This window comes from Mustela nivalis, assembly GCF_964662115.1.
Source record: "Mustela nivalis genome assembly, chromosome: 8".
Taxonomy (NCBI): domain Eukaryota; kingdom Metazoa; phylum Chordata; class Mammalia; order Carnivora; family Mustelidae; genus Mustela; species Mustela nivalis.
Genome location: NC_139027.1, coordinates 52,589,376 through 52,640,259, shown reverse-complemented (window position 1 = coordinate 52,640,259; position 50,884 = coordinate 52,589,376). Strand labels below are relative to the sequence as shown.

The following is a 50,884-nucleotide window of genomic DNA, read 5'->3' as shown; positions in this document are numbered from 1 at the left end:
CCCCTGCCCTCTAACTAGCTTCTAGCCTTACTTGCCCTCCCAAACTGCACCTGTGCCTTTTCCCACCCCAGTAACTAGCCCCACCATCCACCTGCTCGCTCAAGACAAGAGCCTGGGAGACATATTGACTAAACACAAATTAGATCAATGGATCCCCTGGACCTTTAGGATAAAAAAAAGTTCAAATTACTTGGCTTGTCATAAAGAATTGGCCTTGATTTGATCTTTTAGTTTTAGCTTTTATCACCTGACACCTAGTATTCTAGTTGGTAGTACCATCAGCACATGGCAGAAAAGCCATTTAGTCAAAATCAGACTGTACAAGAAAAGTTTTTTTTTTTTTTTTAAAGATTTTATTTATTTGACAGAGAGAAATCACAAGTAGGCAGAGAGGCAGGCAGAGAGAGAGAGGAGGAAGCAGGCTCCCCGCTGAGCAGAGAGCCCGACGCGGGACTCGATCCCAGGACCCTGAGATCATGACCCGAGCCGAAGGCAGCGGCTTAACCACTGAGCCACCCAGGCGCCCCTGTACAAGAAAAGTTTAATTGATTGATTAAACTTGACAAACATGTATGAGCAACTATTATTTTGCAGGTACCGGACATTCAGGGTATTAGAGAAAACAGCTGTCAGCTTTTGGTTTAGTGAAGAACACAAGTTTTAAAAAATAGGATCATACAAATAAATACACCAGTTGGCCCTTTTAAGCTGTGTGGAGCTACTTATATACAGATTTTTTTCATTACAGTATACTATTATGATTTTTTAAAAAGATTTATTTATTTATTTGACAGATCACAAGTAGGCAGGGAGGCAGGCAGGCAGAAAGGAGGAAGCAGGCTCCCCGCTGAGCAGAGAGCCTGATGTGGGGCTCGATCCCAGAACCCTGAAATGATGATCTGAGCCGAAGGCAGTGACTTTAACCCACTGAGCCACCCAGGCACCCCGATACTTTTATATTTAAAAAAAAAAATTCGAGCAAGAGCAAGCATGTGTGGGGAGAGGGGCAGAGGGAGAGGGAGCAGCAGACTCTCTGCTAAGCAGGGAACCTGACGTGGGCCTTCATCTCAGGACTCCAGGATCATAAACTGAGCTGAAGGCAGATGCTACCATCTGAATTACCCACATCCTTCCAGTTAGGATTTTCTAAATAGCTTTTTCTCTAGCTTTCTCTATTCTAAGGATAGAGTTTAGGGGTGCCTGGGTGGCTCAGTCTGTTAAGCACCTGACTCTTGATTTCAGCTCAGATATTGATCTCGGGGTAGGGAGTGTAAGCCCCATACTGGGATCTGCACTGGGTGTGCAGCCTACTTAAAAAAAAAAAAAAAAACAGTATGTAGTATTTATGACATAGAAATTATGTGTTGATCAACTGTTTATATTACTGGTTAAATTTTCCAATCAATAGTAAGCTAGTAAAAGTTAAGTTTGGGGGAAGTCAAAGGTCGTACATAGATTTTCAACTGTGCACGGGGTTGGTGCTCATCTGTATTGTTCAAGGGTCAAAACTATATTAATTAGGGCGCCTGGGTGGCTCAGTGGGTTAAGTCGCTGCCTTCGGCTCAGGTCATGATCTCAGGGTCCTGGGATCGAGTCCCGCATCAGGCTCTCTGCTCAGCAGGGAGCCTGCTTCCTCCTCTCTCTCTGCCTGCCTCTATGCCTACTTGTGATCTGTCAAATAAATAAAATCTTAAAAAAAAAACTGTATTAATTAAAAATTATGACAAATGCTATAAAAAACTTCATAAGTTTTGAGAAGCTACTGATTTGTGATTTAGATTGTTGGTAAAGAAATGCCTTTTAGAGGAGGAGACATTTAAGTAGAGACTTGAAGACAAACTGGGCAAAAGGCAGATAGGTGGCAAGGAGCCATGGGAATGATAGCAGTCTCAGTCCCCAACCTACCCTTCTTTTCCTTGTTTTGTCACACATCTTTTTTGCCAGTTGGCTCAAGGTTAGGCTTTGTCAACAGAGGGCACTGGGGGAACAATGGAAGAGGATAATGATGGGAAAGCACTTCCTTTATGGTACTAATTCTCTTTTTATTCAGTGCCAGTGGATCAGTGTATGGGAGACCCACTGACACTCCCCTCAGGGGTCTCTGGGACCTGTCCCAGCCAGCTGCATCCTCAGACTACACTCCCCCCCTACCCCCCGCCCCCTAGCACCCTCACAGCTACTTCCTTGGCAGCTCTGGCTACAGCAGCTTACAGATATTTCTAGCAGTGATATACAGAATACCAAATTAAATAATGCTTAGTTTAAATATACTCCTTGCATTGTTTGGGATTATGTTTTAATTTGCTGAATCTGGAGACCCTGCGCTGTTTTTCCACCCAATGGAGCATCGCTATAGACCAGCATCAGCCTGTTCATGCTCTCTGGCAACAGTAGATGACTTCTATGGACCAGCTATGGCTCATGCCCTTTGGCATGTTTCTTTGCCAGGCTGCACATTCTGTGGTAACCAAGTTCCCTTGGAAGAAGTCAGAATCTCAGGGCTCTCCTAAACCCCTAGTTCCCTCCTTGTCCACTGTTTTTTAAGTAGTAGCTGCTTTCATTTTCACCTGCGACTTCTGGATCCCTTTAATGGTTGTTTTACCCCTTTTAGTAGTTAACCACCCCTTACTATTTAGCAATTATTTATATTAAGATATCCTTTTTGGGATGCCTGGGTGACTCAGTCAGTTAAGTGTCTGTCTTCAGCTCAGGTCATGATTCTGGGGTCCTGGGATAGAGCCCCATATCAGGCTCCCTGATCAGCAGGGAGTCTGCTTCTCCCTCTCCCTCCTGCTCCCCCTGCTCCTGTTCTCTTTCAAACAAATAAATAAAATCTGGGGGAAAAAAAGTCACATCCCAAGACAGATAATTCATTGTTGCCGGACGAGGAGGTGAGAAAACTGGACAGGGTTCCTCTCCTACATTCTCCTAACAGTTTCAAATACAAATAAATGGAAAGGATAACACAGCACTTGTGCCATACTCTTAATTAAAAATATGAAATAGCAAAACTTACCTAGAGTTTCCCTCGAGAACACACAAGATAAATGTTCCCACAAAGCAGCTGCAAATAATACACCAACCATCCAATGTGAATTAAACATAACTAATGAAACAAATGCAACTAAGTAGTACAAGAATTCCTCACACCTGTCAGGATGGCAAAAATAAAAACAGAGGGAACAAGAGTTGGTGAGAAGGAGAGAAAAAGGAACCCTCGTGCTCTACTGGTGGGAATGCAAGCAGTGCAGCCACTGTGGAAAACAGTATGGAGGTTCCTCAAAAAATTAAATAGAGGGGTGCCTGGGTGGCTCAGTGGGTTAAAGCCTCTGCCTTCAGCTCAGGTCATGATTCCAGGGTCCTGGGATCGAGCCCTGCATCGGGCTCTCTGCTCAGCAGGGACCCTGCTTTCCTCCTCTCTCTCTACCTACTTGTGATCTCTATCAAATAAATAAATAAAATCTTTAAAAAAAATTAAAAATAGAATTACCATATGATCCAGTAATCTCACTACTAAGTATTTCCCCAAAGGATATGTAAACATTAATTCAAAAAATATATATGCCCTCTTCCGATCTGTGGCAGCAGTCCAAGTACCCACTGATAGATGAATGGATGAAGATGTGGGGTTTACACACACACACACACACACACACACACACACACACACACACACTATTACTTAGCCATGAAAAAGAATAAAATATTGCCACTTGCAACAACATGGATGGGTCTGGAATATAATCCTAAGTGAATTAAGTCAGAAACAAATGATTTGACTTGTATGTGATTTCACTTATATGTGGAATTTAAGAAAAAGAGACAAACCAAAAAACCAAACCCTTAACTACAGAGAACAAACAAATGGTTGCCAGAGGGGAGGTGGGTGGGCTGATGAGTGAAATAGGTAAAAAGGATTGAGAGTAATTTACCTCGATGAGCGCTAATACATAGAACTGTTAAATCACTATACCATACACCTCAACTAACTCTACTGGAACTAAAATTAAACAATAACAAAAACCCCCAAGAACTCAGGGATGATACGTCCCTGACGCAAAACAGAAATTGGTATTAACTTAGGAAACAGAAAGTGACAAAACTATTTCAGAAATGAAGACTAGAGGTGCGTTGGTGGCTCAGTCAGGTTAGCAGCCGACTCTTAGTTTCTGGTCGGGTCATGATCTCTCAGGGTCTGAGATGGAGCTCCACATCAGGCTCCACGCTCAGTGGGGAGTCTGCTTGTGGATTCCCTCTCTCCCTCTGCCTCTCCCCTCATTCATTCTCTCTCAATCTCTAAAATAAATAAGTCTTTTAAAAAATTACTAAATTAAAAGAGCACAATGAGTCTGGAAATTATAGGAAGCATGTTACCAAACAAGAGATTAGAAATGAGAAAAGCAAACAAAAAGATAAAAAGAACCAAGAACAAATGTTAGAAACAGATGATAGGCAGGGGAAATCCAACAATATTCTAAGCAGTGGAATACTACAAATTATTTACCAGTGTAATTCAGGAAAGCTTAAATCTTTTTTTTTTTTTTAAGTATACACTTTACAGTGTGTATTTGTTTTTGTTTTTGTTTTTTTAAAGATTTTATTTATTTATTTATTTGTCATAGAGAGAGAAGCGAGAGCAAGCACAGGCAGATTGAGTGGCAGGCAGAGGCAGAGGGAGAAGCAGGCTCCCCACCAAGCAAGGAGCCCGATGTGGGACTCGATCCCAGGACGCTGGGATCATGAGCGGAAGGCAGCTGCCCAACCAACTGGGCCACCCAGGCGTCCCAGGAAAGCTTAAATCTTAGTACACGTACTCTGCCCAGGAAGGGAATATTTCTTTAACAGTAGGAAAATTTTCCCGACAATTGCCTCTTCTCACCTGCTCAATTTTCTTCCAACATCAAAGTCTTCTTAAACCCTCCACCCTACTGTAAAATGGCTCATTCTGTAATTATCTACATAGCCAAACTGTCAGATGATCAAGTTGAGCCCTCTGACCATCGATCTAGACTCACCGCCAAGTTATCCATAGATCCATGTTGGATCCAATTCCTAGACACATTTTTTTATTTGCTCTCATTTTTATGGAGCTTATCTAGTAACTGAGAACCAATAAACTCAGGGAAGAGAATCTTTCAAGTTGCACATCCAAAAATTTTATTTTACGGTCACCCATAACAGTGCATGTGTGTGTATAAAAAATCATTGGATATATAATTCAAACTTTTGAAGGCACTACCCCAGGGATCTCTAGTTTCTAGTATTGCTGTTGAGTATTATTCTCAATCCTTCTGCTCTCTGGTAAATTTTATTCTCTTTATGTCTGGTGTCCTAAAGTCTCATGGTGATGTGCCTTCCTAAGGGTCTTTAATATTTATTGTGCTAATTTAGTAAGAGCTTTTTTTCAATCTTTACACTCATAATTTTATCAAGAGATTTTATTTTCTAATAAATTTCAACCATTGCTTTATTTTCTCAGTTCTCTTCCTGGAACTCCTGTTGGCTGTATTTAAACCCCCTGAATTGATTCCTATTTATTTTCTCCCTCTACTTTTACTGATTTCTGTTCTAGAATATTTCCTTTTAACATTCTCACTAAATGTATTCGTATTTTAATTTCTTCTGACATTTTATTAGTATCCTGTTCTAATTTTTTAAAAAAATTTTAAGGTTTTATTTATTTATTTGACAGAGAGAGCACGAGCAGGCAGAGCAGCAGGTAAAGAGAGAGGCTCCCCACTGAGCAGAGAGTTTGATGCTGGGCTCGATCCTTCGACCCTGGGATCATGACATGATCTGGACAGAGATGTTTACCAACTAGCTGAGCCCCTAGGCGCCCCTCCTGTTCTAATTTCTTAGAGTACCTTCTTTTATCTGAGAATACTACAGTTCTTAGAAGTTTTTTGGATTCCTGAGAATTGGCTTTTTGTTTACATCTTTCACAAACTTTTCCTCAATTTCTGGTGATATTTGTTGCAAGACTTTTATTTATTTGAGAGAGACAGATTGAGAGTGAGCGCACAAACAGGGGGGAGTGGCAGGCAGAAGGAGAGGGAGAAGCGGGCTCCCTGACAAACAGAGAACCTGATGCAGGGCTCGCTCCCAGGACCCTCTGATCATCCGACTGAGCCACCCAGGTGCCCAATTTCTGGTGATCTTTAGCTGTCTTTATTTAAATGTGGAGCACTGAACACCTGTTTGGAAGACCTGTGTACATGGGCAGGGCTTACTTAAGATTGTCATTCTCAACTATAAGGGGATTGTTGCCCAGCTTGGGTTTTTGGTGGGGACCCTCAAATGTCAGCATCTGTCTTTTCTTTCAAAGGTGGTTTATGTTTTCCATATAAGGATCCTCCAAATCCTAGAGCTGAACAAGGATAAGCAGCTAGGAATCTCATTTACTTAGCATTAATAAAATTGGACTTAATCCCTATTCTGAGCCCAGTAATCCTGAGTCAGATGCCCACTTTTTCTTTTTTTAGCTGAATTACTATTAGAACTTCAGCCACTTCCAACTTCAGAGGCCATAATACAAAATCCTATTCAACCAAGACACATTCATATAGGTTTTATTAAGGCTCCTAAATTAAAATGTGCTATTTTGGGGGCGCCTGGGTGGCTCAGTGGGTTGGGCCGCTGCCTTCGGCTCAGGTCATGATCTCAGGGTCCTGGGATCCAGTCCCGCATTGGGCTCTCTGCTCAGCAGGGAGCCTGCTTCCCTCTCTCTCTCTCTCTGCCTGCCTCTCCATCTACTTGTGATTTCTCTCTGTCAAATAAATGAATAAAATCTTTAAAAAAAAATGTGTTATTTTGAAATACGTTCTTCCAGTTCTAAACACAACAGTCAAAAAGCAGTCATAGGAAAAAATGGAAAAACCTCCTACAAAAAAATGATTTTGTTTTTAGAAATCATCTGTCATTGAAAGAGGTTTGTTAGCGGGGCACCTGGGTGGCTCAGAAGGTTAGGCCTCTGCCTTCGCCTCAGGTCTCAGGGTCCTGGGATCTAGCCCCACACAGGACTCTCTGCTCAGTGGGGAGCCTGTTTCCTTCTCTCTCTGCCTACTTCTCTGCCTACTTATGATCTCTTTCTCTGTGTCAAATAAATAAATAAAATCTAAAAAAACAAAAAAAAGTTTGTTTTTTTTTTTTTTTAAAAAGAGAAATCACCCAAAAGTGGGGATTTGCGCTCACAACCCCAAGATCAAGTGTTGGATGTTTTCTACTAACTGAGCCAGCCAGGTGCCTCTAAAGGGTTTGCTTTTTAATTCCTACGAATACACTCTTCTAATTTAACCATAACCTCAAAGGCACCCCACAGTACTTAGTAAACCTAACTCTCTTTGTATATACAATCTAGTCCCTACCAATTGCCTTCTCAAATGTCAACTGAACTCTAACACACATAAAAAAGGAAAACGAGCAAGCATAGGGACAAAACAGGAGAATAAAACTACAATGTGGAACTCATCTTCGACAGGGAAATAATACCAACAAGGAAAATTAGATCCTGGTTTCAAAATGAGTTAAATCTACAGAATGCCAATTCTTTTGTGGTATTAAGTCATAATTCAATGCAAACCATGGTTTCGGAATAAAGTTAAAAAAAAAATTAACAAATACCTGAGTGAATATAATATGGTTAAACCAAAAAGAAAAATCTTTCACACACAATAATCACTGCAAGAAGATCCCACAGGTTATAGAAAACATAAAGGAACTTTAATATCCAAACAGGGCAAAGAATACTGAATTAACGACCCATTAAAGTGTGAATCACTTCAGGTTCTTTACAGTACCAGATATATTATAGTAAAATCTGAATGCATATTGCAGAGAATGAAACCATTTTTAAAACTTTAATTTCCTGACCTGGTAGTAATACCAGTTTTATTTTTAGACTAAAAAAATCTTTAAATGATTTTAACACTATGAGTAAGACTTAAACCAAAGTTAGCAATGTTCCTGAAATGTCAATTTGTTCAGTAGTAACTTTTTGAGAAATACCACTTTCTTCTCAAAAAGTAGTTAATGTACACTTTAAGATTTGTGCAATAAGAAAATATACTGGCTAATAAAAAATGTTACTTGAGAAAGCCAAAATGAAAGAAAAACTATACTTTTGCTTAAATTACTTATGCCCAAATAATTTACCCTGCAGTCCATAGAATGTATACGAAATAAAATATTTTTGAGTAAGAAAAATAATGAGGGTCCTAAAATAGAAACATAAACCAGAAGAATCTAAAAATAGCTTCCTGATATTTTATTTTTTGAGTATTTCATTTAAGCTGCTTCTGGTTGCATGCCCTGATCTGTAGACGTTAACAAGGAAATAAAATTCCCAAGTATTTAAAAAATTTACTCATCTTCCATAAAGCAACATTTAATGTATCAACAATTAAAAATACACAGTGACATAATGAAACATCAGTACAACTGCATAGAATTGAGCTCCAGAGAATTATACACTTATGAGCTGTCTTTCCTGGGCTCTGGTTTACATGAATATTGGCTTTAGAGACCAGTTTAATTTGCTCCTACCTGGAAGAGACAAGGCCAGGAAACTTAAGATTTCACAGGCCTTTTCTGCTGCTAAATGCTAGGAGCTCTCTGAAGGTCTTAAAAACAACAAACCATCCAAATAAGTATACTGGGGACTCTTCCCCTTTGTGAGTAAAGGAAGAAGAAAGTTTGTGACTTTCACTGAAAACAAAACAAAAATCTCCCACAATGTTTCTAAGAGACTCTGAAATGTACTAGAAATTTCAAAACTAGAACAATGCCATCAAAGATTAAACCTCTTAATGCTCGGAGCCACCCCAAAATAAAAAGATTGGGAACTCCAGGAAACAGGTACCAAAAGAATCAAAATAATGATTGCACTGAGGATTCTCCTCTTTGAAGGCTGTTTAAGGAGGTAGGATTTTAAGGTTTTTTTGTTTGTTTGTTTATCTTTTGGCCTCTGAACATTTAAAAAATGCTTTGCCCGGCTGGTCCTTCAGGCTAATTTTGAAGTTCACAATGAACTCCAAGCCTGATATAGGATATTCTACAGTTTCACAGCTGTCATTTGTACATATTAAAACTAAGTTGATTTACTCTTTTTGAGTAAATATAACTAGAAAATGGCAAATTAATATATTCCTTTACATACAACTTTGTGTCTCAAAATTCTTGAAAAATAAGAGCAGATGACTTTGTATTCAAAGACTACCAAAGTGTGTATTTGATATTCACATGCAAACAACTTAAAACCTTAGAAATCTCCTGTCAACTCTGCATGATTGATGCCTTTAAGAAGGAAATGACGTACAAAGCTTGCTAACTGTGCAAAATATTAAATTGCTAAGCATTTTACAGAATGAAACAATACATGTAAATGTAGAAGTTGACACATGAAATTAACATGGGCTCATAAAAACTTCTCACATTTCAGAGATTTTCTTAAGTAGCAAGTTTTTGTTTTTATATTTCCTGGTACACAGCAGAGTTTATCAGAGAAGATAAAAATCCTTTAAACAAATCCAAGAGGGAATTCTTGAGGCACCTTCTCATATAAAACACAAAATGAATGCAATTATCAATCCATCTGAGAAAAGTTTTCAATCTAAGTGAACATCATTTTTTCCCCATTTAAGTATATTTTACAGAAATTTAATAAGGCAAGACAAATTTGTGAAAAATGTAGTTACAAAAATGATGTAAACTAATAATTTATATTTTAAAACCCTGAAGGGAAACAGTGGAGATGGGACAGTTCAAACAATGCCTTAAAAAAACAAAAACATAAACAAAAAACAAACCTAAAACAGAATTGTGCACAAGCTGAAGATTACAAAGAACTTCTAGACTTTGCACAGTTTTGGTTCTTCATTTTTTTTTTGACATCTTTATATTACATGTTTTAAATCATATCAGGAATGCAAACTAGAACTGCACACTACTTTAGTGGAAAAAAGTTCAACATTGTGCAATTTTCTGCCTCTTAATTTTAAAAAAGTGGCAGCAATCCCTGCATTTGTATTTGAAACAAGGATCTGAGAAACTTTATCAAAAAAGGTAATGAAGGCAAAAATTGGCAGACATCCAGCATCTTGTTTCTTTTTAAAACAATGTGGATGATAAGTAATTTCATGATTAAAAAATGAATCTTTTTAAATAAATACATTGTATCTGACATTTGCACTGACTGATTTGATAAATCTTTAAGTAAACACGGCTTTACTACACTCCCTGTAGCCTCAAGCCACTGGCTTTAGATTATGGAGTCCTTTTTCACTGGGTTTCATACCCTGCCACTCGGTACCCTGCAGGCTGATTAGGCAACATGCTGCCATTCTGTCCTGGAGGTGGCGGCACTCCATAATTTGGTCCCATCCACGGTGCGGAAGACTGTGTCTGACTGGTAGAAAATGTGAAAGAAGCAGAGAGGAGGGGAAATCCACTGGTTAAAATAAAATGTAATGCCAAGGAAAAAATAACATATACATGGAAAAAATACTTTTACTTAAGCCCAAATATGAGAATAACGGTTATGCCAGGGAAAGCAAAGGCAAAAGTTTTTTCTCTTAAAAACAAGCATGCTCATAGGTTTAATTTGTGCAGTTTGATTTTGTTAGTTTAATACAGCTAAAAAAAATAAAAATACCCTTTACATTTATCCCCTTTGAATTCAGAAAAAAAGTCATTTCTGACCTCAGAAAGGAAAACTGTGCATCTGGGTTAGACATACACTGAAAAAGTCACTACCTGTAAGAAACTTGATCATTTGGCACAATAGAGACTACCACATACATTACTCAAAGGAAAAATTAAAACAATTATTAGCATATGAAAGCTCATAATATTTTTCAACATTACAAATATAAGGTTCTTTTATTTTTTTAAAGATTTTACTTTTAAGTAAACTCTACATCCAATATGGGGTGTAAACTTACAACGCCAAAATCAAGATTCTCATGCTCTAATGGCTAAGCCAGCCAGGCAGCCCACAAATATAAAATTCTTTTAAAATAAAAACTACAAAGTATTTTTAGTCTCTTTTTCAAAAATTTGTTTCATAATTCAAGGTGTAAAAAAAAAGTGTCCATATAACAATGTGTGAAGAAACCCTATATCGCAAAGTAAAAAGCATAAAGAATAAAACACTAGCATCAAAATAACTGTATCCAAGAATGGCTAAAGGATCGGTAGTCACATAAAAAGCTTAGCAGTTATTAAGCTCTTATTTTTTAACCTAAATATTAGTTGATTCATTACTAAGTATTACAAAAATTCTTTTAATACTGGTTATGCCTCAGAACAGCACATTTCCAGATAAATTTTTAAAGAAATACACTTAAAACTATGTATTAAAAATAGCTCTAAACTAAGTCCTTCAAAGGCTAAAACTTGCTTTACAGAGGACCACATTACCTATTAATTATTTAAAGTCTCTTCCTAAACTCTTTTTTCAAAGCTAATAAAAAGGGAAAAAAGAAAATATGCTTACTTAAATCCCTGCTGATTCCATGCTTGGCCATACATTCCATATGCAGGTACCTGCCAACCATTAGGCATATACTGGCCAATTTGTTGTGCATTTCCATACCACTGGCCCCACTGGCCATAAGCTTGTGGATATCCAATTTGATTCTGCTATTAAGTAAAATTGTAACAAGTAATTTAGTATTATTTGAAGTTACATGTACACATACAGTACCACAAATGAACCACAATTTGTGATGTATCACAAATATATAGGGATAACACATTAGGCCATCACTGCAATTAAAATAAAAGGATAAACAAGAGTTTATAAGATGAGTTAAAAAAAAAAAAAAGACAGTGAGGTTATACTACTGTAACTCCATATGATGCTCTAAATGGCACACTCTTTGTAAGGTAGTAGGTAATCTCCCAGTAATAAATATCAAACTCAGTACAACGTTTAAGTGTTTTATAAATTAAAACTAGATAGGGAAGACAGAAAAGGATTACTTATACCTATATTTAGTTTACCTAAAAAAGTTATATAGCCTATATAGTTTCGGAATTTCTAATTCCTATCTTGATGCTCCACTTATAGTTTCTTCGCAGAAAACTTATTTTCTTTTAAAGAGAGAGTACAAGAGCATGCAAGACAGAGGATATTAAGCAGGCTCCATGTCCAGCATGGAGCTGACCCAAGGCTCGATTTCACAACCCTGAGATCATGACCCGAACCAAAACCAAAAGTCAGATGCTTAACTGACTGAACCACCCGAGGCGCCCCTTCACAGAAATCTTTATGGGATCACGGGAAAAACAAAAGCAGCAAAATCTAGAAAAAATGCCAAGGCTCTAAATATCTTTATAGCTTTTGTTTCAACTGAGTCAAGCACGTTTGTGAGTTATCCAAATAGTATGTGAATAAATCTACCAAGTATTAAGAAAAAAGCCTGAATACCCCATTAGGTATACCCTAGAACTATAATACATGTAGGAAGAGCCCTTATGTATTATCATTTTAGCTAGAAACTATAACAAGGATTATCAATAATTTCATTTTAAAATAATCTAACATTAGCCCAGCAATTACTGTCCAAAGTAAAGAACCCTCTCACCTGTTGCACAGGATTTATCATATCAAGAGTTTCTTTCCCCCAATAGCATTTCACCACATGACCTTCGATGGTAGTTCCATTAACAGAAACGATTGCATGTGCTGCACTTTCATGGGAATTGAACCTATTGAAAAGAATATTAAGAATCAGCAATATAAATTGTTTAAAGTACTTATGAATAAAACCTATTCTTAAAAATCAAGCTGAGCCTGAAGTAAAATAGGCACTTCACATGAAAGAGTAACATGGTGTACTTTCTTCCATATATTTCCCAAAAAATCTTCTAGCTCTGAAAAAATGTCCTCTAATAGAGAATGTTTTATTGATCTCGTGGTTACAAGGAGGGAGCCACCAAAACACAGTGGTAAATGTTGCTAAATGCTAGAGAAATTTCTATTTCTTTACAATCAAGGTTAAATTTTTAAGAAAACTACTAGGTGAAATATTCAAAATGATTTCTAGGGAAAGTTTTTTTTAAAAAAGCACCCATACCGAACAAATGAATATCCTTTATCTGGAAAGACTCGAATTTCCATTATTTGCCCAAATGGTGAAAAAGTCTGACGCATTAGTTGTTCTGTTAGACAAAAACAAAAACAAACCATACCAAGTTATATAAAATCCTACAGACATTAAGCTTTTCATTTAAAAAATAAACCTCAAAATGCCACACAGGTAAGACTCCCATACCTGTCAGCCCAGAAGTGACACCTCCACAGTATACAGTACAGTTGCTCGGACTAGACTGATTTACAACTTCATCATATGATAGCTGTTTGGTGTTTGCTGGGGAGGGAAAAGTTTAATATTCTAAATTCATTAAATAATGAATTTATCAGAAAGAGAACAGTAGCCATCAACTACACTACTTTAATGATAATTTTTACCTTTACCAAAATGCTTACATAATACATAATACATTTGAGGATTAAATCTCCCCCAAGAATATCTAAAAAATTACTCAATATTCTCTATTTAATAGGAGACTTGACATTAGAGACAGTATCATCTATTACTTAAAATTACAAAAATGAAAACTAAGTACATTTTCAACAGTAGTCTTGATTTGCTTCTCATCTATTTCTGCAATAAGTCTCCGGGAACAGCTCTAACATTTAAAATCTAGTGTATTTTTCTCCAAAATTCCACATTTCCTTTTCTTCTCCAATACACCTACACTCATATGTACTCTTTGGAGCTGGAGGCTTTCGGGTTGCCCAGTTAGTTCTGATTTGTCTTCCACCAAGCCATTGGCCACCCATCTGTTGAATGGCGTTTTCGGCATCCTGTTCCGCACAACATTAGAAATGACAAAGACGCTACCATTAGTTGATGTTGAAAGACTATTCGCAGTAGAGAAAATTCAGCTGCTTTTCACAAATGTCTACTAAATGAAAATGCTTTATAAAATATACAATATACAATGTGCTTCCTAAAGTGCAATGATGTTTTTAAATTATCTTTCTTTTATTTGGATATCAGACTTCAGGAATGTTAACTACCTGAAAAAGTTATGAGCTCCAGAGCCCTTATGAGATAGCTGTTATAAAGTTCATGTAATAATCACTCTATTATGGATGAAAACCTCACTTTACACAATCCAACAAACTTGTAACAGTATTTGGTTTCTCATTCATCCAACAAGTAAACACCAAACAGCTGTAATGTTCTACCAGCAGATTACATGTTAGGGATTCACTGATTAATGAGACAGACATGGTCTCTGCTGCCACAGAACTGACATTCTTTTGGGGCCACAAACTTATTACAAATTGTGGTAAATGCCATGACAGAAGCAAAAGGATTAGGGTGCCTGTGTGGTTCAGCTGGTTGTCTGCCTTCAGCTCAGTTTACAATCCCAGGGTCCTAGATGGAGCCCTGTGTCAGGCTCCCTGTAAGGAGCCTGCTTCTCTCTCTGCCTGCCAATCCCCCTGCTTGTGGACTCTCTCTCTCTAATACATTAAAAACAAACAAACAAACAAACAAAAACCTTTTAAAATTAAACACAAAAGGATGACCTAGAGAATAAGGGCTTTGGGATCTATTTCAGACAGCATGATTAAAGGTCTCTCTAAAATCTATCATTTAGTCGAAACTGAGAGGAACAGGAGGTAGCTAAGTACAAACTCCAGGGAAGAAAGCCCTGGTGGAAAAAAAGCACTGTAAAGTGTGTTCCCGCAGGAAAGTTTGGTACGTATCTGAAAAAAACATACTGGGGCACCTGCATGGCTCAGTCGGTTAAGGGTCTGCCTTCAGCTCAGGTAGAGAACCTGGAGTCCCAGAATCAAGCCCTGTGTTGGGTCCTCTGCTCCATGGAAGCCTGCTTCCCTCTGCCCCTCACCCTGCTCTTGCACGCACTCTCTCTCAAATAAATATATAAAATCTTAAACAAGAAAAAAAAAAAGGCATGTTAAAGACCACCAGTTTCAGTGGATCTAGTGAGCTAAAAAGGGTGCCAGAGGAAAAAACTAAAGATTTTAAGTAAGAAATTGTCATGATCTGATTTATGTTTTAACAAGGCCATTCTTAGCACTAGGAAGAGAACAGTTTAGGGAGATGGGTAGTAAGAGGAAAAAGACACGCTGAGACTAAAGCAATACACAAAGAAGTAGATGTAACTTACAGGAAGATTCAAAAGAATTCTGATTATAAGTAAAAGGAGAGGAAATCAAAGATAATTCCTACAATGCTTCTGGGGCAGTAGGGAGGATAGTGTTAGTTAGCATTTAATGAAATGTGAAACATAGGAGGGAAGAGGAAAACACTTATGAGGAAGAAACAAAGTACTCCATTTAAGACACGTTAAATTTGAGACATCCATAAAACATCTAAATGAAAGACACTTATTGGGGCGCCTGGGTGGCTCAGTGGGTTAAGCCACTGCCTTCGGCCCAGGTCATGATCTCAGGGTCCTGGGATCGAGTCCCACATCAGGCTCTCTGCTCCACAGGGAGCCTGCTTCCTCCTCTCTCTCTCTGCTTGCCTCTCTGCCTACTTGTGATCTCTCTCTGTCAAATAAAAAAATAAAATCTTAAAAAAAAAAAAAAAAAAAAAAAAAAAAAAAAAAAAGACACTTATTAGTATGGAGCACAAAGAAGTAAAATGAATTGGACATATGGAATTCAGAGTCATGAATTCCATGACTCTGGAGAAAAGAAGGCATCCTGGGACAGACCCTTGGAAAAAAGCAAAATCTGAAAACTAGGTAAAGGAAAAATTCCTAGTGAAGGTGCCGAAGAAGTTCCCAGTGATGAAGGAAGAAATCCACAAAAGTGTACGGTTCCAGAGCCAAAGGAGTAGAAATCTAGTAGTAAACCTGAAAAGAGTAGTGCTGGGGGCGCCTGGGTGGCTCAGTGGGTTAAGCCTCTGCCTTCAGCTCAGGTATCTCAGGGTCCTGGGATGGAGCCCTGCATAGGGCTCTCTGCTCGGTGGGGAGCCTGCTTTCCCCTCTTTCTCTCTGCCTGCCTCTCTGCCTACTTGTGATCTGTCAAATAAATAAAATCTTAAAAAAAAAAAAAAATAAAGTAGTGTTGGTAAAGAGTGAGAACAAAAGCCAGCTTACAGTGAACTGAAAAGTAAATGAGGTACAATTCTAATTTGTGCGTATGTGGGCTTGACCTAGAAAGAACGAACAGGCAAATTCAAGGCTAAAGGCCAGTCTTAAGACACATAAAAAGGAAATGCAAATTCTTACAAAGAAACCAACATTGTCTACCATACTTACCAGTTCAAATTCCAGGACATATTTATTGTTGTGGGTTGAACAGTGTCCCTTAAATTGAAATAAAGTCCTAACTACCACTTGCCCCCAACTGTGAATGTGATCCTAATTGGAAATAGGATCGTTATAGATGTATTAGTTAAGATCACTCTAGCGATGCCTGGGTGGCACAGTCGGTTGAGTGTTCAATTCGGTTTTGGGTCAGGTTGTGATCACATGGGATATGGGATCAAGCCCTGAAACTTTAGGCTCCATGCTCAGCAGGGAATTTGCTTCAGGATTTTCTCTCTGCCCCTACCCTCACTCATGAATGCTCTAAAATAAATAAAATCTTGGGGCACCTAGGTGGCTCAGTTGGTTAAGTGTCTACCTTTGGCTTAAGTCATGGTCCCAGGGTCCTGAGATAGAGCCCCACAGTGGAATCCCTGCTCAGAGGGGAGTCTGCTTCTCCATCTCCCTCAGCACCTCCCCACCCCACTCATGCTCTCATCTCTCAAATAAATAAATAAAATCTTTACTGTGATTTCACTCATATGCAGAATCTTTTTTTTTGTATTAACATATAATGCATTATTTGTTTCAGGAGTACAGGTCTGTGATTATCAGTCTTATACAAGTCATAGCACTCACCATAGCACATACCCTCCCAGTGTCCATCACCCAGCCACCCCATCCCTCCCACTACCCCTCCACGCAAGCAATAAATAAAATCTTTAAATAAGGGGCACCTAGGTAGCTCAGTGGGACCTGCCTTTGGCTCAGGTCATGATCTCAGGGTCCTGGGATCGAGCCCCACATCAGGCACTCTGCTCACCAGAAAGTCTGTTTCCCCCCCTCTCTCTGTCTGCTCCTCTGCCTACTTGTGATCTCTGTCAGATAAATACATAAAATCTTTTTTAAAGAAAAAGGTGAGATCATCCTGGATTAGGAAAATCCAGTATGAATGATGACCTTGTAAGAAGAGAAGACAATGTGGACACACAAAGCAAGAAGGCCATGTGAAAACAAAGGCAGAAACCAGAATGATGTAGCTACAAGCCAAGGATAGCAAGGATACCAATGATTGTTGACAACGGTCAGAAAGTACAAAGGGAGAGTTCTCCAGAGCCTTGAGAGGAAGCACGGCCACGATGACAACCTTGATTCTGGACGTCTACCTCTAGGACTTTGAGAGAACAAATTTCTCTTGTTTTAAGTCATTCAGCTTATGGTACTATAATATAGCAGCCCTAGGAAACTAATCAACTATTGATAAAAGAGGGGGAAATTTTTGTATAGGGTGTGTGTGTGTATGGTTGTGAATAGGAGATGAAGAAGTGGAAGCACATGGACAAACATTTTGAGAAGTCTGATTATGAATTACGGCAGAGAAATGCGGAGATACGTAGGAAAGGGATACAGGGTCAAGTCTGTGTGTGTGTTTTTTGTTGTTGTTGTTGTTTTTTAAAGATTTTATTTATTTATTTGACAGAGAGAAATCACAAGTAGTTGGAGAGGCAGGCAGAGAGAGAGAGAGAAGCAGGCTCCCTGCTGAGCAGAGAGCCCGATGCGGGACTCGATCCCAGGACCCTGAGATCATGACCTGAGCCGAAGGCAGCGGCTTAACCACCCAGGCGCCACCCAGGCGCCCCGTTGTTGTTGTTTTTTAAAGAAAGTCTCCATGCCCAACATGGGGCTTGAGTTCACAACCCTGAGATCAAGAGTCACATCCTCTACCAATCAGCCAGGTACCCCAAGCATGGTTTGATTAATACATACTAGAAACATGCTTTTTCTTTTCTTTTCTTTTTTTAAAAAAGATTTTATTTATTTATTTGACAGACCGAGATCACAAGTAGGCAGAGAGGCAGGCAGCTGAAGGCAGGGCTTTAATCCACTGAGCCACCCAGGTGTCCTGAAACATGTTTTCTTGTTCACAAGAATGTTCCAGTGGAGAGGGAAAAACCGATGACACAGGGCAAGAGAACACCAAAGAACATATTAGTCAATTCTATTTATAGAAAGAAAATTTTCAAAACAGAAAAATCTACAGTAGTAGTAGTAGATTAATAACAGTAGATATAATAGTAGATTGATAGTTGCTCAGGGCAGGGATGCCTGGGTGGCTCAGGCAGTTGTGTCCAACTCTTGATTTTGGCTCAGGTCATGATCTCAGGGTCATGAGGTCAAGCCCTGTGTGGGGCTCCACACTGGGCATGGAGCCTGTTTAAAATTCTCTCTCTCCAGGGCACCTGGGTGGCTCAGGTTATCTCAGGGTCCTGGGATTGAGCCCCACTTTGGGCTCTCTGCTTGGCGGGGAGCCTGCTTCCCCACTCTCTGCTTGCTTGTGATCTGTCAAATAAATGGATAAAAATCTTTAAAAAAAAAAAAAATTCTCTATCTCCCTCCCTAGCCTTCCCTCCAACAACAACAACAACAACAAAAGTTGCTCAGGGATGAAGAAGAGGGTAATAGAAAGAAAAGGACAGTGACTGCCAAAGAGTATGTATCTTTTTGGGGTGATAAAAATATTATAAAATTGTGATAGTTGTAAACATTCTAATTTATAAATTCAACTCCGTAAGAGCTGAATATTTTTTTTTAAGATTTTATTTATTTATTTGACAGACAGAGAGCACAAGTAGGCAGAGAGAGGAGAAAGCAGGCTCCCTGCTGAGCAGAGAGCCTGATGTGGGGCTCAATCCCAGGACCCCGAGATCATGACCTAAGCCAAAGGCAGAGGCTTCAACCCACTGAGCCACCAAGGCACCCATTATAAACATTCTAAAAACAACTTAATTGTACACATAAACAAGGAGATTATATGGTATGTGAATTATATCTCAATAAATGTATAGTAGGGAAAAAATATAAGAATAAGCATAGGAACAAGGTCCTTGAAAAGGCAAGAAAAGTTAAGATCCCAGTTTTAAGTACTTTGGCCTCCACAGGAAGCACACTTCTACTGTAACAGAAGAGGAAGGTGGATGATTTCTATGTAGATTTGGTGGTTCAAAGCTGAGGGAATTCCTGTATAGCTTCTGTTTTCTCACTAAAGCATTAATCTTGTCATCTTTGGGGTGATGCTGTAGAAAAGAGGAATACTGAGGAGATAGGAGGGGGCATGAAACAGTTGTAACAAAGAATGGGAACTCAAATTTACACTAAAGAAACAGGATGGTGAAGATAGTACCATGCACTCATTTACCATGTGTAACCATTAAATTAGAAATGAAAGCAACTGACTAAGTTTTTCTTTAGCAGAATTTTGTTACTTGAGTAAGCAGAAAAGCTTTGTTCCACCAGTACTGGAATTTGTCCATAGCATGATTGACATGGCAATAGAGGCAAGAGAGTTGAGAGTAGCCACAAGTAGGGCTGGGGCACTTCAGCACACCAGAATGCTGCCAATCACATAAAACAAATTTTATAGATGCTGAAATGTGAACTGAGGAAATTAAAGTACTTTCTCAAAGTTACCCTACCACAGGATTCAAATCCATCTCTGGCTGACTCCAGAGGCCATACACAATCATGCTTGGCCGACTCTATGCATTAGTGATTTCTATATAGCAGGGACCTATATGCCATAATCTCAAATGGAAAGAATTAGTTCCTAGTCCACAGAAGCCTACTTCCCCAACATAACACAAATCATTAGAATCCTATGTATCAATCCTCCAAGGAGCTCACACTAACTTCGGCTATCATCCCACTGCATGAAGTATTTTTCTACTTTTCCTAAATTTTATGCTATGATTAACAGTAAAGCTTTCGAAACCAGTAATATTGTCGATTTTTATTTTCTCATTTCACAGGAAATAAAACCCTTATAATTGGTAGATGGGATATGTACATGACAGAGCTTTTATGTTTTCACCTCTCAAAATCCTTAACCACTTCAAAGTTTTCTTCTAATATTCTAATACACGGAATTTTTTTCATTCACTTCCTGAAAGGATGAAAACTATACTGCACGACACTTTTTTTTTTTTTTAAATACAGATTTTACTTATGTATTTGAGAGAAGGAGAGAGAAAGCAAGAGCAAGGGGAGGGAGAAGCAGACTCCCCACTGAGCAGGGAGCCAGATTGGACTTGATCCCAGGCCCTGGAGATCATGACCTGAGTCAAACACAGATGTTAACCATCTAAGCCACCCAGATGCCCCTGCACAACACATTTTTTTTTTAATTTTTAAAAAAGATTTTATTTATTTATTTGAGGGAGAGAGAGAGAGCGCAAGCGCACGCACGATGAGAGGGGAGAAGGTCAGAGGGATAAGCAGACTCCCCGCATAGCTGGGAGCCGGATATGGGACTTGATCCTAGGGGCTCTGGGATCATGACCTGAGCCAAATGCAGTCACCTAACTAACTGAGCCACCCAGGCATTCCCACCCCTAAGGTATTCTTACACAGAAAGTATAGCAGTGTTTCTGTAATGTATCTTTGGCAAATGTCAGTCCTAACAGAAGTAACACGATAAAATCTAAGGTTAATGAAACCTTAGTGTATACTCCAGTGCATATATATTCGTCCATCATTTACCCCTGTATTTTTGAAGTCTGATATCTCTGGAATTTAACTGTTTTGAACCTTGAGTTATCACACTAAAAGAGGTAAATCATTTATTTGTATTTATAATACATTTACAAGGTTCAAACTTCAAGCAGTACAATACTGTGATAAGCTTCCCACTCTGATCCCCATTTGCCTCTCACTTCCAACCCCCAAAGAGGAAAACTGTACAGCGAGTTTTTTGTTTATACCTGTGAGGGGAATACATATACCTAAAAAATACACACTCCCCTTTTTTATACAAATGAGGCTTTCACTTAATTTACCACAGAAGTATTTCTATAATCAGTATGTACAGAGATTCCTTTTATTGTTCTGTAAGTACTGGCTATAGTAAGATTTCCATGGTGTATATATATATTTTTTTAAAACAGCAGGACATGATTACATTGTATGGAGGACATGCCAAAGATTTTATCCAGCTGATATACAGGGGATGAGGCTTTTCCTTCTGTGTATATCCTACTCTCACCTCTCATTTGACAAACTGAACTATCCTTCCTTTTCTCCACAAAACCTAGAAATTTCAAGTCCATGTAAATGTGTTTAAGAAATGATTGTTAAATGAAAGAAACGAGAAGACATTTTCAAATACATTAGTATATAATTTCTTAAAAGTCCCCACCCATTGGAGCATTTTACTGTTTGTTTTTTTTTAAAATTTTTTTTCTTAATTTTTTTTAGTAATCTCTGTACCCTATATGGGACTCAAACTCAGGACCCTGAGGTCAAAAGTCTCATGTTCTACTGATTGAGCCAGCTAAGCATCCTATCAGTTACTTTCTTTTGCAGGTAAAAAAAATATATATATTTTCAGGTAATAAGATTTTATATTTTAAAAATTCACAAGAACCAATGGAAAATTACTATGAATAAGAGAATTTAGTAAAACAGCATATTAATAATCAATAGCTATATTCATATATATAAAGCAAATAGAAAACATTTTAAATTACCATGAGAATATAAACAGATCATGAATTAAATAAATAAATGAGATTTTCAATATCTACCTTTGGCTGATAATTTAAACATCTTGACTTTCTATATTCTGTAAACATTTTATCAGTACTTTGCATGTATCAGGTGCTAAATAAATGCTGAAGAAATGACCAAATGGGAAAAAAAAAGATATCCTCTTGCGAAGGTGTTAATTATCAGTAAAATGAGCAAGTGGCAGATCAAAGATAATTATTAAAACAAAATGCGTATCTTTAGCCTTTGGTATTAGCACCACACATGCACTTTTTAACTGAGCTTACCCATTTGTTGAAAAAGGAGACAAAGCCATATCCTTTAGACTTTCCTGTTGCCATGTCTTTTACCACTCGGGCATCTCTGAAATCAGAAATAATCAGAAGTTTAGGTTTGCAAACTGTCCTCTGGATATCAAGTGAGACTGTCATATACAACTCATTTTTATGTTTCATCTTCATTAAAACGAACCTTTAATGCAATTTCACCTTTTATTCTATAAAATTTATCATGTATTAGCAAATGATGCTTAATAAACATGCAAATCAATAACTTCTTAAATATATATGTATATATTGTAAAAAACTGCCTCCCATTTCAAAAATTTTTTAACTTTTAAGTATTAAGCATGGTAAAAGGAGCTATTCATACGAAATTACTGGAACCATTTATAGGGTTCACAGGCACATTAGAGGAATAGCTTTCTTTAACCACGCAATTGATAATTTTCTATTTGATACCATATATTACCTAATCATTAAAAAAATTAAAATAGAAAACTGGAAACTAAAAGAATAAAAAGCTGTATATTTCCTAAATTAATTAAATTATTTTGTTTTCTCAGATCAATTGCACCCCCCTTTTGGACTATGGGTAAATTTTGAGAACTTGATGTTTTCAGAAATGTTAATAAATCATTGAAGAAAAACACTAGACACACACTTTAGTTTTAAACTATATAAGAAAAGATTTTATACTGAATTTTAAAATAACAATCGTATAAGATTGATTGGAAACTATAAGATATAAAAGCAAAATTTTAAAAAGTCAGAAAGTAAAAAAGCACGCCAACATTTATCCACTGTGAACCGTAGCTTGTAGTTAGCCAGGGCAATTCTGTCCATTCTTCAGAGATACTCTGCAAAATAACCAGAGCCCTATTATTTGAGATTGAGTAAAAAAACCCAGCCATGATAGCTAAAACTCCATACCTCAAAAAATTGGGACTCAAATTGTGCTTCACAGGCAATCTGCTTTTAAGTTAGCCAGGTATGTCACAATGCTTGTTCTCTCAGGACACATGAACAAAACAGGCACTTTCACAACAAAAACCCAAGTCAGAAAGCCATGCAATATAATTTTATATTAAAGTATACATAAGCATATTTTGATCAATTTAGGAGTGATTTATTAAGTGTTTAGGGTCAAAATGACAAAGAGGTGCTGGTGAAAAGGGAAAACTAATGCAAGTCACTTCTCAATATGAAAAAATACTTATTAAATTATCGGTATGGTACACATGCATTTAATTTGGTAGTTGATTCACTTTTATACCAAAATTTGTTAGACTACGCTAAGTTCAAGTAATAGAGTATAAACTGTATAAATTAGTGTAGGAAAGTACCGTATCTTTCATACTACATATTTTAACAGGCCACCACTTACTGAACACCATCTATAAACTGAGAACTGTTGCAGGATCTCTACAGAGAATATCTGGCTATCATGAGAACTGTTTAATATATGTATTTACCAATTTATTTCCTTTAACAAAAAAATCGGGAAATGATGCTGCCAACTAAAAAGGGTTCTTTTAAATTTAGAAACAGTAACTCCTTGGGTAGCGTAAAACTCAGACATTATATATTACCTCCACTGAAAATTATAATCCATAAATTGTAAATTATAAAGGCTTCACAAAAAAAAAATCATGGTTGATCATAAAAGAATCTAGACTATAATTATGATACCAACATATTTAACAAAAAGAAATTACTGATCCATGATTAAAAAGTCATTATTAAAATTAGAATGTCATGTAAACTTAAACTTGCTGATTGTTAAACAATCTTTATCTAATCCCAAATTAAAATCCCCATGTTTTCAGAAAAGCTACTTTAATCAAAATCAAAGCATTTAATAAGATAGCTATTGAATCTGTTAAAATGTTAGAAAATTTCTTTCTTCTTAAAGTTAAGTTTCAGGACATGTTAGCCTTGAAATATATTTTTAAGTCTTACTTATTTCTGAAAGGATTCTCTAAGGAGGAAGCAGCAAAGATCTAGATCAGGGTTCTTTAATCCTTCTTTAATCCTTTTATGGTCCTGTGACTACTCTGAAAATAGGATAAAACTTAAAAAGATACTCCACACCAAAAAGAAAACAAACACAAAATTTTGTACACTTATAGAGCTTTGGAGCTGCCAAAGGTTAACACCTTCCAGTCTAGGTATTTGAAAGCAAGCTAACCATCATCAACACCCTACTGACAGATTAAAGGGAACAATCAAGAAACTAGAACTTTACTTATTTTCCTAATTTGTTCTCACAGACAACGAAAAAGAGTCCATTTATAAACTCTAATCTGCCTGCCTTTAAAGTTGGCCTCTACCAAAAAAAAAAAAAAAAAGTTGGCCTCTACCTATGACCATTCTTTGGTCACTGTTCATTTTCATCCTCCTACCAATGAACTACAACTCTTCAAATGAACACTCCCCAGATTTACTACCAATACTATTGGCATTTACTTTCTAGTCTCCTCACCTTCTCATCTCTGCTGTTGTTCTGTTCCTCAAACCAAACCAAAGCTAACGTTTCCTTTTTACTACTCTTCTAGCTGGAACAACAATAAAAAAGCAACCAGAAACCCCAAGATTCTGTTTTCTAAATTCAACAAGTACTTCTAATACTATAATCAACTTATTCTTACTCCCTTATGGCATGCTTTTCAAAATATTAAGATTCTTTTATGATGAACAATACCTTGAGTGAGCTACTTACAAAGGGCCTAGAAACTATACGACTATTAAGAAATGCAACCAAAACATTGCTCCACAAAATACTAAAAGGCATTATTTTTAAAAGTAACAACGACAAAAGGGTAGATATCTGGGGATTAATATTTAACTGCTTTTTAGGTTGAATTGTTAAGGTTTCTTTTTGTTAAAATATATTAATACAAAATGCATGGTATCATAGAAGTACCCCAAGAGTCTAAATTCCTCAGTCAGAGCACAAGATTACTAAAGATTATGTCCAAGCTAAGCAAGACACTTACATAAGAAACAATATGTACCATAGCAAATTTGTCTCAAGAGCTAATGCTAACTGAAAAAGGATTTTAAAATACTTGGAAGACAAAAGATTTATCATTGGGGAAACAATCTTTGGCTGTTAATGGCTTAAATGATCTCTAAACAACATAACGAATTATGTGGAAGGGTTAAAATTCATAACAGATTTTCAAATTCTATATAAGCCTGTTTCTAATTAAAATCCATTTAAATTTATCTCCTGTTACTTACGATATTCTTCCAAATGGTGCAAAAGCAGCTTTTATATCTTCAGTTGTAATTTCTGGACTGAGATCACCAACAAAGACATGGAAATGATCTTATAAGAGGAAGGAGGGGGAAGTGAAAAGAAAAATAAAATTTTAGAATTTAAGATATACTAAAATCTATTCAATAAAATAATCTTAATTTATGGATTAAGTATAACACTAGCCTATATCTATACAGATCCTATAAATTTTATAATGAATGAAGGTGATAATATAGGAAAGATTCTCTTAAAGACTGCTATCTCTAACTGGAAACTGACAGTTATATTTCTACTTACAGCCAATTATTACACTGGTCTAAGAAAATAAACTAATAATATATAACAAGCTTTGCAAAAAAAAATTAATGACTTAATTACCATTCTAATAGTGATTACATTTATCCAGTTTACCACTACATTAAGGTTTTAAAATTAAAATAAAATAGTGGTATTGTGAGTTATGTAGACTAGATTTGCCTCAGTTAAGACAATTTGCTGAAGCTAGCTACATAATATACTTGGTTTAACCATATTTTGTGAAGAACAATCAAAGAAATACCTTGCAATGCAACAGTTTGATGTTAAAGTATTTGACAGTTTTCTCAAAAGCCAACAGTTTTGGTTGCCCAGACATTACACCATTCAGTTTATGTGAATCCATGTGCAAGTGAACTAAGACTGAAGGCAACAGAATGAAAACAGTAATCCCTTCACTTTATATCAGAGCCATCAAAAAAGCATTGGAGAGAAATAACGATTCCAAATGTGAAGTGTTTTTTTTTTAAAGACAACATTCAAAAAAGAAACACTTTAAAAATACAAAATAGTTGGATCAACACTTTAAAAGGAACACATACATCAACTTTGACAAAGTATATTTGGAAAGAAAAATGACCCCCATCTGGCAGGCTTTAAGCAACATACTGGGTTGCCATTTGGGAAACGCTGTTTTGGGAGCAACTCAAGCAATCGGCAGATCTGGTATGTAGCACAGATCGTGACCTCAAGAAAGCAGGGTATCTTGCCCTTTATTTAGTTGGTGAAAGGTGAGAAAGTATTTCTAAGGCATCAGCTGCTACCAAGGGGATCAGAGAGCTTGAAATAGCACCAAAGTAGTGGACAAGCCACATTTGGTCAACGTTGGGAAGAAGGGGGAAAAATACTGCCAGAGAGACAAACAGAAACACGACCCCCTCCCTCCCACCACCCCCAAATATCAAACAAAAAAACTTCAAGTGGTTAGTGAATACCCTTTCAAGAGATTTCATTTTATGTTTAAGAAGATACAATTACCTTGTGAACGCTGTGTGCTGACAACGGTACTACCTGATGACAAAGATTAGATTTGTTCTTAAATTTATTAACACAAACACATTCAATCATATCTTAGGATAACGATCAAAACATTACTGCAAACATGTACGATGTTTATATGCTTTACAATAAAACTACTGTGTATAATAAAAACAAATATTCAAAGAGTATAAAATATACTTACTGCTTGTATCTTTCTTTTGACTGCTGGGGGTTGTTGCCCAATTCACTTTGACTTCCTAAAAAAATGTTTCTATATTTATATTCCATAAAAATAAAGCTCAAAAACATATATAACAAGATTTGCATCTATAAACACACAGGAAGGCATATGCTGGAGATGAAACATTCAAGAGGATAACAGTTCTGGTCAAAGTTTCAATACTTACCTTTTAACCTATACTTCCTCAAATGCTGGCAAACCTAATCTTACACACTTCTCTGTTAACATTCAAATAACTTTTCTTATCTAAAGTAACAATCATTTCTTTCTTTTTATTCTTCTCCATTAGTACCCAAAGTTCTAGAGGTTTTATCCAACCTTGAGTAATTCAACAAATATTTTAGTATTTACAATGTGTGAGGAATCTTGAAGAACACCAACATAAACAATGCCCTCTAAAAAGCTTTATTCCATCTTTTAAATATTAAATGTGACCTTCTGCTATGAAGTGATATAATGCCTCTAAAAGGTAATCAAATTGGGGGCATCTGGGTGGCTCAGTTGGTTAAGTGTCTGACTCTTGATTTTGGCTCAGGTCATGATCCTGGGGTTGTGAGATCATGTTGGGCTCTGCACTGAGCATGGAGGCTGTTTGGGATCCTCCCTCTCCCTCTGTCCTCCCTGCCACCCCCGCTCATGTGCACTCTCAATAATGAAAGAAAGAAAGGAATAGTTAAAAAAAACCCAATAAAACCTATATACAACTTAAAATTTTCAAGTCACCTTCTTTAAATATGACAGCTTACCTTACCCATTATCTTCCGCCCATTCATAGCAGCCAGTGCTGCAGCTGCATGACGATGCTCATAAAACTCCACAAAACAATATGGATCATTTCCAGCTGTCTGTTGAAAGAAACACAAAAGCCAAATTCAAGTTGTATACACCCATTACCTTAAAATTCTGTGAAGTTTTATATATCTCAAATATCAGGCCAAGGAAAATGAAGGGGTCTAGTCCATGAGTTAATCTTTAGATTAGGAAGTAGACACTTCAAAAAATTAAATGGTCTTAAAGAACACTGTCTTCTTCAACAAGTTATTCTTTAATACTACATATAATTTAATCTTGTATTAATGATTATCCTAATTTTAGATGGATACATATAGAAACCACACACACATTCCTCATATAACTATTTCTTTGTGCTACAGATGTTAGTGGAGTTTGACTAGACTCTTACACTTTCAAGTCTCAGTACTGGCTTTTAATTATCTTTCCTCTCTCTCCCCTGTTGTTTTTAAGGTTTTATTTATTTATTTGACAGAGAGCGAGATGGCAAGAGACAGAACACAAGCAGAGGGAGGAGAGGGAGAAGCAGGCTTCCCACTGAGCAAGGAGGACGTGGGACTCAACCCCAGAACCTTGGGATCATGACCTGAACTGAAGGCAGACGCTTACCAACTGAGCCACCCATGATCCCATCTCCCTTCCCTGATAAATGTTACCTTTTACTGCTATCAATGTACACATATCCTTGCTGCTTCTAACTAAGTAGCAGAAAATATCAAGCCAACCTTCTTAAACCTATTTCAGGTTCTGAAAAGTGAAGAGGTTTTCTGATAAAGTTTTTAGAATAGGTTTCAGAATGTGGACTTTATTTTTTTTTTTTTTTTAAGATTTTATTTATTTATTTTTCAGAGAGAGAGAGAGCACAGGCAGACAGAGTGGCAGGCAGAGTCAGAGGAAGAAGCAGGCTCCCTGCGGAGCAAGGAGCCCGATGTGGGATTCGATCCCAGGACACTGGGATCATGACCTGAGCCGAAAGCAGCTGCTTAACCAACTGAGCCACCCAGGAGTCCCCAGAATGTGGACTTTCTGACATCAATTTTTTGCTTATCATCTCTTAAAAATTCTCTTTTCTGGTGTTCCAAGTAATGGAGGTCTGATATGTGCATCTTGGATGCTTTATTGTAAATTAAAGAAGGAAAAACACCCCATATTTTATACCTATCTGCAAAATACAAAATGACTTAGACTCCATTTTTTAACTCTTTCCATAAACCCCTAAGCAAAATTCAAAATTTGAAATCAAAATTTAAAATCGAATGACATTAGAATAAAGAAATTACTATTTTGCTACAAGGAAATTAATCGTTTAAAAAGTCACTGGCAATGATTATTAAGAATGTTAGAGTGAGGAGGAATTTTTATAATTTTAAATACTGAGATAATTGTTTTATTTATTTATTTATTTATTTTTTAAGATTTTATTTATTTATTTGTCAGAGAGAGAGTGAATGAGAGCAAGCACAGGCAGACAGAGTGGAAGGAAGAGTCAGAGGGAGAAGCAGGCTCCCTGCGGAGCAAGGAGCCCGATGTGGGACTCGATCCCAGGACGCTGGGATCATGACCTGAGCCGAAGGCAGCCGCTTAACCAACTGAGCCACCCAGGCGTCCCGATAATTGTTTTATTTTAAAAATATTAAAGAGGGGCGTTTGTATGGCTTAGTCGGTTAATCATCCTACTTAGGTCATGATCTCAGGGTCCTGGGATAAAGCTCTGTGGCGGGCTCTGCACCTCTGTGTGGTGGGCTCTCTCCCTCTCCCTCTCTAAATTTAATAAATCTTTAAAAATCTTCAAAAAAAAGTAAATAATATAAAAATGTTTTAAAAATTACATAATTCAAACTAACACTACACTTAATGGTAATTCTATTACAAAGGTCAATGTTGTCAAACATTAGAATGTCGTTACATAAAGTAGCCTAGATTTCAGCACAATCAAATGAAAAAAGAATATTAATTTTATATAATTTGTACCCAGAAAAAACTGCACCTGTTAGATAAAAAGATCTAAGCATTCATACTATCAGCCTTCATACTCCAGAGTATAAAATTCATATCTATGAACATCAGTCCAACAGTATGAATAGACTGATATTTAGACTGGTCTTTTTTTTTTTTTTTAAAGATTTTATTTATTTATTTGACAGACAGAGATCACAACTAGGCAGAGGGGCAGGAAGAGAGAGAGGAGGAAGCAGGCTCCTTGCTGAGCAGAGAGCCCGATGTGGGGCTCGATCCCAGGACCCTGGGATCATGATCTGAGCAGAAGGCAGAGGCTTTAACCCACTGAGCCACCCAGGCGCCCCCCCCCTTTTTTTTTTGACAGAGAGAGACACAGCAAGAGAGGGAACACAAGCAGGGTGAGTGGGAGAGGGAGAAGCAGGCTTCCCTCAGAGCAGGGAGCCCGATGCGGGGCTCGATCCCAGGACCCTGGGATCATGACCTAAGCCGAAGGCAGACGCTTAATAACTGAGCCACCCAGGTGCCCCTAGACTTGTCTTTTTACACACACTATGATTCAGGATTAACAGCAATTACAGATGAATGATACAATGTTTTTCTATATGGTAAGGTCTGATGGACAGGAACTGCCACAATGCAAGAAAAGCTTTAATCAGGGCATTTAAAGGTTAAAAACACACCCACACACTTAAACACTTTCACAGTTTATTTTTTTTTAACCTAATTTTCCAATGTAATTGTAATAACTGAATTCCAGATTAGCCAATCAACTGACACCACATAAGAAAAAATACTGATACCTCAATGTACCTTAAAACAAGAGCCTACATATAGTTCTTATTTGCTCTAAAAATGATTAGTTCTATTCTCTTCCTCCTTTATTTATTAGTAAAATAAGCTAAACTCAGTGGCTAAGACTGACTTAAATTCACTAAAATTACTAGGAATTTAGACTGTATAAACTACTTAAAAAAAAAAAATGAAGACCCTGCAGTTTTCTTTTTTAAGTTTAATTTTTTTTTAGTAATCTCTTCACCCAATGTGGAGTTCAAACTCATTATTCCAAGATCAAGAGTCCCATGCTGTTCCTACTGAGTCAGTCATGCACCCCTATATAAACTAATTTAAGAGTTCCTGGAAGAGAGGCACCTGGCTGGCTTGGTAAAGCATGCAACTCTTTTTTTTTTTTTTTTAAAGATTTTATTATTTATTTGACAGAGAGAGATCACAAGTAGGCAGAGAGAGAGAGAGAGAGAGAGAGAGAGGAGGAAGCAGGCTCCCCGCTGAGCAGAGAGCCGGATTCGGGACTTGATCCCAGGACCCTGAGATCATGAGCTGAGCCGAAGGCAGCGGCCTTACCCACTGAGCCACCCAGGCGCCCCAGCATGCAACTCTTGACCTCAGGGTCATGAGTTTGAACCCCATGTTGAGTGCAGAACATACTTAAAAAATAAAACTGTTCTTTAAAAAAAAAAAAAAAAAAAGAGAGAGAGAGAGAGAGAGAGGGTTCCTGGAAGTAACGGAGTTAACTAATCCATTAAAGAGGAAGAAAGTTAACTAAGTAAAATACCCTTACATCCATAATCATTTTGCAGTTTTTACAAGGTCCAATCTGGCTAAACAGCTGGAGAATTAGAGCTTCTGTCACATCTCTGGAAAGGTTGCCGACATATCTGAAACACAAAGAAAAACAACTTACCATTTTAAATTTGCTCCTTTGCATCAGTTTCTAAAGTTGCTTACTGAAAAAGAAATCTGGGGAATAGACAGATCTCTGCATTGAACTACACCACCGGGAACAGGTTCCAAAAGTTGGCCAAGACTTCAAAATTTCTTTCAAAGCAGACACATGACACGCTACTTGTAATCTCATGGACATCAGTCGTAAAGGGGAATCCCGTGTGTGTGTTTATTTAGTCAAGGTTTTGTAAAATAAGCCTGGTGTTTCTAAGTCTGTAGGCTTACCTTAGGAAGATCTGCTTTCAAAAACTCTCAAATGAGGACATCTGGGTGGCTCAGTTGGTTAAGCAGTCTGCCTTTGGCTTTGGTCATGATCCCAACAAGGTCCTCTGAATAAGTCCCGCAGCAGGATCCCTCCATACTCAGCAGGGAGTCTGCTTCTCCCTCTGCCTGTCCCCACCTGATACCCTCCACCCCCTCATACAAGCACCTGTGAGTGCTCTCTCTCTCACAAAAATAAAATCTTTAAAAAATTTTTAAAAGATCTCAAATGACTCATCAGACACATAGAACATTTAATACAATCAATCTTGTGAAGCTTTAAAATTACTTCTTCAGTATTACTGAGAACATTAAAATTTCCTCAATTTTTAATCCACACAATTCCCTTTTGTAGTGAGTACGAACCTTTAATAAATAAAGTGGAATAAATAAATGAATGAATAAATAAATAAATAATATGTAGTAAGTGCAAACCCCTACTAAATGAAAAACAGGCAAAAGGAACAAAATACAAACTAACCACATAGCAAGTAAGCCTAGACCATATGCTTGTAGTGGTAAGATTAGCGCAGAGTAAAAAGTTGTAAATATTTTTAACTTATGCGAAATATCGTAGACTAAAACATGTTTTCGACATGTGTGTGTTTTTGGTGTGTAAGCATGAGAAAAATAAGTGATGTAATGTGTTTTTGAAGGAGACTTAGCACAGTATATAAAGAGGCATCGGGTTGGACTGAGGTGAAGCGAGTTCCCTGTCGGGGAACGACAGTTTCGTTGCCGACCACTCGCTGGTTCTCAGTCTCAACTTCTGCGGTGACCTCTCTGTCTAGATTGTGAGGCGACGTCTCCTTCTCCGTGACAACTTCAGCAGACTGTGACTGGACCATGATAGTGGTGCGGACCTCGTCCCAATAAAGATCAAGTGAGTTACATCATATCCATTTCTCTATCTCTTCTTTACACATCACGACCTCCTGGCGGGATGCAGGGGTTTTGCTCGCGTCACCTTTACACTGTCCAATTTAGGTATACTTCGGTTTACACTGTGTGTGTGTGTGTATTTAAAGATTTATTTATTTGACAGAAGAGAGCCAAGAAGAGCACAAGCAGGGGAAACAGTAGACAGAGAGGGAGAAGCAGGCTCCCCACAAAGCAGGGACCCCTGATGTGGGGCTCAATCCCAGGATCTTGGGATTATGACCTGAGCCAAAGGGAGATGCTTAACCATCTGAGCCATGCAGGCACCCCTACAATAAATATATTTTTGAAAAATCATGGGTAAATTACTTATTAGGTATTACATACGGACACAAAGGGATGGGAAAACTTCCCATGAATATCACTAATCAGTGATAAGTGTAGAAGTGTAGAGAAGGATTCCAGGAGAGACTTTTAACAGGTAATAGGCTTCGGTGACTAACAAACTTAGTGTAAATACTTTATTACAAAACCACACAGCAGGGGGCCCGGGGAGTCTGCTACTCCCTCTCCCTTTGCCTGCCACTCCCCCTGCTTGTGTTCTGTCAAATAAATAAAAATCTTAAAAAACAAAAACCCAAAACCACACAGATTATTACATCATGTCCTTATTCTGAGTATCTGTAATTAAAGGGAAAGAATTAGGAATTTATCGTGCTTTGAGTAGAAACTCCAGTGTAGTATATATATATATTTTAAGGGATAGCACAATTTTTTTTAAAAAGGTTTTATTTATTTGACAGACAAGAGATCACAAGTAGGCAGAGAGGCAAGCAGAGACAGGAGGAAGTACGCTCCCCGCTGAGCAGAGAGCCCAATGCGGGGGCTCCATCCCAGGACCCTGACATCACCACCCGGAGCCAAAGACAGAGGCTTTAACCCAATGAGCCACCCAGGCGCCCCAGTTTTGTTTTTTTTTTTTTTTTTAAGATTTTATTTGTCAGAGAGAGAAGCAGACTCTGCAGAGCAAGGAGCCCAATTCGGGACTCGATGCCAGGACCCTGGGGTCATGACCTGAGCTGAGGGCAGATGCTTAATCGAATAAGCCACCCAGGCATCCCCAGTGTAGTATAATCTAATAGTTCTAGATGATGAGGAAAAAACTCCTTTACAGAAAAATGCTAGTCAATAAGTGTAGAGAGAATTAAATTAGTAAACAATGCAAAAGCCCTACTGAAATGATTAATTCAGGTAAGAATCACTAATAGCTACAAAACCATTAGGTGAACCAACTGTGTGAAAATGGTATTTGCAGGGTGCCAAAGTTATTATTACACAGATTACTGAACACTGCAAAGGGAAAACTACCTTAAAAGAAAAAGCTTTGGCTGTTTTACCTGAGATCGAACTTTAAAATCGTTTTTATAGACAGACATTTCCGTATACTATATCATACAATATCACCTATGAAGTATTTATATACAAAAGTCTCACTTGAATCTAATTAAGCATAAACTTAAACCCAAGTTGTAAAATACTGGGGGATGCCTGAGTGGCTCAGTTGGTTAAATGTTTGCCTTCAGGTCAGGCCATGATCCCAATGTCCTGGGACAGAGTGCCACATCCAGGGTCCTTGCTCAGTGGAGAGGCTGTTTCTCCCTCTCCCTCTGCCCCTCCCGCTGCTTGTGTGGGCACTCTCTAATAACTTTAAAAAAGTTTATAGAATACTGGGCATATAAAACAATTATACAAATTCAGATGGGGAATATAAGACAACTTGATCTCTTGAAAAAAAAATTGTCCTAAAAAAATCTTTAAAAAGAGAGGACTGTTTTTGATTAAAAGAAACCTGAAAGACACTGATAACCAATGCAATGACTAATCCTTGACTATAACCTAGATTTGGGGAGAGGAGTTAACTTTTTCTGGGAGAACTCTAATTAATCAATGTAGAAGGAATGAGGAAAATCACCAGAAAGCCAGTACAGTAGTAACTGCTACTGGTGAGATCCACCCACGGATCTTCAGTTGATGCAAATTTTAAGGAGAAATAGGGTATGTGTAGAGCCTCAGAGTGCCCCCGCTAAAATAGGAGAAATAAGGAGAAATAGGGTATGTGTAGAGCCTCAGAGTGCCTCCGCTAAAATATTTAATGATTGGTTTTTAACCAATAAATTGGTTGTTTTAACATATGTCCAAACCTCCCTCTATGAAGTGGAGCTTTATTTCCCTCTTCTTGAGTGTAGGTTAGTCTTAGTGACTCAATTCTAATTAACAGTGTTGAAGAAAAAAAAAAAGGTAGCCATTGTATAGTGAAAAAATACTACCCTCACAAGACTGCCACAGTCATGAAATGCATCCCCTCACATATTAAAGGAGGGTAAAGAGATAAGACAACTACATGCAATGTAGGATCTTGGACTGGATCCCAGAATAGAGAAAGGACATTAGCAGAAAAACTGGGGATACTCGAATAAACCTTGTAGTTAATAGTATTGTACAATGTCAATTTCTTACTTTTGGTAACTATAACGCAGTTTTGTAAGATGTCAACATTAAGGGAACCTGGGCAAAGGTTATAGGAGAACTCTGTACTATCTCTAGAACTCTTCCATGTCTATTTTCACCTGACTCTTCATGCCTGTAAGAGAATCTCAGAATTGCTTTATGTCTAAATGAAAAAATGGCTCTAACATCTATTTTGGTAAAGCTCGACAATCTAGCATCAAGTGGGCAGTATTTAGGGAACGGAATTTCTTTTACTCTTTGCAAAACTGTCTAATTTTCTGAGAAATATTTTGAGTGATATTACCTACTTGAAGATATATAATTTTAAAAATTGACTTTAAAAAGCACTAGGATTTATATTACTTTACAACTCAATGTGACCTGTGGTATACTGTAAACTCCAGGAGCCTCTATCAATTAACTCTACATATACCTGTCTAGAGAAAAGCTCTTCAGGGGGAAGTTTCGCAAACAACTTGCTCTCAACCGTCAACATCATTACAATAAACTACGAGTAACACAGTAAGTTCATATCCAAGAAACCAAATGACAAAATCTTTTCCCTTCTCATGCAAATAAAAATAATCCATTAGTTTTGCTTTTCACCAATAAGTTAATCATTAATACCTACTTCAAATTTTTATTTTATTTTTTTTATTTTTTTTAAATCTTTTTTTTTTTTTTTAAAGACTTTATTTATTTATCAGAGAGAGAGAGAGCAGAGCGAGCGAGCACAGGCAGACAGAATGGCAGGCAGAGGCAGAGAGAGAAGCAGGCTCCCTGCCGAGCAAGGAGCCTGATGTGGGACTCAGGCGTCCCCCTACTTCAAATTTTTAGAAGCAACTTAATGTTATTACTTTCCAATTCTAGGGCGCCTGGGTGGCTCAGTGGGTTAAGCCGCTGCCTTCGGCTCAGGTCATGATCTCAGGGTCCTGGGATCGAGTCCCGAATTGGGCTCTCTGCTCAGCAGGGAGCCTGCTTCCTCCTCTCTCTCTCTCTGCCTGCCTCTCTGCCTACTTGTGATCTCTATCTGTCAAATAAATTAAAAAAAATCTTAAAAAAAAAAAAATCTCACACATCTTACTTTCCAACTCTATCTGCTAAATAAATTAATTAATCGGAAATGGAGAACCCAAATTTGAAAACTACAGATTCTTTTTATACTCACCATACTTTCAATGGAAGAATAAACAAGTTTCTTAGTTTGTAGAATGCACTATACTTTACAAAGCTCATTCTCATCTTTATGTACCTATGTTTCTTTAGCTGTTCCATACTTTGTTACATTCTATTGTTTCTGAAGCCAAAGGATTTCCAATTAACAGCACAGATTTGTTACAGGTATAGTGGATTATTTTAGGGGTGGGAGGGTTCTGAATCCTCACTCTATGGCAGAGGCTCACTTCTCTACAGAAGCTGAAAAGGCTTGATATGGTTCTGCAGTCTCCCTTACATGTGATCCAGGTTGGGCTGATTAGGGAAAGAGACCTGAACACAGAAGACAAAGAGAGGATTAAAGAAGCAGAGAAAAAAGAAAATACATTTTGGTGGCAAACAGCAGTGGAGTCCCACATCCAGTGAAAGTGAAAACTGTGGTATTTGGTCCTCAGTGGATGTGGTAGTAACATCATTTCTGGGACAGTCAGTCTGTGCCTTGGTAAGGACTGTGGGCCTGACAGCTGTCTTGTTTTCCTGAACATTTGCTAAGCCAGGTTCTATAACCTTCCTGTAAATGTGGGAGTATCCAATATCTTGATTTTATAAACCGCTTTTATGCTTAAATTTTTTTTTTGCTTCCTGCATTAAAAAAAAAATCCCAACTGATAAACATACTGGAGCAGTGGCAAGCCAAGGTTCCCTGTCATGTATACTAGACCACTAAATAAAAATGTAATTTTCTTACATTTATGCAAGTTTTTTATTTTTAAGAAGATTTTATTTGAGAGAGAGACCATGAAAGAGTACACGAGAGAGGAGGTCGGAGGGAAGCAGGCTCCTCGTGGAGAGCCCAATGCAGTTCGATCCCAGCACTCCAGGATCATGACCTGAGCCGAAGGCAGCTGCCCAACCATGCCACCCAGGTCCCTGCCAAGTTTTTATTTTTCAAAATACTTTAAAAAATATTAAAATATCCCTTTTTAGCTGTCCCACCACGGATTAAAGTATCCCATATTGATATTTATTGTATCACCACTGAGATTATGTCCCAATCTGTGCAGAACTGTAAAGTAAAGAGAGGAGTACAAGAGACTTAACTGTTGAAGCAAACAGACTTCCATGGACTAAAAAAATGTCTTCCTTAGGTAACTGGTATATTAGCTAACAATACTGGGGGTTTTTTCGTTTGTTTTTAAAAGATTTTTTTTTTTTAAGATTTTATTTATTTATCAGAGAGAGGAAGAGAGCGAGCACAGGCAGACAGAATGGCAGGCAGAGGCAGAGGGAGAAGCAGGCTCCCTGCTGAGCAAGGAGCCCGATGTGGGACTCGATCCCAGGACGCTGGGATCATGACCTGAGCCGAAGGCAGCTGCTTAACCAACTGAGCCACCCAGGCGTCCCTGTTTTTAAAAGATTTTATTTATTTGACAGAGAGAGAGCAAAAGCAGGGGGAGCAGCTCCCTACTGAGCAAGAGAGCCCAATGTGGGACTCAATGCCAGGATGCTGGGACCATGACCTGAGCTGAAAGCAGAGGCTTAACCATCTGAGCCACCCAGGTGTCTCAATTAGCTAACAATACTGTATCAATGCAGTCACCTTAATATGACAATTGTATTGTGGTTTTATATAAGAGAATGGTCTTGTTGGAAAATATATGATAAAGTACTTAGGTCCGAAGTGTTCTATTCAAATGGTTCATTAAAAAAAGAGTATCTAGGCGCCTGGGTGGCTCAGTGGATTGGGCCGCTGCCTTCGGCTCAGGTCATGATCTCAGGGTCCTGGGATCGAGTCCCGTGTCGGGCTCTCTGCTCAGCAGGGAGCCTGCTTCCCTCTCTCTCTCTGCCCGCCTCTCCGTCTTCTTGTGATTTCTCTCAGTCAAATAAATAAATAAAAACTTAAAAAAAAAAAAAAAGAGTATCTAAATAAGGCAAATATGGCTATGGGCAACTGGTTATTAGCACACAAAAGGTACCTAAGTCCTCAACATAGTATTTTTTTTTTTAATATTTTATTTATTTATTTATTTGACAGAGATCACAAGTAGGAAGAGAGGCAGGCAGAGAGAGAGAGGAGGAAGCAGGCTCCCTACTGAGCAGAGAGCCCGATATGGGGCTCCATCCCAGGACCCTGAGATCATGACCTGAGCTGAAGGCAGAGGCTTAACCCACTGAGCCACCCAGGCGCCCCTCAACATAGTATTTTTGTTACTTTTCTGGTTTTTAATTTTTCAAAATAAAAAGCTACCTGGGAAGATTCAATGGAAAAGTCATTAATGGTACCAGTTAACAGTTGACAGTTCAGCCAGGGATAGGATTTCACATCAATTTAATACATATTTTGAAGCTGATAAGTAAGTTCAAAGAGTTATACAATTGGAATCCAAAACCCTTAAAATATTTTTATTGGGGTAGCTCTAGAAAATCTGATAGTCTAAATTTACAAAGCAGAACACTGTATTGGGTTTTGAGCTGCAATCACTGTATAAAAATGCAGAATTTGGTATGAAACTTCTGTGAAAATGAGTGAAAAGCATAAATAAGATTTTATGTAATGATAAATTCCATAAGAGTAGAGATTTTCAGTGGGGCACCTGGTTGGCTTTGTCAGAGGAGCATGCAACTGTTGATCTTGGGGTCGTGAGTTTGAGCCCTAAATGAGGAGTAGAGATTTCTTAAGCTCTTTTAAAAAAGAGGGGGTAGACTTTCATTTTTACTCATACTATATATTTAGTGTTGAGAGCCCTGCCTCAAACATTTTAAGTATTCTATAAATAACTATTAAAGAGTTAACAGTATTCTCTTAGATTTACTTTTGAACATTTTCAAACCGCTTAGAAATTACCAATTTCTCCTGATTCTAATTTAGGGGGAATGTGTATGTCTTTCACTGATTATGAATTTATGTACAATAGTAAACGGTACACCAGCATCATCAACTTACTATTTTATTAACAACTGTTACTTTTCTGATGGCTGAAACTGCTGTTTTTCATTAGCTGGCACCTCCTTCACTTGGAGATCAGACCATATACATAAACCAGATTGAACAAATGTATATTATGATACACCCCAAGACATCCTAAGACATCCATGCTCTCAAGACTATTCTCATTTTTACTTATATTTTGCAACAAACATTTTATTTCTAAAATTTTATTTCTAAGTAATCTTTATACCCAAAGTGGGGCTTGAACTTACACAACCTGGAGATCAAGAGTCCATGTTCTACTGAGCCAGCAGGCCCACCCCCCAACACACTAACATTTTATTTTATTTAAAGATTTTATTTATTTATTTATTTGTCAGAGAAAGAATGAGTACAAGTGGCGGGGTGGGGTAGCAGCAGGCAGAGAGAGCAGCAGCCTCCTCACTAAGCAAGAAGCCTGATGTGGGACTCCATCCCAGGACTCTGGGATCATGACCTGAGCCAAAGGCAGCGGCTTAACCTACAGAACCACCCAGGAGCCCCCAAACTAACATTGTAGATGACTGATACGACAAATTTGTAAGCAAACCTACTTACTGACTTCATTCTCACACCCTATAGGTAATTCTTTTTGTTCTATTTTCAAAATATTCCCCAAATCAAACCACTTTTCATAATATGTCCCCAAAGTCCTGCTGACAAGGAACTGAACACTGGCAATCTCTAACTTAATGCTGAACACTCATCTGTGACAAATGAAGTTATCTCCTCTGAGCCATTTACATACACAGGTGATACTGAGATTCGACCACCTTTCCCTCAAGAATGTAAAAATCTTGACTCATAGCTTGAAATTGTACCAGCTTTAAAAACAAATTTACTGATCACTTACCGTAGACTAAACACTGCTAAGAACATACTGAAAGACCCTGACTTGCAGGTCATTAAAACAAATATTTTATATAAAAAGTAAAAACACCGCTGGTAAAACAAAACAATGCTGGTAAAACTTAGTGATTTACACCTACTCACATTTAAACAAGACAGGTTTCACTGAAGAATGAGGAGTTTTGGTTGAGGGAGGTAGAAAGAAGGGAGATAATAAGCAGTTAGAACATGGACTACTTTAGGGAAGAGATTCTTGGATGGGGTGTTCTAGTGAAGAATACAAAGCACAGTTAGCAGTAAGAGTTAAAGAGAACAGCAGAATTGCAGGATGAGGAAAAAAAAAGGTATATGACTCTGGGTGACTTATTTAAACTTTTAAGCTTAGCTTTTCCCAAGTTGCAGAATGGACCCTTTATTGCAGAGTTCTGATGAAGATGAAACAAGCATGTAAAGCATTTAACACAGAACCTGGCAATCAAAACATTCAATAAGTGAATAAAATTTCCTTTATTATTTCTCCTGCAACAGTTGGTCCCCTATCCCCAAGCTAGTACAATTTTAACTACCTGCTTTTGTAGACTGGCCTGAGAAAGCTGAGGTTGTCTTCATTATTTGACATTCCCAAATCAACGTAATAAAAAGGTTTAAGTTCCCAGATATTTCTGGCAGTTTCTGAAATTAAAAATTTCACAATCATGTAAGAATCTTAAATGTAAAGACATTATAAAAAATGATCAGTGCTTAATCCAATATTCTGCTGGCTGTCATACTTCTAGAAAAGAGTAAAGGGAAAAAAAATGATTTCCATAAAGCCTATGAGGCTAATAGTTGTTTAGGGAATATTAATCTATAGATATAATCTTTCAAAAAAACAAGGGACACCCACTAATTCTTGCATCCTATTAAAAAGACAAGGTAACAGATTATTAGATAAACTTGCAAAAAGTTTACTAATCTCTGAAGAAACAGGAGTGACTGTTTCTCACACAGATAAAAACGGACACTTTTCAGGGTGTAAAAATAATCGATTACGTTTTCTTCATAACAACTGCAACATAAAAAGTTGCAGAAAGAAATCTAAAACTGTATTTTTAACGCATGGCATTCTCAAATCGCCAGTATGCTAAGAAAGAAGGTCAAATACTCATCAGGCCTATTCTCCTTTTCGAGAAAAGCAACAAAGACAAGATCACCTCTTCTGAGAATACTTTGGAAAAACAAAGGAGAATGCTGTGGGGGAAGCTACTCCACAAAGAAAATATCCCCAGCTGAGATCACTTAACACTAACAACTCTCAGAGGTGACTGAATCTGTAAAGGTATTTATCAACTGTTGCTTCTTAAAAACTGTCCGCTCGTTCAGCAACATGTCAATCACTAAAGTATCAAGCGATGATAAATATGTATCAAATCCACTTCCCCTCGGCTGAGAGAGTTCTAGATACCTCCGGGTGAGATTTCCATTAAAAAAAAAAAAAAAAAAAAGGAAGGAAGGAAGGAAGGAAGGAGAGACAGACCGACAGAAAGAAAGAAAGAAAGAAAGAAAGAAAGAAAGAAAGAAAGAAAGGAATAAAGAAAGAAAGAAAGAAAGAGCAGTTTCAAAATCCTTACGGTGCCGGGTTTTCGGCTTTTTGGTCGGGGGAGGGGGTACTACAGAAGGAAAGCCAGAGAGGTTAAAGAAACCTATTTGGCTTTTTTCCAGCTGGCAACTGCGAGAATAAAGTTTATCTCACTGAAAACCGAGCACAAGCAGCCTCAAGAGAAAAACTCCTATCAGCGAGAAGAAAATGAAAGGAACAGGGAGAGTTTCTGGAACAAATCAAAGTAAAATGAAAGGGACGGCTATAAAAATCAAGAGATTAATCAAGAAGCGGGGAGAACGGGACACAGAAGGAAAGCATTGGACAAAAAAGAAGGTTCACCGAGTTCTGAAAAGAGGTTTGAATGAAAAAGTCTTTTCCCCAGGCCTAGGACCACAGAGGGCCCGCGGCGAGGCCAAAGGCCACGCTATCTCGTAGTTAAGGTGACGGGATTAATTAAGAGGGCTAAGCCCCCTCTTCCTCCACCTTGTCCTCTCATAGCCCGGGGCTCGGTCCCTAAGCATCCAGGTGAGCGCCACGGAGAAGAGCCAAGATATTGCGGCGTCCACGGAGAACAATAGGCTGGGGAGCGCGCCGAGCCGAGGCCTCCCTCCGGGACGACCACCATCCCGCCCCCCTCATTGCTGCCCCAGACTCACAGAGTCTTGGGCATCTCGTCCTCCATGGCTGCTGCTGTCGCGCCGGCGCCTCGGGGTCCAGCTCCCTAATCTTTACTACCTCCCAAATCTTTTGAGCGGTTATGGCTGCGGAATAGCGGGGTTTCTCGCCTGACCGGAGGTTACTCCGCCTCCTCCTTCCGCGGCAATTACACTAAACGGCCGGGCGCAGCGCGAACAATGAAGCCCCAATACAAGATGGCGGCGAGCCGGGAGCTCAGAAGCAGCCAGCGAAGTGACCCGGACCGCGCAGGCGCAGAATAATCTTGCACTTTCAACCTCCCTCAAGCCATAGGTTCACTTGTTGCGCAGCCGCTCTTCTAGCCGACACCAGGGTATAGCAGACTGCGCAGGCGTAAGAATTAACTCTTTCAGGAGTTGCGTAAAGTTTTTAATCTTCAAGCTCCAGATTCGAATGTTTCAACAGTGAATTATAATGAAATAGAAATAGCCATGGAAATTAAATATCCCCAGTGTTTCGTGAGGAATAAAGACTTATTAAAACTATTCTAATCACCTCATTTTGTAGGCGGCGGGAGTCAAAAAGGAGCTGCGCCGCCCGGGAATCGAACCCGGGTCGCAAGAATGGGAATCTTGCATGATACCACTACACCAGCGGCGCTGATGGCTTGTGCCTTCCTCAAAATATCTTAGAGCAAAATGCAAGCAAACATTTGTTCCTATGTGAGGATTTATTCATTTAAAAATAAAGTTTATTAAGAGTCTATAATCTAAAAAAAAAAAAGAGTCTATAATCTACTTTTCATTGATCTAAGGAAGGATGTTATCTCATCCCAATACAGTTGAATGACTCTTCTTAATCCATTAAGTTATTGTTCATTAATGTTCATTAAGAAGACTTTGTCTTTAGTAACCAAACTTTGGAGAGCCAGGAAAATCTTTTCAGGTATTTTCATTTCCTTGGTATACTCAGTGCACTTTGCAAATATTTAAAAAATAGTTATTTAAATAGTTATGCAAATCGGTCAAAGAATTCTAAAACTAAATGAGTCAGAAGGTATATAAACTTCAGTCCTCTGGGAAGGGGGTGGAAAAATCAGGACTCTGAAATGTGTGTGGTTCGGTGTAACCATTATGCATTTCGTGTTGCATTTTAGAAATTATGTGAAATATTTTTTATTTTATTTTTTTAAGATTTTATTTATTTGACAGAGAGAAATCACAGTAGACAGAGAGGCAGACAGACAGAGAGAGAGGGAAGCAGGCTCCCTGCTCAGCAGGGAGCTCGATGCGGGACTCGATTCCAGGACCCTGAGATCATGACCTGAGCCGAAGGCAGCGGCCCAACCCACTGAGCCACCCAGGTGCCCCTATGTGAAATATTTTTAAACACAGGAGAATGTACACATCCAAAACTGAGATGTCCTCTTTAGAGTAGTTTCTTAAAACTATACCTTTAAGATTTCTATTTTGGGGATTGTTTTTAGAATCTGGGGCTCGTTCTTCAATTTTATTCAAAGATGCCAAATATTAGTCTTTTAAGGCTGAATAAGACAGGTGTTAATAGTGGATAAAATTTTTTAAAATAGTGTTTTGAAGTGTACAATATAGTGGTTTTTAGTTTACTCACAGAGATTTGCACCATCACTATAATCAATTTTAGAACATTTTCATCACTCCAAAAAGAAATTCTTACCAATCAGAAGTCACTCTCTATTGCCCATCCCACCTGACTTCCTATAATATACTGATCTGTCTATAGATTCGCCTGTTCTGGGAATATCATATAAATGGAGTCATGCAATATGTGATTCTTTGTGACTGGCTTTTTTCATTTAGCATTACGCTTTTATGGTTCATACAAGTTGTAGCATGCATCGGTATTTCATTCTTTTTCTTTGCCAAATAAAACTCAATTGTATGGATATAGCACAAGTATCTTTTAGGCTTCAAAACCTTTATGAAAACTTGATTATTTTTTTTTTAAAGATTTTATTTATTTATTTGACAGAGAGAAATCACAAGTAGGCAGAGAGGCAGGCAGAGAGAGAGAGAGGAGGAAGCAGGCTCCCTGCTGAGCAGAGAGCCCGACACGGGACTCGATTCCAGGACCCTGAGATCATGACCCGAGCCGAAGGCAGCGGCTTAACCACTGAGCCACCCAGGCGCCCAAAACTTGATTATTTTTTATATGTTTTAAATTGTTATATATGTTACATTATGATATATGGTTGTTATATTTGTATAACAATATAAATATATTACTTACCTTAACATATATTATATTGAATATAAATATATAAAATACATATAAATATGTAATTGTAATATATATTGTATATACTAACATATATGTTATATATTTAAGTTTTAAAGTTACAAAATTAATACAGGCTCACTATCACAAATGAAACAATATACAGACAGCTGAGTGGCACAGTCAGCTAAGCATCTGCCTCTGGCTCTGGTCATGGTCCTAGGATCCTGGGATTGAGCCTGCTTCTCCCTCTGCCTGCTATTCCCCCTGCTTGTGTACTCTCTCTCTGACAAATAAATAAATAAAATCCTTAAAAAAAAAAAAAGTGAAGGGGCGCCTGGGTGGCCAATGGGTTAAGCCTCTGCTTTTGGCTCAGGTCATGATCTCAGGGTCCTGGAATCAAGCCCCACATCAGGCTCTCTGCTCAGCCGGGAGCCTGCTTCCCCCTCTCTCTGCCTACCTCTCTGCCCATTTGTGATATCTCTCTCTCTCTCTCTCTGTCTCAAATAAACAAATAAAATCTTAAAAAAAATAAAAAAGTGAAGCAATACAGATAAGTAAGGAAAAGACTAATTAATTTTCTCATTATCCCCTTCTTTTTTTTTTTTTTAAAGATTTTATTTATTTATTTGACAGACAGAGATCACAAGTAGGCAGAGAGGCAGGCAGAGAGAGAGAGAGGGAAGCAGGCTTCCTGCGGAGCAGGGAGCCTGATGCGGGGCTCGATTCCAGGACCCTGAGATCATGACCCGAGCCGAAGGCAGCAGCCCAAACCACTGAGCCACCCAGGCGCCCCTCATTATCCCCTTCTTGATGTAATTAAAATGCTAACAGTTTAGTCAGATTAATCATTAGGCTTCCACATTGTAATCATACAAATGCAAATGTATTTGAGTGCTTGGGATTTTTATTTAAAAAACGTCATTATGGGATGCCTGGGTGGCTCAAGTGGTTGGACAACTGCTTTCTGCTTAGGTGATGATCACGGAGTCCCAGAATCAGTCCTGCATCGGGCTCCTTGCTCCGTGGGGAGTCTCCTACTCCCTCTGAACTCTCCCCTCTCATACGTGTTCTCTCTCATAAATAAAATCTTCAAAATAAGTAAGTAAATAAATAAAATTTTAAAATGTGGTTAGGGCACCTGGGTGACTCAGTCTGTTAAGTATCTACCTTCAGCTGGGGTTGTGATCCTGGGGTCCTAGAATGAGTGGCATGCAGGGTTCCCCACTCAGATGGCAATCTGCTTCTTCTTCTCCCTCTACCTGCTGCTCCCCCTCCCTGGTTGTGCTCTCTCTCTTTCTCTCTCTCTCTCAAATAAATAAAATCTTTAAAAATAAAAAATGTGGTTAGTCCATGGATATTACTTTGCAACTTTCTGTTTTCACTTAAACTTACATCATAGATATTTTCCAGTTGAATCAATTCAGATCTAATTATTTGGTTTTTTGGTAGCTGCAAAACAGTCCATAGAATGAGTGTGCCACAGTTTATTCAATGTTAAATTGAATAAATGACCATAAATGGTATTGAAGAACATTAGGTCACCCCATTTTTGTTTTTTGTTTTTCCACTATAAACAATGCTGCACTAAACATCCTGATACATATATCCTTATAAGTGATTCTTTCATTTCTTTAGAATAGATCTCCAAATGTGGGATATTTGAACTAGGCAATATATCTATATATTAATCTTAATAGATAATTGTTTTAAAAAAAGTTTTTAGTCATTCGCACACTACAACAATGTTTGAAAGTCAGTTCCAGAGAACTCCATCCATTCTACCTCGTTTTTCCCTGCATTGTCAGTCTTATTAATTTTTGCTAATATGAAAGATGAAAAATGGTATCTCCTTAATTTGCATTTGCTTAAACTACTCCTAGAATTGAGCATCTCTTCATGTGTATTTCATTTTTAATTTTTATTATTTATTTTATTTATTTATTTTTAAGATTTTGTTTATTTATTTGACAGAGAGAGACATCACAAGTAGGCAGAGTGAGAGGAGGAAGCAGGCTCCCCTCCAAGCAGAGAGCCCAATGTGGGACTCCATTCCAGGACCCTGAGATCATGACCCGAGCTGAAGACAGCGGCTTAACCCACTGAGCCACCCAGGTGTCCGTATTTCTTTTCTTTTTTTTTTTTTTTTAATTTATTTGACAGAGAGAGAGATCACAAGTAGGCAGAGAGGCAGGCAGAGAGAGAGGGGGAAGCAGACTCCCCGCTGAGCAGAGAGCCCGATGTGGGGCTCGATCCCAGGACCCTGAGATCATGACCTGAGCAGGAGGTAGAGGCTTAACCCACTGAGCCACCCAGGCTCCCCCGTATTTCATTTTTTTTTTTTTAAGATTTTATTTATTTATTTGACAGAGAGAAATCACAAGTAGATGGGGAGGCAGGCAGAGAGAGAGAGGGAAGCAGACTCCCTGCTGAGCAGAGAGCCGGATGCGGGACTCGATCCCAGGACCCTGAGATCATGACCTGAGCCGAAGGCAGCGGCTTAACCCACTGAGCCACCCAGGTGCCCCCGTATTTCATTTTTTAAAGACTTTATTTTTTTCAAAGCTGTTTACAACAAAATTGAAAGAAAGGTAGAAATTTCCTATTTACCCAATGGCCCCAAATTTGCACTCATGTATTTTTTTCTTTTGTTTTGCTTTGAGCATGGGCACTAGCTTTCTCTTTTGTGAATTGCCAATTTATATAGTCTGTATTTATATTGAATTGTTTACCTCTTACCAACTTGTAGACCTCTTTGTATGTTTGCAATACATACCTCAATCTTGCCTGCCATATTAGTGGCAGATGCTTTCCTCATGTATTATTTTTTTTAACTTCTATAATTCTATTTTTTGCCATCTGAAAATGTTTAAGTTTTATGTAGTCAAATATGTTTCTCTTTTCTTATATTGTTTCTGAATTTCCTGTCTTGCCTAACAGGGAATAAATATTACTTAGTTTGTTTAGAGTAAGAAAAAAGTGAGATGTAAAGAAGTAAGAAGGTAAAAAAAAAAAAAGTAAGAAGGTATGAAAATGAATTTTTTCAAGGTAGTTTCAAAAAAGAAAAAGAAACACAGAGCAGTGGCAGAATTACATACAGATTTAAGTATTGTCAAAGATAAGCAAAGCCAGCACTAAAGTTTTACTTTTAATCAGTAATATACTATTGCACAAGGGAAGAGTCTAGCATAATCTGAATTAAACTTCAATTTGTATAGATGTGACCTGGCATTTGGAAGGGAGACTGCAGGTATAGGGAGGGAGATGAGCAGGGGCCACACTGAGTCCATTAGTGAAAGATTACAAAACTTCAGAGAAAGGGTGGTAACTGGTGCTTATCAGTTAGGCTCCTGTCCTCCCACAGAGGTTATGAGACAGAGGCTCTATCTTCACGTGTTGGCTGGAACAAACAGTAAAGTCTTGGGAGCCTTGAGTTTTCTCAGACAGGGACTTTAAAAAAAGGTAACTAGGGTCATTCCAAGGACACAGCTTTGAGCTGTTAGAAAATGTTAGTGTTCTGTTCAAGTCTTTTATTTATTTATTTATTTGACAGACAGAAATCACAAGTAGGCAGAGAGGCAGTCAGAGAGAGAGAGGAGGAAGCAGGCTCCTCGCTGAGCAAAGAGCCCTGGGATCATGACCTGAGCCGAAGACAGAGGCTTTAACCCACTGAGCCACCCAGGCGTCCCATGTTCAAGTCTTAATAGGCCAAGGCTGGGGTACCTGAGTGGCTCAGTCGGTTAAGAATCTGCCTTCTGACAAGAGAGGATCAGGAGAGAGACAAACCATAAGTGACTCTTAATCTCACAAAACAAACTGAGGGTTGCTGGGGGGAGGGGGGTGGGGTTTTGGACATTGGGGAGGGTATGTGCTATGGTGAGTGCTGTGAAGTGTGTAAACCTGGCAATTCACAGACCCGTACCCCTGGGGATAAAAAATACATTATATGTTTATAAAAAAAAAAAAAAAAAAAGAATCTGCCTTCTGCTTAGGTCATGATCCCAGAGTCCTGGGATCATGGCTGCTCAGCATGTTGTTGAAGTGTGGAGCTGTAACTCTGCATGGACTATGAACAGTCAACAATATGTACTTAAAAGTTGCACTATTGCAAAACGTGTGTATTATCCAGCTATGCATACACTATTTTTTTGTACTGATGGTCCTGTACCAGAAACATTTTCTTTTGTTGTTACTTACTTTTTAAACTTTTTTAGCCCCTTAAAGAATATCTGCTCATGGGGTGCCTGGGTGGCTCAGTGGGTTGGGCCTCTGCCTTCGGCTTAGGTCATGATCCCAGGGTCCTGGGATCGAGCCCCTCATCGGGCTCTCCGCTCCGCGGGGAGCCTGCTTCTCTTCCTCTCTCTCTGCCTGCCTCTCTGCCTACTTGTGATCTCTCTCTGTCAAATAAATAAATAAAAATCTATTAAAAAAAAAAAGAATATCTGCTCATGGCGCAATTTGTCTCATCAGGCTCCCTGTTCGCCAGAGAGTCTGCTTCTCCCTCTGCCCCTCTCCTCAGCTCATGCTCTCTCTCTCCCTCTCACTCTATCTTCTCTCTCTCAAATAAATAAAATGTAAAAAAAAAAAAAAAAAAAAAAAAAAGGCCCAGCCTAAGGCCTGTCTAGTGGAGAAGATTGCTCAGAGGAACCTGGCTGGAATTTGGTCAAGGAGAGAACCTTAGTGTTTGTTCTCCTGGGGCGGGGGGAGTCTGCTTTTTTGAACAGCATTCCTTTGCATGAATGTTTGTTATATTATCTTATTATTACTTCTCATATGTATGGTAGCAATTTCTATGACCTTTTAAAAAACCTTTTGAGGGGGTGCCTGGGTGGCTCAGTGGGTTAAAGCCTCTGCCTTTGGCCCAGATCATGATCCCAGGGTCCTGAGATCGAGCCCCGCATCGGACTCTCTGCTCAGCAGGGAGCCTGCTTCCTCCTCTCTCTCTGCCTACCTGTGATCTCTGTCTGTCAAATAAATAAATAAAATCTTAAAAAAAAAAAAAACCTTTTGAGTTTTCAGTGGCAGTGTTATTTTAAAAGGGCAGGAGTGCAGAATGAGAAAGCCTCTGACCCACCTTCCACATTGCAAGTCCTTTACATTGTGTCTTCACTGAGCGTTCTTTCAGTAAACTCCTTCCCAAGGTTTCAGCAGCAGCAGTGAAAGCTTCAAAAGATGACACATGGGTCAAAGTCACTAATATGGTCAATTCTAATCAACCAACAAACATTTATTGAGTGCCTAGTGGGCTTAATGCACTGATAATTGTGTTGTGGGGATAATGTAGTTTGGAAAACGGAAAATAAAACATACAGAGAATTTAGTTCTTTGTAATTTCTAGATGTAGTCAAAATGGAGCTTACTCTTAATCTTTTTATGTTAATTAGGAGTGTTTATTTCCTGTATGATTTCATCTTATTTCATTAATACCACCTTCACTTCCCCTTTCTTTTTCTGCTTAACTGGCCTCCTTGCTGTTCCTCAAACAATATCAGGTATTTTACTTACCTAGACAGCTCTTTCCCCAGATATTTGCTTGACCCACTCTCTCACTTCCTGAAAACTTTTGCTTGGATTCTATCCTGTTCAATGAGGCCTATACCAACTACCCTATTTAAAACTGCAACCCCTTCCTCATTCCTCTCTCCCCACTCTTATAATATATAATTTACTTGTTATAATTACCATATCTCTTTCCACTGGAATATCATCTTCATTAAAATAAATATTTTATTTTATTTTTTTCTGACAGACACAGATCACAAGTAGGCAGAGAGGCAAGAGGTGGGGGTGGGGAGCAGGCTTCCCGCTGAGCAGAGAGCCTGATGTGGGGCTTGGTCCCAGGACCCTGAGATCATGACCTGAGCCAAAAGCAGAGGCTTTAACCCACTGAGCCATCCAGGTGCCCCAAAATAAATATTTTATTTTTTAATTTTTAATTTTTTTAAAAAATATTTTTATTTATTTATTAGAGAGAGAGGGGGAGAGAGCGAGCACAGGCAGACAGAATGGCAGGCAGAGGTAGAGGGAGAAGGAGGCTCCCTGCCCAGCAAGGAGCCCGATGCGGGACTCGATATCAGGACGCTGGGATCATGACCTGAGCCGAAGGCAGCTGCTTAACCAACTGAGCCACCCAGGCGTCCCCAAAATAAATATTTTAAAAAATGTTTTGTTCACTGATTTTTCTTTTTTTTTTTTTTTTAAGATTTTATTTATTTATTTGACAGAGAGATCACAAGTAGACAGGGAGGCAGGCAGAGAGAGAGGGAGGGAAGCAGGCTCCCTGCTGAGCAGAGAGCCCGATGCGGGCCTCCATCCCAGGACCCTGAGATCATGACCTGAGCTGAAGGCAGCGGCTTAACCCACTGAGCCACCCAGGCGCCCT

At 38.4% G+C, this 50,884-nt stretch overlaps 1 protein-coding gene across 32 annotated transcripts; it reads right to left on the bottom strand.

Moving 5' to 3' along the window:
• Positions 1-7,697: 7,697 nt before the first annotated feature.
• On the bottom strand, positions 7,698-42,641 carry TIA1 (TIA1 cytotoxic granule associated RNA binding protein). Of its 32 annotated transcripts, none has more exons than XR_014315105.1 (15): positions 42,267-42,505; positions 40,595-40,700; positions 31,245-31,341; positions 27,664-27,762; positions 26,879-26,933; positions 26,674-26,706; positions 25,362-25,449; positions 22,910-22,975; positions 22,125-22,200; positions 13,630-13,870; positions 13,275-13,370; positions 13,077-13,161; positions 12,585-12,708; positions 11,492-11,637; positions 7,698-10,402 (listed from the first exon to the last, which is right to left on the bottom strand). XR_014315105.1 is itself a non-coding variant. In XM_082744067.1 (14 exons), the coding sequence occupies exons 2-14, from the start codon at positions 40,645-40,647 to the stop codon at positions 10,276-10,278; spliced, it is 1,194 nt and encodes a 397-aa protein (XP_082600193.1). In that variant the 5' UTR covers positions 40,648-40,700; positions 42,267-42,521; the 3' UTR covers positions 7,698-10,275. The 32 variants fall into 32 exon arrangements, 18 of the variants coding, with proteins under 18 accessions (XP_082600193.1, XP_082600203.1, XP_082600205.1 ...); XR_014315108.1 differs by lacking the exon at positions 22,910-22,975 and adding an exon at positions 25,940-26,058 and having other exon boundaries at positions 31,239-31,341; positions 42,267-42,495; XR_014315109.1 differs by lacking the exon at positions 22,910-22,975 and adding an exon at positions 25,940-26,058 and having other exon boundaries at positions 13,762-13,870; positions 31,239-31,341; positions 42,267-42,495.
• Between the last annotated feature and the right edge of the window lie 8,243 nt (positions 42,642-50,884).

Excerpts from the sequence above, each read along its gene's own strand:
- TIA1 (XM_082744078.1), bottom strand. The coding sequence starts at position 40,647 with ATGTCAAATAATGAAGACAACCTCAGCTTTCTCAGGCCAGTCTACAAA. Across the intron at positions 26,934-27,663 it reads GGCGGAAGATAATGGGTAAG|GAAGTCAAAGTGAATTGGGC; the intron begins GTAAGCTGTCAT and ends ACATTTTTTTAG. Across the intron at positions 26,707-26,878 it reads TCAAAAGAAAGATACAAGCA|GTAGTACCGTTGTCAGCACA; the intron begins GTAAGTATATTT and ends CTTTGTCATCAG.